The sequence below is a fragment of the Salvia splendens genome, chromosome 15 (genome assembly GCF_004379255.2).
Source record: "Salvia splendens isolate huo1 chromosome 15, SspV2, whole genome shotgun sequence".
Taxonomy (NCBI): Eukaryota; Viridiplantae; Streptophyta; class Magnoliopsida; order Lamiales; family Lamiaceae; genus Salvia; species Salvia splendens.
Window position 1 is genome coordinate 15189806 of NC_056046.1, and position 63659 is coordinate 15253464.

Here is a 63659-nt window from a genome sequence, read left to right on the forward strand (position 1 = left end):
TAAACACATACATAAAGTGAAGACTAAATTAAGATAGTTAACAACTCCCCTCAAGTAAACTTCTAGAAGGATGCGCTCCCGTCTAGTAAACTTCTAGAAGGATGCGCGCATAACGGTGAGTTTACGCTGAATTATTCAATGGGTTATCTTATAAAGAGCAATTTAAAACATAGAGTGAACTATAAAAATGGTCCATGGATTATAGATTTATCTTCTTCATGGTTCTTGGACTTTAAAAATATTGTCAGTAGCTCCTAGACTAAGGGTTTATTTCAAAATTGGTCATTTTAGTTACTTTTTATCCGAAAATGCCCTTTGGAGCATTTGGGCAATTGTCTTTACACATGTTAACTGTTTCAATATAATGTTATTTCAATTATGTACTAAAGCTGATATTATTTCAAAATTATTCTTTTTCCCTTTGCTATCTTCAATTTATTTTTTTATTTCAATATTAGATTTAATTTTATAAAATTAAATTTAAAATTTAGATTTTTAAATATCTATAAATTATTTTTAATTAAAATTATTAATAACAAAGAGAATAAGAAGATAATTTTGAAATAATATCAGATTTAGTACATCATTGAAATAATATCATATTGATGAAATAATATCATACTGAAACAGTTAAAATGTGAAAAGATGAAATTATCCAAATGCTCAAAAGGATATTTTCGGATAAAAATAGCCAAAAGGATCAATTTCGAAATAAACCCGGTATGGAATAACTTTAAAACATTGGTTGTTGTCCCATCTATTAAGATTTTGCGGGGATTAATCACTTCAATATGTTGTAATATATGGTTTAAGTCCATTAATCTGGAGAATAGCCAGAAGCAGGGTCGTCCCGACAAAATCAGAGGCCCTGTGTAAAAATCTAAAATGAGGCCTACCACTATAGAAAAAAAGACAATGCATTTTAAAGCTATATGATAATTAAAGAAATATACCATTTCGAACCTCGATTGCATAGTCTTTACTTGAACAACATCATTCTTTTGGTGTTCTTTGAAATGAAATCTTCAACGATGTTCTCATATGCAATCTTCTCCAGCATCTCACTCTCGAGTGCGATTATGGCCAAATCATTCAGTCTATCTTGTGTCATTGTAGAACGCAAACAGGCGGCGTTTGTCGATGAGGAACACCGAACACGAACAAGCGGCTCCCAGGTCTACGATCGGGAAAAGAAACCGATCAGAATTGGAGTCACGGTGCTAGAAAAAGGCCTGTGCGTTGCTATACAAGAGAAATAGCTTTGTTGGGCTGAAAAAATAGGAATACATGTATATGTGCTGAAATATTTCAGAGGCCCCTGAAAATTGGGTCGCACAGGCCGCACGGGCCAAGGAACGGGCCTGGCCAGAAGAAATATAGACTTCTGGTGGAAATATGTTTGGTATCATCTATGAGTTATAAGAAGAAATATTTAAGTATCAATCTTGATATTAAATCAACCAATTAAATCATTTTTTCAAGAAATAAGAAACATCTAAATTATACATATAGATATCTATTTTGTGATAAGACCAGGAAAAACATGAATAATGGTTCGATTGATGATAAAATAAAATCTTAATTGGTTTGTGAATGATTCAATTGATAATGTTTTGCAATTTAATTGGTAAAGGAGAAATTTTCTTCGGTTAATGACATGGAAAAGAAGATAATTCTCGGTGAAGTTCTCTGCGTTAGATGATTGAAGAATGATTGGTCAAATTGTTGATTCAGATTCATAAGGATCATTTAACAAAGAATCACTCAACAAACAACCGAGAGTGATAATTGATTAACAATTTTATACAACAGAAATGAAAGGTTGGAAATAAAAAGGAAATCGAATTGAACGACACTCACCATGAAATAAAATTAAATCAATAGCACAGGTAAAGGAAAAATACAAAATAAATACAACAAATCCCTACGACGAAAATCATATACATATACGTGTATATATGTAAATAAAAAAAAAATTAATTGCATATCAAATTTTCCACCTGTCTAGTGCCCAAATTAATGTCCCAATCACACTTCATTTCCCCAGATTTCTTCTTCTTGATAACCTTAAACAAATGCACCTTCCCACTCAATTTTGCTTGGCTGCTGAGCTTCAAAATCCCAGAATTGATCTCATTTCTCAATTCAGGACCCGATCCCCTAGCCGTGCTTACATCCACGGAGATCTCAAACTTCTGCGTTTTCTTGGCCTTGGTGCGCCCCTTGGGGATAACATGCTCCCCGAGTGGCACACCCTTGTGCAGTATGACGAGGGTGCTCTCGTCATACTTGAAATGGCCGAAGTTGGTGTTTTTAATAGTGAGTTGCGCGAGCAGCTTCATGTTGATGGAAGTGGCGGTGCTGTTGCTGGAGCTGAAGCTTTCGACAACCATAGCGTCGAACCTCACCTTCGGGCTTTTGATCTTCATAACTGTTAGAGCGAAGACTAAAATGACGGCTGTTTGGAACACTATGAATGCTGCGACGTATGCTAAGCATTTCTTGCGGCTTCTTCCTTCTCCTTTTGACATTTTTGTGGAGAAAGATTTAGTGTTGGAGTGTTTTTTTTCTTGAAAGTGATTCGAATGTGTAAGAAATTGTATGAGTATTGGTGTTTAGATATGAGAAAATGGGAGCCTATTTATAGGTGGAGGAAATAATTAATTATGGAAGGCTGAAGTTTCTAAGTAATGTTGCTATTGTGACCAAATGACTAATGCGCGTTTTCAAGGGCCTTGACTAATTGGTGTAATGTAAAATGAAGTAAAGAAGAAAGCATGCATTACATAGATTAAATGTATATACATATGAGTAGATTGAGTGGGTAATGATAAAATGCAAACTCATATATTGTACAAACTCTAAACTTTTCAACACATTATCAACACAACGTCAACACAATGTCAACACAGTGTAAAATATCAAGATTTTGATGTCAACACAATGTCAACACGGTGTCAACCGTTGACACTGTGTTGATATTTTTTGTTGCTGTTATATATTAATCTGTTGATATTTTTTAACGGTCCAGATTATAGTTTGGAGTTTATACAATATTTAGAGTTTGCATTTGATTACATTTCTGAGCAGATAAGTGTATAAAATATGATTAGATAAGATGGTATAGTAGAACCGCTGTTTATTTTTTTGATTGAATAAAAGGCTCAAACCACCAACGGCGTTGAGCAATAAAAGTTTCAGCCCAACAAAAAACGGACAACAAGAACGGACATTTAGCCAAAAAGTAAAAACACAAAAGAAACGAACGACAGAACCACGACCAACACATCTCCCCCAACAGACAATGCAACAAAGAGGCAAAAGCAACACCACCGCCAAAAGCCGAGAGCTATCTAAACCGTAAGCAAAAGAGGGTAAAAGAGGCGAGATGAAGTTCACCTCTGTAATAGAGCCAGTTTTCATAATTAACCACAATGGCTATAATAAAAAAAAACTGGTTATACCGACTAGCCAAATAAGGATGGTGACATTCGGTAATACCTAATCATTGGTTATGATGAGTATATTTTAGCTTTGAATTATGTACTGGTCATAGGCAGAGACGAGACTATGATTTTGACGCTGAGGGATCCTATTTAAGAATGATGAGGTTTATTTTTTAGCCACGATGCCGGTGGAAGCAATTGCGATATGGATCGACATTAATAGAGATTGTGAGAAAATAAATAATTAGATGACGATTGATAGAAACAAGAAATATATGTGGTGACTGTGATTATAAGGGACATTTGCAGGGAAGGGGACAAATTTATCTATTAAGGAAATTTAAAATTTTGAGGGGAATTTAGTGAGAAATTAAAAGACATAAATTTCACAATAGGTAATATATATGTGGAGTAGAAAATACGAGCCAGGGCAAATGCCCCTCCAATCCGTCTACTAGATCCGCCGATGATGGTGATTGTTATTATACAATATAAGGAGAGCGGCAATGTCACTGTCATAAGTGCTATTAATATTTAATAAAACTCTTACTAAGTGACAATTTATGGTGATTCAAAACCTTACAATAATCTTTCAATTTTTTTTATGGATTTTGTATTAAGATAGTTCCACGATAAAATTTAATGCAAATACGTTATACTTTCATACATAAATTAGAAATGTATGTACAATTAAAATAAATACTCTTTCATTTGTTGTTTTTGGCTACTTCCTTATGTTTTCCTCCTCTGTGCTTGCGTTGTTTGGGTGAACATTTTGCCTTTGAATATTTTAGAGTTATTGAACTTTCATGCTCGCTATTTTTTTTAAAACTTTGAGTATTTAGTCTTTCAAACAACTCCAACAAGAATGACTGTTTTAGACACGAAAAAATGTGTTAATTACTTAATAATTATTGTAGGTGATCTTTTGAAATAAAGTTAGGCGCGAGGAAATTCCTAGCTAGAATCAGTATTGATAATAATACATGTATTATATATATAGCTCGCCGTTTGAGAAATTATATATGGGGTAATATATGCGCTGAAAATGCTTACCTCAATCTCAAGATTTCAACCTGATTAATTAATGTTTTATATTAAAATTATAAAAATGAAAAATGGAGGTCCCCGCGTTCTTCTTGATAAAACGTGTAAATTATAGTAGTATATGTCATGGCGTAGTAATGAATACTTATCTTATAATTTAAACATATTTAAAGTTATCATGTGAGAATTGAATGAAATATGTACAAGTATACCAAATACTACTTTGCACGATTGAAGTTTTTCAAATATAACCATTTAGACTGGTACTAAAATAATTCATTCTTTTGATATTAAGTTGGAAGGAATTAAGCCATTGTTAATTTTCTTACATTAGTTTTTTGAAACATGTGCATTAAACGTATTACTATTATGTATAGATATGTAGATACTTGAAAAAATGATTATAAATAATTAAAGTGAAGATAAAATTAAGTAAGGGAGAGAATAATGTAGAAGTGATTATTTATAATCATTATTTCAGAGAGAGGAAATATGGGGAAAAGAATATTAAACGAACCTAGAGATGCATTTTCAATATTAAACGAACACATACATATATAATTTACATGAGAATATACATATGCTTTGTACAATAATTGATCTGATGCGCATGTATTCTCCACGAGAATTAGGCTTTATTTTAAGAGTTAAGGCAAAGGTGTCTAGATACAAATATTTTATACTAGTAGTACTGTTTTTTATCTTTCATTTTGTGGTGAAATACAAATATCTTAAGAAAGAAGACATATAGTATCTACGTACAGCTGTATGTCTGTATCTACAATGAAACTCATTGAGTCATGCAATAATGTTAATGGGATTAAATTTATTTTACTGAATTATGGTTTATAATATAGTAATAGCATTCAGTCGTTAACCATATTAAATTAGCCAACTTCTAGGACATAGTGCATAAGTGAAATAAAATTATTAATTAACACTGGATATGCAAAAGAATATGCCTGATAAATTAGTAACACTGGTCTTTTTGGTATATGATAGAATGGAAGGAGGGTGAAATGAAACGGAGATTATAAGAATGAAATTACAATTTTTTGTATATTATATATTATTCACTTACATTCCACTCTATATATTATATAGTTGTACCAAATAAATGAATAAAATAAAAATAGAAATTATATTTTATTTCATCATTCCATTCTATCATACCAAAACATAAGTACGGCTGAAAGTAAAAGTACCATTTCAATTAGCAAGCAAAGCATATGAAACCGCTGTCATTTAATTAATTAAACCACTCTTTGAACTTATCTATAATGTGGAAATTTAATTAGTCAAGCCTTCAATATTCCTAGTTGGCGTTAGAGTAGGTAATTCACGAGCACTCTGTTTTGATTAAAAAAAAGAAAATATATACAGCTGTTTGAAGAGAAAGTATTTTTAAATATTTCAATTACTAATAGTTATTTGAAATAAGTCGATGGCCGATCTCAAATGATTTCGAGTTTGACATTATTGATTGTATCGGAATTGCTTATAAGCTTAAGTCTGAGTTCTCGTTATTAATTTAGTAATTTTGTATGGTTAATAAACTCATTTAACTTAATTTACATGCCTAACTAGCTCGACTCAAATCATAGTAACGACTCAGAGGGTTTATAGTCAATAAGTTCTTTAATTAAAACACTAGCTACTTTAATATTAACACTAGATCTTTCTGCTTATTTCCATTACGTTTGACCAAATTTCCACGATATATAATGACATTAATTCTTGATTTACAAATTAAACATATATAAATTTGACATTTTTACGGATTGATCCTAAATTATTTAATCTATGGTTCATTTGGAGCTTTTTGTTATTAAAAAATATAAAGCGGGTTAAAATGGGAATTGAAGAAATATTAACATCCACCATGAGTAGTAGTATATATCTACCAACATACAAAATGAATATTCATGAAGTAACAAATACTCCAATATTTATAAAAAATAAAAATACACACCCCTAGCTAGACGTCGAAGATAATTTACATAATTTATAATCAACTAGCACTTCAAATTCTGAATCTCTCTAGTGCCCAAATTGAGGTCCCAATCACATTTCATTTCACCAGATTTCTTCTTCTTGATGATTTTCATCAAATGCACCTTCACATTCAATTTTGCTTGGCTACTGAGCTTCAAAATTCCAGAATTGATCTCATTTCTCAATTCAGGACCCGATCCCCTAGCCGTGCTCACATCCACGGAGATCTCCAACTTCTGCGTTTTCTTGGCCTTGGTGCGCCCCTTGGGGATCACATGTTCCCCGAGTGGCACACCCTTGTGCAATATGACGAGGGTGGTCTCGTCATACTTGAAATGCCCAAAGTTGGTGTTTTTAATGATGAGCTGAGCGAGGAGCTTCATTTCGATGGAAGTGGCTGTGCCGTTGTTGAAGGTGAAGGTTTCAACAACCGTAGCGTTGAACCTCAGCTTAGGGCTTTTGACCTTCATAACTGTGAGAGCCAACACTAAAATAATGGCTGCTTGAAACACTATGAACACTGCAACATATGCTAAGCATTTCTTGCAGCTTCTCCCTTCTCCTTTTGACATTTTTTTGGGAATAAACATGGAGTTTGAGTGTTTTCTTTTTGTTAATATTTGGGAACGAGAAAATTGTAGTGTATATATATATATATATATATAAGGACATAGATAGTTCAAAATTCATACTGGTCTCTTCTGGGAAGTGATCAATTGCTAACTTACCATTTCATTACTAACTACAACTAATTTAAGACCATAGGATTTTAGAAATCTTGTGGTCTACAATTTGTCATGTGTATTTTTATTTTTCATTTTTTAACATTAAAAAGATAATAGCAAGTAGCAACTATCAAATTTAGGGTTTAGAAACACAATGTCAATATACTGTATGAAATACATCAACACAAAAACATGACAATGTCAATACAATTTCATATTGACATTGTACAAGCATTGTATTGCCATATTATGTGCAGTGTATTGATATAAAGCTGTTAACGAAATTTATGAAGATTTTCAAAAAAAATTTTCAAATTTTGACATCGGAACATATGCAAGTGAGATCTCGTTAGAATCCTTATGAAATTATCTTTAATTTGATATATGTGGTGCGAAAAAAATAATTTAAATCGAGAAAGTTATATACGTTTTAAAGTTATGAGATATTTTTCAAATGTTAGTTACAACTAATTTGTTGTAAATTGATCTTAATACCCTTATTCACATTTTTTGGATCGTATTGACGTTCCGGGGCTGATGATCTAGACCCTTGATTTGAATATCTAATGGCTATTATTTAATTGTGTCTTCTCGTGTTTTTTATTGTTTTGTTTCTTCTTTTTTCTTTTATGAATTTATATAATGGAAATTTTAAATAATTTGTCCAATAACCAAGCACATGTTTGACGTAATGTATGGCAGATATCTTGTGAATAAAATCATATAAATGGAAGAATATGTGATAATTACTCCACGATACTTGGACTTGGTAATAGTAGTAATGATTAATTAAATACAAATATATTTTACGGAAGTCCAACTTGTGAATGGTAATAATGTAATGATAACTAAATACAATTATCTTTTAGGGAAGCCCACTTGTGAAGTAAAGCAGTTATGTACCGAACTAGTAGTAATATTTTTAGTCAAAATTAAGATATTGTCAAATTCAATTTGCAAAAACACTCTTAGGTTCTTGAATTTACGTACTCCGTGGAGAAGGAATGATAAATTAATCTCTCACATATTGATCGTGACAAACTGAAATTTCAAAGCATATAATATTCACATATAAATAAATCTTCTCTTAGGCCACATATGGCAGGTAGTTATGATTCTACAAGTAAATACTCCATGAACATATAAATTCTTGTCAACCCTTTCGCATTTGCATTTCCTGTTTTTACACCCTAATTGTCCCACACTCATTAAATTTGAGCATTAAATTATTTCTGTTAATTCGATGGGCGTGTTCATAGGTCATTTAGCTTTCAGATTATTTGGTTTATTTGAAGCTTCTCTTCTTCCCAAACATCTTACCGGTTGTTTATGAGTCATATGTTTCATGTTTTACTAGAAATGTATCACCAAATGCTTGCTAAGGCCCTAGCGCACTTTTTTGAGGCCAAGTTGTTGTTGTTAGATGCATCTGATTTTTCATTGAAGGTGAGTAGGGTACTGTCTTAGGCATCAGATAATTTCTCTATGCTATTTCTACTAAGTGAGTCTCTTATCTGAATTTTGAAAACAGATTCAGAGCAAGTACGGATGTTCCAGTGAACCTGTAAGTGCACCATTTGTTTAAACATTTTGTTCGGTGTATTTATCCGACAAAGTGTATTACTTGTCATCTGGTTATGTGGGGTTTCAGTCCATCAATCACAAAGTGAGGCTTATATGTTTGAACTACTTTCCAATTTCTGACATATACCTTTTATAGTCTTTGAAAAGGTCTACATCTGAAGCAACATTGAGCCGAATATCTGAATTATTTGGATCATTTGCAATGCTTCAGCCTAAACAGGAGAGAAGAGGTATGAATAGATATATTTTTTTTAAAGCTGTACCTTTTTTTTGTGTGTGTAGATCATGAATGTATGTTTATTTTCACTTGATATGTGCCCTACATTTCTAGACAGAAGTGTGATCTCCAAATGTAATAATGACAAGTTGTTCTTTATTAGTCAGCTGATAGTCTCTATGTGTTCTGATTCATAGTCGCAATTTTGCATTGAGTGACAACTGTGATCCATGCTCATGATTGATCATGCATCTCCATCATTATTTGGTGCATCTAAGCATATAATTGTCAGGTTTTGAGAGCACAGAGTGACTGATTTTTGAATAACAAGGAATGCCCCTATGCAATTAAAACTTCTTTGTGATCTGTATTTCAACCCTGGGAATGCTTTGGCTATCGAACTCTTCCTATCTTAGAATTCACCAATTACTAATGTTCAAATCGTTCGCAGTGTTCAATATATTGACATCATGTTCTTTAATTTGGTTCTTCTAAATGCACTTTTCTTTTTGTTTGTAGGGACTCTAAGCAGGAAGGGTAGTGCAGTCAATCTTTCGTCATAGTATGTATGATTTTATCTGTGTTTCTTCTTATATGTCATTAGTTCATGAATGTATCATCATATGCGTGCTTATGTACATGCAGTGGACAGGAAGGTCCTGCTCCAGGAATGATGCGCAGGAATGCATCTGCCTCAGCAAACATGAATAATCTTGCTTTGAATACTCTCGGAAATTCAGGTTGAATGGAAAATGATATAATGTACTCTTCATTATATGCTTTTGTAAAGATCGAATTCCTCCACTAAAATTAAGATAAAATGGACTTATTTTTTATAGCAGTTTGAAATTAGTCTATCTATAGCTGATCATTTTACAAGGCTACTGCAGATTAACTTCCTTGACAGAGTGTGGGAGTTATGTGGTTCAGGAATCTTCTTTTAAGTGGATCAGTTTTGATATATAATGAAGTATTCTGTTGTCATATACCTTTATTTATGTTTCTTAGTCTTGAATCTCAACCTTTTTTAGCTCCACCAAAGCGTGCAAGTGGCTGGTGTTTTAGTGAGAAACTTTTTATACAAACACTTTACAAGGTAAGATTTCCATTCATGTGTAATGCTTTTCTATGTGCCCCTGCTAATGGACGACATTATGTAGAATTTCTACTGACAGTATAGTGTCAACGATATAGGTTCTTACCAAAGTATCAAACATCAGTCCCATTATACTCTACCTCAGGAATGTTGAGCCACTCTTGGGTAGATCCCAGAAACTGTATATAATGTTCCAGAAAATGTTGAAGAAATTGTCTGGATCCGTAGTCATCCTTGGCTCGAGGATTGTTGACCAAGAAGATAGCTATGCATCAGTTGATGACAACATTTATTCACTATTTCCTTATAACATCGAAATTAGGCCCCCGACCGATGACAATAATGGTGTAAACTGGAAGGCTAAGCTGGAGGAGGATATGAAGATGTTCCAATATCAGGACAACAAAAATCATATAAGCGAGGTACTTGCTGCTAATGACATTGCTTGCGATGATTTGGGCTCTGTCTGTATGGCCGACACAATGGTTCTTAGCAACTATATTGAAGAAATCGTGGTATCAGCTATCTCGCACCATCTGACAAATGTCAAGGAACCTGACTACAGAAACGGGAAGCTTGTTATATCCTCGTCAAGGTGGGTCTTTTTGGTGCCATTTCATAAATTATTATTCATCACTAGGGTGAATGCGTGTAAACGTGCTTACTTATTTTCTCATCTTGAAACAGCCTATCCCATGGGTTAGGTATATTTCAGGGAAGTCATTCTTGTGGAAATGGTGCCATGAAGCTCGAAGCCCACGTAGAACAGCCAAAGGTTTGTTTCTCGAGTTATACATACTATTTGTTGTCTGAGAATAGCAATATGATGATGTTAAATCACAGGTACCATTAGATGGAGCTGCTGCATCAGTGCCTGAAACAAAATCAGTGACAACTGCACCCGAAAGCCAGAGCGAAGAACTCCCAGCATCAAAGGCCCCTGTAAGGATAATTTTCCAGTTTTATTCATTTTTAGTTCCTTAGTTGAATTTTTCATGTTTTGGATGCTTATCTTTTCTGAACTTGCAAATAGCATTGATTGTTTATTTCTATTCTCTAATACAACCTAATGACTTATCCTTCATTAAGAATTATTGGCAGAATATGCCTCATACTCTTCTTCCTCTATTAATAGAGCTGTTTATCATTTTGGTTGCATCAGGAAGTCGCACCGGACAATGAATTTGAAAGACTCATCCGGCCAGAAGTCATACCAGCGAGTGAGCTTGGTGTGACATTTGCAGATATAGGAGCCTTAGATGATATAAAGGATTCCCTTCAGGAATTAGTGATGCTACCACTTAGAAGACCCGACCTTTTTGAAGGTGGCCTTTTGAAACCATGTAGGGGAATACTGCTTTTCGGGCCTCCTGGTACGGGAAAGACTATGCTGGCCAAGGCCATAGCTAACGAAGCTGGAGCAAGCTTTATCAATGTTTCAATGTCTACTATAGCTTCCAAGTGGTTTGGTGAAGATGAAAAGAAAGTTCGAGCACTATTCACTCTTGCAGGCAAGGTATCTCCAACCATAATTTTCGTGGATGAAGTTGACAGTATGCTTGGGCAACGAAACAAAAGTGGGGAACATGAAGCCATGCGAAAGATTAAGAATGAATTCATGACTCATTGGGATGGCTTACTGACAAACCCTGGTGAAAGAATTCTAGTTCTAGCTGCAACCAATAGGCCATTCGATCTCGATGAAGCAATCATCAGGCGCTTTGAGAGAAGGTAAGTTCTACATATTTAAATACTACAAGTTTGCTGAAAATTCGTTTCTTACTATAACTATCTGTTGATTGTCACAGAATTATGGTTGGTTTACCGTCTGTGGAGAACAGAGAGAAGATTATAAGGACGCTATTGGCAAAGGATAAAGCAGAAGGATTGGACTTTACAGAGCTTGCAACAATGACAGAAGGATACAGCGGAAGTGATTTAAAGGTTCTTAAAATGTTCTTAGTGTTCATATATGAAGTTAAATAACATCTTCTGATTCTAACAAAAATTTCATAAACAGAACTTGTGTATAACTGCTGCATACCGACCTGTTCGCGAGTTAATAAAGCTAGAATGTCAGAAAGAACAGGTAACTATCTAACATAGTTACGTTTTATATCAATATACACACGCGTCTTCATATTCGTAATGCTTCATCTGTTGTGCACATTAAAGAAGCGTAAAGATGAGGAAGTGCCGCAGTCTGGTGGGGAGAGGGTAGTCAATATCAGGCCATTGAACATGCAAGATTTGAAAGACGCAAAGAATCAGGTAATTACATGATTACATTTACATCCAAACCACAAAAAGTATCACCTAATTGAGCAATTATATCCTTCATCCAAATTAGTAGTCAGTTTTCAGTTTTAGTGATAATATATGGCTGCCGAGTAAGCATCACAATCCAAACAATTCAGCTTGTTATTTAAAATGCATGGATCTTTGATATATATGCTCATTTTTTCAAGCTTTTTGTTGCGTTAATGAACCAAATATGGTGTAATGACAACAGGTTGCACCTAGCTTTGCAAGTGAAGGGACTATAATGTCAGAGTTGAAGCAATGGAACGACTTACACGGGGAAGGTGGTTCAAGGAAAAAGGAACAACTATCTTACTTCTTGTAGAATGCCGGTTGTGTTCTGAGATCGGCCAACACTCTATTGTCGTATTTATTACTGTATTAAATTCTTAGTACTAGCTTTTAGTGGAATATATTTTGTTATTGAAGATGATTGAAGGATTCTCCTTCAATTTGTGACACTCCTCGGCTTGTTGTAGTCTATGTAGTAGTAAGAAATTCCTAGCTACAGCTTGGGGAAATAGAAACCTCTTCAAAACTTGTTGTTGATTGTTTGTTAATATGTGAGCTCTGCCAAGCTGAAGATATCCTACAGCGGTAGATGTTATTGTTAGCTGTGTGTTATATGTAAATTGTAATCTATTAAAATTATTAATATATTGATATTTGTTTAAATAGATTTTATTTTGTTTTTGAAATTGTCTCTTGCCAGATTCCAACAAATAAAGTTATATTTATGCAGATTTTTATTTAATTAAATTATTTAGTTTTATGTGTAGTTTCATTAATGATACTAGTACTCCATATAACACCATATTGAATTTCATATTGACATCCATTTTTAACATCATAGTATCTTGGAGCATAATGTATTATTATATGAACAGGGTTGTTTTTGTAAGCTTCAATTTTAGTACTAAATGTTAATTGTTCATTATAATAAGTCTTAGTATGATAAATATCATTTAATTAATAAATTTAATAATGTTGAAATAGAGGATCAGATGTGCACCACTTTTAGACAGGTTAGTTTATTATGTTCACCAAATTTTCCTTTATGGTTTCTCAAGAAAAGGAATTGCTCTTGTTAGTAATTCCCTTTTCATGATAGGAGAGAAATATTTCCATTGTTTGGTTTGTCCTTTATGGTTTCTATAGTTTAAATTCAAATGTTTGGTTTGGATTTTAAGCACTTAAGAATAGCTTGAAATACCAGAAATATCCTCATATATTTTTCTTATTTCCAATATTATCCTCGTCTAACCCTAGTAAGCATCTCATGTGCAACTTTAATCCACATGAGTTAAAATCATCAGCCACCGCTAATATGCTGCAAAAAAGAAATTATGCAATTTTTTTTATCAGACTCTTATTATGCAACAAAAATAATCAGCAATGCAAGTACAGAAGATTCAAACTTAGACCTGATTCCACAATGTGGTTGCTAATTGATCTCGGAAGTTGTTCCAATCATTTGTTGCTTCGATGAAATCAACGTATGGAACATCATTGGAGTCTTCATCAACTCCATGTCCATCGGTCCAATCCTCGAGAAGAGCTTCTAATGGATCAACAGCCATCTCGCCCCGGACATAGTTGTGTAACAAGAAACATGCACTAATTATACGAATTTGCACCTTGATGGGGTAGAATGATGGACTTCGGAGTATGCCCCATCGCATCTTCAGCACAGCGAATGCTCGTTCAATAATATTGCGCGCTTTAGTATGTCGCATATTGTACAGCTCAACAGGGTTCTGAGGCATATCAGCGTTTGGGCCCCATTCTTTAAGGTGATATCTGACGCCTCGGTAAGGTGTCAAAAATCCATTGCTATTTGCATAACCATTGTCACAGAGGTAATAATTCCCTAGGTATGAGGAATGGTATTTGTTCAGAAAAGAAATACGTAATATCAAATAAATATTTACACAGAAGATTGGAAACAATACCTAATGGGACTCTCAGACCATGAGGTCGGTTTACCGCATCCCTCAAAACACGAGCGTCTCCGGCAGATCCCTCCCACCCCGGTTGAACGTATGTAAATCGCATATCCCGATCACAAGCTGCCAATGTATTTGTTGCTATCTGTCCCTTTCTGTTCCTAAATCGAGGTTTGAGGGCAGAAGGAACCAAAACGCTAATGAAAGTACCGTCTAGAGCGCCAAGACATCCCTACAAGAAACATAATGTACATAACCAACACAATCAGACACATAGCAAATGATCAATCGAGTGCGATGAATGTATATTAACTAATTGCAATTGATGAAATAATACCTTGAAGTGTTTCCATCTCCAATCGACACAGTCGTCGCGAACTGGCTCAGGATTCACAATGAATAACGTGTGCATCTTTATGATAGCCTTGAGAACTTCGTTTACGTAGTAGGAAATAGTTTGGCCCGATCGCAAAAAGTCAAATCTAGTGATACGATTCTTTTATGGTGTGCTAGTATGCTTAGGAATATGGCCAATTGTTCTTCAATATAAACCGACCTTCTGTCACGAAGAGTTCCAAGCTGTCGGCATATAGAGCATAATCTACCAAACGCATTCCTATCCATCCTAAGGTTGACTAAGCAGTCAGTGTCGGTAACACCGACTAACCTATTCATATGACTGACTTGTAAGTCTACCCTGCCCATCTGGCTATAAGGAAGAACTAATGGAGTACGCTTCCTTTTCTTATTCTGAGACAGCTTAGTGTAGATCAGAAAAATGATACAAAGACGGGTGATATAATAATTTCTCATTATCTCTTCTAACATCTGCACAATGGTCTTGTCCTTTTTTGCAGGCGAATCCATCTACAAAGAACAGATATGCGTAGACAGTTAGAACTACCACTTCAAAATATTGACACACAAGACCAGCTATTTCAACCAGTTATTCACTTATATTTCTTTGAGAATCCAATGTTTAGTTTCTTGATTTGTTGAGCAATAAAACTCCAATCAAGACACACATCAGGAATAGTCAATGAATTTGCACAGCAGCACAACTGCAATTAGGTAGTTCACATAAATATGAATCTCGGATAGTTTAACCACAATATTCAGCTAGAATATGCAGCACAATGCTAGAAATAGTCAATTATGAGAGTTGAATGGATGCAACACAGATTATTGTTACAAATCTGAAACTGTTTAATCGAAACCCACAAGATAAATTTGTGGGCTTCACTCACGAAATTAACATTCAAATACGCAGGTGGAAGCTTACCTTGGTCGACGTGGGTATTTAACTCGAAGTCCCAGAAGAAGCCGATGCCAATTGATGATTCCGCGGAGAAAAGACGAGAGCACGCGGCGGTAAAAAAAATGTTAAGAAAAGGAGGTGAAATGTTACGTGATTGAAGAAGATGAGGACAAATGGGTCATTTCAGTTTTCCAATGAAGTTAACACTCCGAGGTAGAAAACGTTTCTGCCAAAATTTGGAAGATACCCTAACTAATGAAATGGGCAAAAATGAGGCGGGCCGGACTCATTAATGGAGGCCCTATTGAAATGGTATTCATCAAACCAAACATGAGAAAATGTTAGTTTTGGACATTTAATACTCTTATTTGCCAAACCAAACACCTCCTTATATAAACCACAAAAATCTAGTGTCTATGTGTAAAAGAAACCAAAAAGCAAGAAAATGAATTAATGCATACATAATTATTTATTTCAGCTTCTGTATTTCACATTATATATCAAAAGGTTTCCGTTAATGTAGAATTGAGAATTCAATAATCTCTAGAATATTGTGGAAAACTTGAAATTGATGTCAGTGACATACATAGTTGTTTTGACTTGTGACCAAATTAATCACTCTATTAATTCCCTTTAATCATACTACCTAATTAATAATTGAGAGTATTCAGCATGACTCTTTATTTTGTGTATGTTATTTTAATTCTAAGACTTCGGTGATTATTATTGACATTATTAAATTTACAAATTACATAAAAATCAAAGTTATACTATTTCTCAATTTTAGATTAATTAAAATGAATGAATAAAATAATAAATTGAATTTTAATTTTTAGATGATTTATAAATTTAGTTAATGAAGGAAATAAAAAAATGGATAAAAGTGATATGAGGACCATAAATAATGTACGACATTTCTATTTATAATTAAGGAATGCCATTGAGGATGCTCTTATACACACATTTCAATTAAGCCCCATTCATATTTAGCAATTTAGTGATCTAATATAAGTTGTCTTAATCATTCCTACTTAAAATTTGGCCATCGTAAGGTAGTTGAGATTCCTTACTAATCCTCTATATATATATATATATATATATATATATATATATATATAGGGTAGTGATCTATGGCAAACACATCTTAACCAAATAACTAGAGAACAAATAATAGCCACAAGATCAAAAAAATCAAGGGCTAGTATTAATTTTCGAATTTAATGAGATATTAGTTCCCTCAATCACAAATTTACTCCACAATAGCAAGGCGGGGGTATAATTGTCACTTCACAGACAAAATTACAAACATGGAGATGGAGGGGAGCATGCTGTTGGGCGTGGTGGAGCTGAACGAAGGCGTGTCGGATCTGGAGAAGTAGGCGACGGCGATGAGCGGGAAGGCGAGTAGGAGGATGAGGCCGCGGAGGAGGCTGCCGACCTCGATCGCCATGAGCATGAAGTAAGGGAAGGAGGAGCGGGAGATCAGGAGCGTTCCGTCGAGATCCGCCGCGATTGAGTGGCGGTTCGAGCTGGAGAGGTCGCATTTCTCAATTGAGGAGAAGCGCGCCGCCGCCGCGGCGGTTTCAGCCATTTCGTCTCTCTCGAAGTTTTGTGTGTGTGTGTGTGAGTGTGTGGAGAGGTTTATGTATGCATGAATTTTGTATATTAATGAGTGTAGGTGTTTTTATAATTATTTATAATTTTGAATCAGTTTCATATAGTTGCTTTGTTGTTCGTCATTTTATTGGCTTGAACATTTTATAAGATAATAAAGGAACCCATCTATATTGTATTTATATTTTGATGTATTGTATGCGTTATTGTTGGTCAATTTATTTTTATTGAAATGGGAAAAAATTGGTTAACATTAGTAACTATTTACAAATAAGAAGCTGAATAACTAATGACGTTGCTAAAGTAATTGTGATGTGTTATAAATCATGCTAAGAGTGAAGTAAAATAATGCTAAGAGTGATGTGTTTTGTGAACAAGAGTAAAGCAAAATCATAATAAGAGTGATGTGTTTTGTGAACAAGAGTGAAGCAAAATCATAATAAGAGTGACGTGTTTTGTGAACAAGAGTGAAGTAAATTCATAATAAGAGTGATGTGTTTTGTGAACAAGAGTGAAGTAATATCATAATAAGAGTGACGTGTTTTGTGAACAAGAGTGAAGTAAAATCATAATAAGAGTGACGTGTTTTGTGAACAAGAGTGAAGTAAAATCATAATAAGAGTGACGTGTTTTGTGAACAAGAGTGAAGTAAAATCATAATAAGAGTGACGTTTTTTGTGAACAAGAGTGAAGTAAAATCATAATAAGAGTGACGTGTTTTGTGAACAAGAGTGAAGTAAAATCATAATAAGAGTGACGTGTTTTGTGAACAAGAGTGAAGTAAAATCATAATAAGAGTGACGTGTTTTGTGAACAAGAGTGACGTGTTTTGTGAACAAGAGTGAAGTAAATTCATAATAAGAGTGACGTGTTTTGTGAACAAGAGTGAAGTAAAATCATAATAAGAGTGACGTGTTTTGTGAACAAGAGTGAAGTAAAATCATAATAAGAGTGACGTGTTTTGTGAACAAGAGTGAAGTAAGATCATAATAAGAGTGATGTGTTTTGTGAACAAGAGTATGAGTGACGTGTTTTGTGAACAAGAGTGAAGTAAAATCATAATAAGAGTGATGTGTTTTGTGAACAAGAGTGAAGTAAAATCATAATAAGAGTGACGTGTTTTGTGAACAAGAGTGAAGTAAAATCATAATAAGAGTGATGTGTTTTGTTAACAACAGTGAAGTAAAAACACGGTTATAGTGATGTTTCTTTGATTTTTTGCTATAGTGATGTATTTTGTTAACATTAGTGAAGTAAAAATATGGTTATAACATAATTGTATTATTGTTAATCAAGAATGGATCTCAGATCATAAAATAGAAAACTTACTGATACAGAATAAAACTACATGAATATCTGTGTGGATGGAGTAACAAAATCAAGCTAATTACAAGTGTAGATGTTAAAAATGTATAAGTATGAGGAAAGAACTCAACATAATTCAATAATACTAATACTAATACTAATACTAATACTAATACTAATACTAATACTAATACTAATACAAATCCAAATTCATGTAACACGTTGCTTTCGTGTATTGAGTGAGTGTCGGGCGCAACTAGAAACAAAAAAAGTTACTACTACAGTCTACACAATCCAAAGATCTCTCTCTACAGAGACTACAGCAACAGTGAGTGAGCAAGAATAGAAGAAGGTAAACCAAATGGGCAAGGCAAGTTAGATTCGTAAACAACACGAGTAGTAAAGGTAACGCCATGATCTTGCCCCTGTTTTTCAAGCAGCGCAACAGCAACGAGGACTATTTCACCCGCCGCCGTCTCCACGCTCTTCCCCTCATCATGATTGAACACCAAACCGCTGCGGTTATCGTTGCTAATCAGCTGTTTAACTAGCTCCATATCACTCCCCAAATTAATCGGTTTTTTTATCAATAAACGCATCATGAAGCATAAAATCAATCAAGTGCACCATATCGTCGAGAATACCCCTCAAATCAAAGTGCACCACCGCATAGCCAAGCAGCTTGCCGCCGCTGCCGAATCCGTAGCCTCGGGCGCTCCGCCGGTGAATCTCGATCTTCAGAGACGATAATTTGGTCGATTTGGCCGCTAATTTCTCGAGCTCCCGCTGTCGAGGACTTCGGCGTGGAGCGAGACGTCGTCGGCGAAGCAGATGGAGAGGGCCACAGATGGAGAGGTAGCCGTGAGAGGCAGGCAGGCCAGAGGAGGGTGACGCCGGAGAGGAGGTGCAAGCTGCTCCGCCACCTCCTTCGTGGGAGAAGGAGAGAGTGTGTGTTTGTGTGTGAGCGTGAATGATGTGTGTGTGAAAATATGAGAACAAAGTTGATTTCCTAAAATACCCCAATGCAATTTTTATTAATAGAAAATGAATACTTAATTTAGTCATTAGATTGAGATAATGAGTGGCTGAGATTTGTTCTCTAGTTATACACTTAAAATTAGTTATATCTTGATCACTCCCCTATATATATATAGGATTGTGACAAGATAGAACCATTCTTAAACGTAGAACCATTCTTAAACGTAGAACAAATGCCAAACGGAGGTCGTTAGATCTTTTAATCCAATGGTGTTGATTTGCACAACAACTTCCCATTACAACCAAAACTAATATGTATGATTTTTAATCTTGACCGTCATTTTTTCCTCATCCAATGAATAAAATATGTAGAGTTCTAGGTTCTACACTTAAGAATGGTTCTATCTTTAACGCAACCCTATATATATATATATATATATATATATATATATATATATATATATATATATATATATATATAGTCCCATTATTCACAAATCCACTCTTAAAGACCGAACCACCGAACCATACCAAATTAGGGTTTTTAGATCTACTTTTTAATGGATGAGAGACACAAATTTATCAATTATTTTCGCCTTCATCACGAGCCCATTTTAATTCATCCGAAGGTAAATAAGTCATACTAACATGTTACGAAGTTTTTACTTCATTCCAGTGGGTTTTTACTTCATTCCAGTATGTTTTTACTTCATTCCAGTAGGATTATTACTTCATTCCAATACGTAAATGCGGTTTCGCCGCCGCGTGCCGTTCTTTCTCTCTACAATATCTATCACCACCGCCACAACGCTGATATGTTGTAATAAACACATGGAATGATGTGATAAATTATTGGAATGAAGTATGTCTAGAAGCATTTGAAGTCCTACTGGAATGAAGTAAAAACCTTATCCAATGAAGTAATAACGTTTCTGAATGAAGTAATAAGCACACTTGAATAAATTACATTTTTTAATGTAAATAAAGTAAAAACGCAGGTCAATGAATTCAAATGAAACATATGTTGAATCATTTCAAAACCTACTGGAAGAATGTAAAAACATGTTGTAGTTTCAAGGTATTACGTACGGAATGAAGTAATAAACCTATACAATGAAGTAAGATGGGCTTGTAATGAAGACCGAAAAATTTACACAGCAGCACATCTCATCAAAAAACTAGATCTAATGGCCCAGATTTGGTCTCTAGTTCGGTCTTTAAAATTGGTTCGACATTGATCACATATATATAGTTGTGATCAATGTCGAACCAATTTTAAAGACCGAACTAGAGACCAAATCTGGGCCATTAGATCTAGTTTTTTTGATGAGATGTGCTGCTGTGTAAATTTTTCGGTCTTCATTACAAGCCCATTTTACTTCATTGTATAGGTTTATTACTTCATTCCGTACGTAATACCTTGAAACTACAACATGTTTTTACATTCTTCCAGTAGGTTTTGAAATGATTCAACATATATTTCATTTGAATTCATTGACCTGAGTTTTTACTTTATTTACATTAAAAAATGCAATTTATTCAAGTAAGTTTATTACTTCATTCAGAAACGTTATTACTTCATTGGATAAGGTTTTTACTTCATTCCAGTAGGACTTCAAATGCTTCTACACATACTTCATTCCAATAATTTATTACATCATTCCATGTGTTTATTATACCATATCAGCGTTGTGGCGGTGGTGATAGATATTGTAGAGAGAAAGAACGGCACGCGACGGCGAAACAACATTTACGTACTGGAATGAAGTAATAATCCTACTGGAATGAAGTAAAAACCTACTGGAATGAAGTTAAATCTTCGTAACATGTTAGTATGACTTATTTACCTTCGGATGAATTAAAATAGGCTCGTGATGATGGCAAAAATAATTGATAAATTTGTGTCTCTCATCCATAAAAAACTAGATCTAAAAACCCTAATTTGGTATGGTTCGGTGGTTCGGTCTTTAAGAGTGGATTTGTGAATAATGGAACTCTATATATATATCTATATATATAGGGGCCTGTTAGAATGATAACCATATTTATGGTGATAACCTAATAACCTATCATTTTATGGGTCGAAAATATCATTTTTACTAACAATGATATTTATACACTATAAAATGATATTTTTTCAGCATGCATAAAATGATACTTTTAATCCATAAAATGATATCATGTTCTATAAAATGATACTTTTCGTCCATAAAATAAAGGGTTATACTCATATTTATGGTGATAACCTAATAACCTATCATTCTATGGATGAAATATACTCCATCCGTCCCGGACTACTTGCACTTATTTCCTTTCTGGGCGTCCCAAGTTATTTGCACTCTTTCCATTTTTAGTAAAAATTATCACCTACAGCCGTAATATTTGACTTTGTCTATTACTCATTCCTTAATCTCCGTGCCGAAAAGGAAACGTTCGAGTAGTCCGGGACGGAGGGAGTATCATTTTATAAAATAGAATATCATTTTATGGATTAAAAGTATCATTTTATGCATGCTGAAAAAATATCATTTTATAGTATATAAATATCATTTTTAGTAAAAATGATATTTTTGACCCATAAAATGATAGGTTATTAGGTTATCACCATAAATATCGTTATCATTTTAACGCACCCCTATATATATATATGGTTTTCTATACAAAACTAGATTTAAATACAGAAACGCAGAACAATATCATACGTAGAGCACTTTTAGGTCATAGTTAGTTAATTTTTAGGTCATGCTAACAAAGCATGACCTAAAATGATCTTAGCATGATATTAAATCCAAATATTATAATATGACCTAAAATTGCTTAATTGTGATCTTCCGTGTTTTTGATTAATTATTGACCATTAGATCATCTAATCCTAGGGCCAAGATTTGGGCTGCATTTCTAGATTTAAATGCATTTTTATTTTGATCATCTCCCTATATATATATATACCAATGAGATTAAAAAACTGATTTAAGTAACAATTTCCTTACGCACTCAGAATCAAAATGAAATAAACAAAAACTAGCTCTTTATTGGTTGATACAAAACTATAAACTACGGAGTATATTTGTTTGAATGTATCTGGCCTTGCATAGATTCTTATAAATTGGTTGTTGTTTCTTTATTATGGATTATTAATTTCTATTTTGAATTAATTGAAATATGCTAGTAATGTTTTATGCACTTGAGTTGTATTTACATTAATGTAATTTTTTTTTTATCTTTTGGTACTTGTACTTTTAATTTGGTAGAAAGCTGAAAACTGAACCAGAGACAACTCCCTTTATTTAGGAAAATTGTACGATTAATTGGTCTCCAAAAATACTATCTACGCAATAATTCTATGATCGACTGTCTCAAAAAAGTAGTACTACTACTTTTCTCTGGGCGAAAATTTTGTTACAATTTCCTTTTTATTTGTCTTATTCTATAAGTCCACTTAACTCACCCTAACACTTATTCCACTTTCACACTTCAAATCATTTTTCTAACACTTGTACAGTTCACAATGTGACAAATTCTATTTGAACAATGAAATTCATAGTACTATATCTTATCAATATGCAAAAATCGACATAAAAAATTTCACAAAACATCATCACATAAGTAAACAATCTCTTTTAACAGTTTAATACAGTATTTAGTTTAGCCGTCCGATTTGCAAGATTATATCTCAGAATTAAATATGTATTGTGTTTTATTAATGAGATTGAATCTTACAACTTAATCATAAATGAATAATCATGTGATAATTAGTAATAGCCACTCCTATCAACTAAAATAATCTCAAAATTCACTACTAGATGTATTATACTAGTATTAATTATGACAACGGAATGACACCATAGTTGTTTGGCAGCCATGTTAAAACGAACTTGGCCAGTTTTTATTAATCCATGCCCGTTTCTATGGTGACAACTTTTTACTATTAAACGCAGTTAAATTAAAATGTATTGTATGATTTTAATTTAACAAGGTTACCAAGCATGCCATAATTTAGACGTCTGAAAGTCGTTAGTCCAAGTCAACATGGAACTTCTAAGAACTTATCACACCCAATTTTCCCATTGTTATTATAATTAGAACCTTCCTTGACTAATTAATGACTTCACTTATCCGTCTCATAAAATCAACTCTCTCCACTTATTTAAAAAAAAAGCCCTTAGTCAAATAAATGCGTCCAAACATATGTTAGTTGTATTCTCCCTTAATACCCACTCACTATTTCCTCACACAAAAAACACAAAATTCCAATCAACACAACAAAGCCATGTCCGAAAAGAAAGAGCAAGTAAAGCCCTTAGCTCCGGCAGCCCACCGCGTCGACATCGACGACTACGACCGCTCCAACGCCTTCCCAGACGAGCTCGGCCCGCTACTCTGCCGCCGGCGCCAGAGGTTCATCAAGCTTTGCGGCTGCTCCTCCGCGATCCTCTTAATCGCGTTCACGGTCGTGCTAGTGCTCATGTTCACAGTCTTACACGTCAAGATTCCGTCGCTAAAGGTGAATCCCGTCACCGTGGAGGGCGTCGCCGAGCTTAACGGCACATTGGGCTTCGGGCCGGGCCGTAACTTGACGTTCGGGTTCGGGCTTGAGGTCAAGAACCCGAACGTGGCGCCGTACCGGTTTGGCAACGTGGCGACATTTTTGTACTACGGCGGATCGCTGGTGGGCCAGGCGGAAGGCCCGGCGGGGGAGGCCCGGGCCCGGAAGAGGGTTCGTGTGGATGTTAGGGTGGTAGTTATGGTGGATAAAATTAGGGAAGTTGAAAGATTAAAGGGGGATTTAAGCGTTGGAATTTTGAGTATTAGTAGCTATATGAAGGTTAGTGGGAAGGTGAAGATTACGCAAGCTATTAAAAAGAATTTGGTTATAGCCAAATTGAATTGCACCATGAATTTGATTGTGAGGACGCAGGGAATTCAAGATTTGAATTGCCACTGAAATTTAGTTTAGATATTAATTTGATTGTATTGAGGTCTAGTGATTTTTAATTATAGGAGGGGGAGATCGATCATTAAGCTACAACGAGGCTTGTTTACCTTCCGAGTTAATTGTGTTTTAATATTGTATTGAAAACAAATTAAATCTGTATATGGATATGTACCTAGCTATGATTTTATTTACACTTGTGTGATGTGTAGGAGGTGTTTTAATTCAAATATTCAAATGTAGTAACATTCTTGGTAAAACAGAGGTTGGTGATTGCAAATTTAATCAACGCCACATGTAGTGTTGGAATTTATGGGTTGCTTTTAGGGTAAATTGCTTCAAAAGTCGTCAACTTTGCAAATAGTTTGGTATTTCCCGTAAACTTTAAAAGTTACCTGAAAAGTCATGAACTTTACCAGGTGTTGCAAATTTCCCGTATGACCCGACCCGGTATATTTCCGGCAAAAACTAATCCTGCGTGGCTCACCGGAGGCGTGACATGGCAAAATCTCCGGCAGAACAATAAAACGACGTCGTTTTTTAGCTTCAATTAAATTAAAATGTATATCAATTTAGAGTTTATGTCTCTTCTCTCTGTGACAGAAATCTCAATTCTCGTCGAGCTTTCAACTCTTTCTTCTCCATTGCGACATGTAACTGGTCGCGATTCGTCAATCTACAATCCCATCGTGTTTCCTCCATAGGTAGGGTGGCGATTCCTCCACCTCACAATTCCCGAATGGCCGGAATACCCGACACGGGAAATCGGCACCCAAATGTAAAGTTCATGACTTTTCATGCAACTTTTAAACTTTATGGGAAATACCAAACTATTTGCAAAGTTGACGACTTTTGAAGCAATTTACCCTTGATTTTATTCATATGTCTTTAATATAAAATTCAGTTGGTTATGTATTTATTAAGGTTTTATTTCAGCTAATATAAATAAATTAGTTGAGCAATATATAACACTCTAATAACTACCATTTCGTCCGCAATATTAACCTTTTCTCAAAAATGATAGATAGTGTCTTTTCATAGACCAACTCTGGTATACTAAAACTTAAAATGAGATAGGTAATTAGTCCCAATAGTACTCTAAAATCAATTTCATTTTTGGTGTTTGGGAAAAAATACATATATTTAAGTTTACACTAAACCCGAACCTAAAAGTTTTCAAATTTTGTGAGTAAAAAAGGCATAATATAGAGAATATTCTTTTAAGTTTGAGTTTAGTGTAAATGGTTAGAGTAAAATCATACTTGATATTACATTTACACTAAAATGAGTTTGAACTTAGTATAAGTGATAGGAGATGCTCTTAAAAATAGCATATGAAAGTATTTTTTAGCTGCTGAGAGTTGACCGCCTTGTATCAATATCCGGTTGATGTCTTACACATAAAGATAAAGAGATAAGTTGAATTCAACCAACGGGTCGCAGCGCAGTTGGTAGCGCGGAGCTGTGGTGACCTTGAGGTCACGGGTTCAAACCCCGCCACCCGTTGGGAGACTTTCGGCCTTAATCCGCAAGCCCGGTCGAGCAGGACTAGTCGGATTCCGCCAAAAGGCAGATTCGGTACACCTGGTTTTAAACAAAAAAAAAAGAGATAAGTCGAATCCAATCCAAATTATTGGGCATTATTAAATTTTGACCCTTTATTTTCAACTGTTTCAATTAAGACTTAATTTACGAACAAATTAGACCATCCACTACGCGTCCCGCGCCGGGCTCGCGTTTCGTCCCGGAGGGACGGGTCCTCCGCGGGACGCGTTGCAACGATCGTCCCGTCCCTAGCCGCGCGCCAGCCCGTCCCGTAGCCCGTACACGCGAGACACGGGACGCGTCGTCCCACCACGCGCCTGGGCGACGTGTCGCACGCCCGATGCATGCGTGACGCCCACTCGCTGGCCCGCGAGTGGGTGTCGTCACGCTGACGCAATAATTCAATTTTTTTAAAAAAAATCAAATTTTTTTAAAAAAATACTTTTTATTTATAAAAATTATTTTTATATTTAAAAACAATTTTTACAAATAAATAAATACAAGAAATTCGTAATAGCCCATATATATTTGATGGGCTTGCGAATTTATAAAACTCATTCTTGGTTGTCTCTTTTTTATAGAGAGATCCTTGAATGTTTTATGTTCCACTTTCGATGTGGGACAAACTCATTATTGGTTGTCTCTCTATTATAGAGAGATCCTTGAATGTTTTATGTTCCACTTTCGATGTGGGACAAACTCATTCTTGGTTGTCTCTCTATTATAGAGAGATCCTTGAATGTTTTATGTTCCACTTTCGATGTGGGACAAACTCATTCTTGGTTGTCTCTCTATTATAGAGAGATCCTTGAATATTTTATGTTCTGCTTTCGATGTGGGACAAACTCATTCTTGGTTGTCTCTCTATTATAGAGAGATCCTTGAATGTTTTATGTTCCACTTTCGATGTGGGACAAACTCATTCTTGGTTGTCTTTCTTTTATAGAGACATCCTTGAATATTTTTTGTTCCACTTTCGATGTGGGACAAACTCATTCTTGGTTGTCTCTCTATTATAGAGAGATCCTTGAATATTTTATGTTCCACTTTCGATGTGGGACAAACTCATTCTTGGTTGTCTCTCTATTATAGAGAGATCCTTGAATGTTTTATGTTCCACTTTCGATGTGGGACAAACTCATTCTTGGTTGTCTCTCTTTTATAGAGACATCCTTGAATGTTTTTTGTTCCACTTTCGATGTGGGACAAACTCATTCTTGGTTGTCTCTCTTTTATAGAGACATCCTTGAATGTTTATGTTCCACTTTCGATGTGGGACAAACTCATTTTTGGTTGTCTCTATAAAATTGTATTTTAAATTATGTCATTTTTATTTTTTTTGGATTTTAAGTTGTTTTTTTAATGTTGTAATGTTATTTTATTTTTAATGAAGTTTGTTTTTTTTTAATTGAATTTGTTGGAAAAAAAATAAAAAAATGAAATTGAATGAATAGTAATTAAGGGACGGAATAAGGGACGGTTAAGGGACGGAGCGTTGCAGGTTCCGTCCCTTAGTTAAGGGATGTAGTAAAAAAGGACAGTGGGACCCTTAAATAGTGGTCAAATAGTATTTAAGGGACGATTTAAGGGACGGTATAGAGACAGCGTAGTGGATGGCCTTAGACTACATAAGTTTTACAATAAATTCAGAGCTAGGATATATAATATGTGAGGCCTAAAGTGGAGACCGCAACAAGTACCAAAATCTTCTTTGAGCAACCGCAATTGTAGCCCGTCGGGAGCTAGGATCCATCCGTGGGGACTATCTACCTGGAGGGATGGGGACCGAGCTCGCGGGATACGCGCTGCCCCCAAGTACAAAGGCTCATAGATCAGCAGATAAAGATGATAACTAATGAGAAAATTTTGAAATTTAAAAAGTAGGTAATCAAAAGCTACTACTTAATTAAATCATATTCAACTGCTTCATTAATTAATATAAAATCATTTCGGCATGACGTGTAGCTTGTTAGTATTGATATACTGAAAAGCATATTTCAAGCATTTTGCACGGATAGAATTGTTTGTATACAATAAACTCTACAGTCCACTATTAACTTAAGGTGAGAAGAAGTAATTTTATCGCATTAGTGTTTGCTTATGAATTTATAAGATGTTTCTCAAACATTTAAATATATAGGAAGCAAATAAGTTTAATTCTTCTGCATAGTAGATTAACCGTGAACGATGTTCACAGAAGGTCACGAGTCAGTTCTTTGTAAAAGAGAAATAGAATTTCACAACTTGAATAGTCTTTGACTACCTATCGTGAAATAAACGATAGGTAGTCAGTTAGCATGTTTCCTTACCTTAGGAAATAAACGACACTGTGTGGTATAGCACTGAAAAATCTAGCAGTTGACAAAAGTCTTTCTTGCTATTTAATGAAAGGTGAAGTCTCAGTGATTGTTATTTATTAATCATTGTTGAAATAACATTGAGCACACAATTCATAATCTGACCCATTATAACTCAATATAAAAGGAGTTTTGTCACGACCGCATTTTGTTAAGGATAGCAAAAGCGGGTAAACTTCAACTAATAAGAGGGATTAAAGAGAACGGGGAAGAAAAGGGTTAGAACTTGAGAATTTGCACAAAGGCCAAGTCGATCGATATCATAAAATAGAAGCCAAGTATTCAATTACATGGTCTTGGAATAGAATAAACGTCTCGTCAAATGAATCCTAGTTCGATGGTGAGATTTTACAATTCCCACTAAGCAAAAGTACAGCGGAAGAAGTCCTTACTAAACGACTTCATGTATGAAGACACGAATCTTTGGAAGATCCACATGGTTGTTTAATGATGAATCGGCGAATTTCTGATGTTAGTAAATGCTGGTAGAGAATAAAGATCACGACACAAAGAATTTACGTGGTTCGATTTACTGAGGTAAATCTACGTCCACGGGAAGAAATGAGGGCAGAGTTGTATTGCTTGATCTGTTTTCTTACAGCTTACAATACAGACTTGCTATTTTGTATTTGATCTCTAGAAAGCGAGAGAGTCCCCCCTATCTATCTGATCTAGGTTCTATTTATACATTAAACCAAGATCGTGGCATACAGCCATTTACTAGGTAGTGGATGTCGTGGAGATCGTGGCGATCTTGCATGGGTCCACTATCCTGCATGAGTTAATGACTGCTTGACACCACTAAATAGATCGTGGGTGTAGTGGAGGTGGAAATCCTGCATGAGTCCACTATCTCCTAGTTCGGTCGAATACTGAGACCGAACTGCTGAATTATTGCCGAGCAGCTTTTGCCGATCTGAGAGTAGAGCTTGATGCCGACCTGAGAGCAGAGTTTGATTGGTTGGCTTTTACCGAGCTGTAGGCTGGGGCCGAACTCTTTGGTTGTGCCGAACTGAACTCTTTAGTCATGCCGGACTGATACTCTTTAGTCATGCCGAACTGATACTCTTTCTTGGGCTTTAGGCTGATGGGCTTTACTGCTGTTGGGCTTGTTTAGTCCGTACTCCATCACTACCCCCCCCCGAAAAGCGAAGTGAATTACTTCGGCGAAGCGAGTCACTTCGGCATTCTGGATAAAGGTACGGGGTAAGTTGATGTTTGTCTTTGGTCTGATGAAATAAACATCTTTGACCGGACTCGTCTTTGGTCTGATGAAATAAACATCTTTGACCGGACTCGTCTTTGGTCTGATGAAATAAACATCTTTGACCGGACTCGTCTTTGGTCTGATGAAATAAACATCTTTGACCGGACTCGTCTTTGGTCTGATGAAATAAACATCTTTGACCGGACTCGTCTTTGGTCTGATGAAATAAACATCTTTGACCGGACTCGTCTTTGGTCGGATGAAATAAACATCTTTGACCGGACTCGTCTTTGGTCTGATGAAATAAACATCTTTGACCGGACTCGTCTTTGGTCTGATGAAATAAACATCTTTGACCGGACTCGTCTTTGGTCGGATGAAATAAACATCTTTGACCGGACTCGTCTTTGGTCTGATGAAATAAACATCTTTGACCGGACTCGTCTTTGGTCTGATGAAATAAACATCTTTGACCGGACTCGTCTTTGGTCTGATGAAATAAACATCTTTGACCGGACTCGTCTTTGGTCTGATGAAATAACCATCTTTAACCGGACTCGTCTTTGGTCGGATGAAATAAACATCTTTGACCGGACTCGTCTTTGGTCGGATGAAATAAACATCTTTGACCGGACTCGTCTTTGGTCTGATGAAATAACCATCTTTAACCGGACTCGTCTTTGGTCGGATGAAATAAACATCTTTGACCGGACTCGTCTTTGGTCGGATGAAATAAACATCTTTGACCGGACTCGTCCTTGGTCTGATGAAATAAACATCTTTGACCGGACTCGTCTTTGGTCTGAATTGTGGTCTTGTATCCTCTTCAGAAGCTTTGACTCACAATCGTTGGCTTGTTGCAGCTCGTTTCAGACGAACTGCTTGTTTAAGCTGAATTGTGGTCTTGTATCCTCTTCAGAAGCTTTGACTCACAATCGTTGGCTTGTTGCAGCTCGTTTCGGACGAACTGCTTGTTTAAGCTGAATTGTGGTCTTGTATCCTCTTCAGAAGCTTTGACTCACAATCGTTGGCTTGTTGCAGCTCGTTTCGGACGAACTGCTTGTTTAAGCTGAATTGTGGTCTTGTATCCTCTTTAGAAGCTTGGACTTCACAATCGTTGGCTTATTGCAGTTCGTTTTAGACGAACTGACATCTCTTCGGTACGGAGGAGATGGAGTTCTCCTGTGGTTCCGGTACCGAGGAGGAACAGGAACATGTCGGGGTTGAGGATTCTTCTTTCCGGAAGACACGGCACTACTGCGGTAGTGACTTTCATGTCTGGAGGAGGAAGGAGAATCCACCCTTTTCGTCTTCGGCTCTTGGCTCTTTTGCAGGAAGGCTAAGAACTCATCCTGCTTCTCAGCCAAGAACAGCTTGACAGCCTCATTCAAATCAGGCTGCTGGGAAGACTCGGTGTGTGGACCTTTTGAGCGGCTTGTTCCTTCTCCGTGAGAACTGGAAGTAGATTTTTCACGAGGCTGCTTTCCAGGCCTATGGGCTGCTGGATTAGCTTCCTCATGGTTATCACGGACGGAGGCACGGGTGTTATGTGATCTGGTATGCATTTTTTTGGTAGAAGAGGATCAAAAACTCGCTTTATCACAAATTTGGTTCTCTGTTTCCCACAGACGGCACCAGTGATGAATCGGCGAATTTCTGATGTTAGTAAATGCTGGTAGAGAATAAAGATCACGACACAAAGAATTTACGTGGTTCGATTTACTGAGGTAAATCTACGTCCACGGGAAGAAATGAGGGCAGAGTTGTATTGCTTGATCTGTTTTCTTACAGCTTACAATACAGACTTGCTATTTTGTATTTGATCTCTAGAAAGCGAGAGAGTCCCCCCCTATCTATCTGATCTAGGTTCTATTTATACATTAAACCAAGATCGTGGCATACAGCCATTTACTAGGTAGTGGATGTCGTGGAGATCGTGGCGATCTTGCATGGGTCCACTATCCTGCATGAGTTAATGACTGCTTGACACCACTAAATAGATCGTGGGTGTAGTGGAGGTGGAAATCCTGCACGAGTCCGGTCAAAGATGTTTATTTCATCAGACCAAAGACGAGTCCGGTCAAAGATGTTTATTTCATCCGACCAAAGACGAGTCCGGTCAAAGATGTTTATTTCATCAGACCAAAGACGACCGGATTCCCACAGACGGCGCCAGTGATGAATCGGCGAATTTCTGATGTTAGTAAATGCTGGTAGAGAATAAAGATCACGACACAAAGAATTTACGTGGTTCGATTTACTGAGGTAAATCTACGTCCACGGGAAGAAATGAGGGCAGAGTTGTATTGCTTGATCTGTTTTCTTACAGCTTACAATACAGACTTGCTATTTTGTATTTGATCTCTAGAAAGCGAGAGAGTCCCCCCCTATCTATCTGATCTAGGTTCTATTTATACATTAAACCAAGATCGTGGCATACAGCCATTTACTAGGTAGTGGATGTCGTGGAGATCGTGGCGATCTTGCATGGGTCCACTATCCTGCATGAGTTAATGACTGCTTGACACCACTAAATAGATCGTGGGTGTAGTGGAGGTGGAAATCCTGCATGAGTCCACTATCTCCTAGTTCGGTCGAATACTGAGACCGAACTGCTGAATTATTGCCGAGCAGCTTTTGCCGATCTGAGAGTAGAGCTTGATGCCGACCTGAGAGCAGAGTTTGATTGGTTGGCTTTTACCGAGCTGTAGGCTGGGGCCGAACTCTTTGGTTGTGCCGAACTGAACTCTTTAGTCATGCCGGACTGATACTCTTTAGTCATGCCGAACTGATACTCTTTCTTGGGCTTTAGGCTGATGGGCTTTACTGCTGTTGGGCTTGTTTAGTCCGTACTCCATCACTACCCCCCCCGAAAAGCGAAGTGAATTACTTCGGCGAAGCGAGTCACTTCGGCATTCTGGATAAAGGTACGGGGTAAGTTGATGTTTGTCTTTGGTCTGATGAAATAAACATCTTTGACCGGACTCGTCTTTGGTCTGATGAAATAAACATCTTTGACCGGACTCGTCTTTGGTCTGATGAAATAAACATCTTTGACCGGACTCGTCTTTGGTCTGATGAAATAAACATCTTTGACCGGACTCGTCTTTGGTCTGATGAAATAAACATCTTTGACCGGACTCGTCTTTGGTCTGATGAAATAAACATCTTTGACCGGACTCGTCTTTGGTCGGATGAAATAAACATCTTTGACCGGACTCGTCTTTGGTCTGATGAAATAAACATCTTTGACCGGACTCGTCTTTGGTCTGATGAAATAAACATCTTTGACCGGACTCGTCTTTGGTCGGATGAAATAAACATCTTTGACCGGACTCGTCTTTGGTCTGATGAAATAAACATCTTTGACCGGACTCGTCTTTGGTCTGATGAAATAAACATCTTTGACCGGACTCGTCTTTGGTCTGATGAAATAAACATCTTTGACCGGACTCGTCTTTGGTCTGATGAAATAACCATCTTTAACCGGACTCGTCTTTGGTCGGATGAAATAAACATCTTTGACCGGACTCGTCTTTGGTCGGATGAAATAAACATCTTTGACCGGACTCGTCTTTGGTCTGATGAAATAACCATCTTTAACCGGACTCGTCTTTGGTCGGATGAAATAAACATCTTTGACCGGACTCGTCTTTGGTCGGATGAAATAAACATCTTTGACCGGACTCGTCTTTGGTCTGATGAAATAAACATCTTTGACCGGACTCGTCTTTGGTCTGAATTGTGGTCTTGTATCCTCTTCAGAAGCTTTGACTCACAATCGTTGGCTTGTTGCAGCTCGTTTCAGACGAACTGCTTGTTTAAGCTGAATTGTGGTCTTGTATCCTCTTCAGAAGCTTTGACTCACAATCGTTGGCTTGTTGCAGCTCGTTTCGGACGAACTGCTTGTTTAAGCTGAATTGTGGTCTTGTATCCTCTTCAGAAGCTTTGACTCACAATCGTTGGCTTGTTGCAGCTCGTTTCGGACGAACTGCTTGTTTAAGCTGAATTGTGGTCTTGTATCCTCTTTAGAAGCTTGGACTTCACAATCGTTGGCTTATTGCAGTTCGTTTTAGACGAACTGACATCTCTTCGGTACGGAGGAGATGGAGTTCTCCTGTGGTTCCGGTACCGAGGAGGAACAGGAACATGTCGGGGTTGAGGATTCTTCTTTCCGGAAGACACGGCACTACTGCGGTAGTGACTTTCATGTCTGGAGGAGGAAGGAGAATCCACCCTTTTCGTCTTCGGCTCTTGGCTCTTTTGCAGGAAGGCTAAGAACTCATCCTGCTTCTCAGCCAAGAACAGCTTGACAGCCTCATTCAAATCAGGCTGCTGGGAAGACTCGGTGTGTGGACCTTTTGAGCGGCTTGTTCCTTCTCCGTGAGAACTGGAAGTAGATTTTTCACGAGGCTGCTTTCCAGGCCTATGGGCTGCTGGATTAGCTTCCTCATGGTTATCACGGACGGAGGCACGGGTGTTATGTGATCTGGTATGCATTTTTTTGGTAGAAGAGGATCAAAAACTCGCTTTATCACAAATTTGGTTCTCTGTTTCCCACAGACGGCGCCAGTGATGAATCGGCGAATTTCTGATGTTAGTAAATGCTGGTAGAGAATAAAGATCACGACACAAAGAATTTACGTGGTTCGATTTACTGAGGTAAATCTACGTCCACGGGAAGAAATGAGGGCAGAGTTGTATTGCTTGATCTGTTTTCTTACAGCTTACAATACAGACTTGCTATTTTGTATTTGATCTCTAGAAAGCGAGAGAGTCCCCCCCTATCTATCTGATCTAGGTTCTATTTATACATTAAACCAAGATCGTGGCATACAGCCATTTACTAGGTAGTGGATGTCGTGGAGATCGTGGCGATCTTGCATGGGTCCACTATCCTGCATGAGTTAATGACTGCTTGACACCACTAAATAGATCGTGGGTGTAGTGGAGGTGGAAATCCTGCATGAGTCCACTATCTCCTAGTTCGGTCGAATACTGAGACCGAACTGCTGAATTATTGCCGAGCAGCTTTTGCCGATCTGAGAGTAGAGCTTGATGCCGACCTGAGAGCAGAGTTTGATTGGTTGGCTTTTACCGAGCTGTAGGCTGGGGCCGAACTCTTTGGTTGTGCCGAACTGAACTCTTTAGTCATGCCGGACTGATACTCTTTAGTCATGCCGAACTGATACTCTTTCTTGGGCTTTAGGCTGATGGGCTTTACTGCTGTTGGGCTTGTTTAGTCCGTACTCCATCATTTAATAAACATCAACTCCATCATCACTCCTTCCCTTTGACGTTCAACCTGCACATTTAGAAATACATGCAGGGCTGAGTACGGGAGTACTCATTGGACACATACTGAAAAACAAAACATACAATATATAGCTGGCAAGCCATCAACAATAACACACGGGGTTTTCATAAAAGACCCGAGCTTACTAAATTCCTTTGTGTGCTAAAAGTTCATCTGCGCAGACTAAGTTCTTTCATAATTTGTCATATCTAAACATTCGTGCATCGGGGAGGTGCCCACCTCCCACGGTCACCAATTCCAACGTGCCAGGAAGGTGGCCACCTTCCACGGACACCAGAACTGGCCAACCATCTCGACGACTCATGGCTCGCGTCGTGTACAAAAGTCTGTGTTGTGATTCTATCCACTCTAAGACCTGAATTCGATTATAACGTTTTGGGGTTACCAAAATAAAATAAGCACTTAGCCCCACAGATATGCATCAAAACAAACATTTTATGGCATGACAACAACTTGAAAATAATCATAGCTCCATTTTGAGAAAAGATGATATTTCATAATTTCACAAGTATTTGATTTATATCCACACTGATATATTGGATATTAAAAGAAAGCTCACCTAATATGCTTATTCCTCAATTCAATTACTCGCGTTGGCCTCATTCTGCCCTCGAGCAATTTATCCCCACTTGGTGGTTCTTCGGTTTATGCGGCTGCTCTCTCCGCGCTGTCACTGCCTCCCTCGCTCTCCTCCCTAGTTCTTGCTGAAATCCTTATGTGATATGAAATTTGTGGTGACTAAATGGCAAGAGGGAATGGAGGTGGGGAGGTAGCTTATATAGGCCTCGATTTTGTCCTCTCGTGTCTGAATTTTAGGGGAATGATCCTTCTATTTTGAGGCTACATGCTTGGCCTCCTTCTGGGTTTTGTGATTAGGTTTCTTTACCCCTTTGGTGTATATTTTGTCACCTTGGATTGGCTGATCTCATGACTGAATTTTGGGGGATTGATATCCTATCTCAGGCTGCAGGTTGAGCTCTCTTTTGAGCTTGTAAGTAGGCCTTCTATGCCTACTTTGGGGTGTACTTGGGGGTTGTTCATTAGGGCTGCATTTCCAGCCTTGATGATGAGGTTTTCTTTACTCTATTTGAGCTTGGTGATGAACTCACCCCTTGCTCCTCATTGTTTCTTACATCACTTGAGTATATCTTATCTCTTGTACTCACTTGAACTTGGGAGAATGGAATGATCCCTTGCATGGACTTACTGCCATGCTCCACATTTTCTACTACATTTTTTTGTTAACTTTCCTTGTTGGATTTCTTGGGCACATGACAAATTACTAACTTGGTATGTGTTTTTCCTTGCAAGTTTGGCTGTCACTTTGGAGTTTAGTGGGGGCAGAGAGATGGGGGAGAGAAGAGAAGAAATCTACTAAACATCTCCCACTTTGTTTTGTTGCTAGGTTTAGCAAATGGTTAAGCCTTAGGCCTTGGGTAGCTCTTTGACCAATTCCTGATTTAGCTACTAACTAACTTTGGCTCCAACCAATTCTTAGAGTAGAATTAGTTGTCACTCTATCCTTATTGTAGCAAGGGTCCCACATGTATAACAATTTTTTCTTATATACGTGTACTATTTGTATGATTGTATCTAGCTCAAACCTATGCAACTATATCTCTTGTACAATAATTACTTGTAACATCATTGGTATTTTTCCACAAATGAATTTGTTGTTCTTTAAATTCCCTTGCACTTTATTTTCCAAAACAAAGTATTCATATCTCTCAAGGTCAAAGATCACAACGAGAATCCACGATTACTAGATAACACAGCGTTAGTAGAAATTAATAATACTAATAAATCTGATTTATCCTGATAAGAGGAAACGAAAATTCGGGGCGTCACAAGATTAGAAACAAGATTTTGACATAATTCAGCCACAATTTTCATGTCCACTTTCACCGGTGGACGGAAATTTCAGTTCTTAAAAAATCGCATACTACCATTAGATAATTAACCCCAAAAAAATAAATGTAGTTACATAGCTTTAATATAATCAAAGTTACATAGTGTCGTCAGATAAGTAAACTAAGCAAAATAGATATTGTTACATAGTTTTAATATAGTCAAAGTCACATAGTATCATCAGATAAGCAACCCAAGCAAAATAATGTAGTTACATAGTTTTGACAGAGTAAGAGTTACATAGTATCATCATAATAGCAACCAAAGCATACTAGATGCGGTTACATTGTTTTGACGAAGAAAAATTCACATACAAGTGAATACAAAAGATGGACACAAAAGATCCATAATAATATCATCGGATCAGCCAACAGAAGTACATTTCCTTTTACCAGAAGAGCTCGGCCCTTGAACAACAACACAATATTTGTCGAACCACATGTAAATTTCCCAAAGGTAGTGTTTTCAAGTTTGTCGAACCATTTTTGTTTCAACGCATTAAAAAAACCACACACCTTGCCTCACATTAGTGTCCCTCTCCATGGATCATCAAAAGAGGCTTGCTTAGCTTCTTAGCAGATATGTCTGTTTTGCCATTTATTTGTTGAAATATTGATGTTGGTATTTGGTTGTTTCTTATTAATTTACAGTTTTATCATTTGTTTGTTGAGTTACAATACTGATGGAGGTATTATGTTGTTTCTCATCAATTGGTTGTTTTCCCAATTGTTTGTTAAGGGTCCGTTCGGTACCATGGAGTTAATGTCGTGGAATTAGAATTGAAGCTTCGAATTCCATTTCTGTTGTTCGGTATCACAAATATGTGTGGATTTGAAATTGAATTCCAATTGCATCAATTCCAATTCCACAATTATAATTCCATATATTAACAAAACAATTACTCCCAATTCTATATGAAAAACTGGTCAGAATTAAAAAAAAAACACGCGGATCCTATTTCCGGGTTAAAATCTAAACGGGTAATATAAAAGGAAAAAAATGTATGTCGCGTTTCCTCTCTCTCCCCCCCTTTCTCTTCGCACTCCATCCATTTTTCTTGCATGTCCTAGCGGATTTTCTCTGCGGCTCTCTCTGCGACTTTGCCAAAGCGGATTAATCTCTAGGATCAATGGCCGCGACTGTGCCCTAGCCGATTTATCTCTAAGGTTGATGGTTAATCAAGTAACGCCGGTTGTTTTCCCCTTTAATTTTCAGTTGTGGATGAAGTGGGGGTGGTGTTTTTTGCTTTCTTTGTATGGCTATAGTTTTATCATCTATACATCTCTGTACTTCATAACTTATCATCTTGACCTGAATGGTCATATTTAAGACAACAAAAGTTGTTGGATTTCTTCAATTTAAGTTTGTTGCAAAGCTTGAGTTTGATTTTCGGTTAAATTTGTTGATGTAGTTGTTATTTTCTTGATTATTTTCCAAAGAAGTTTTTATTTATGTTGATGTTTGCTGCTGGAATGCCCTCTTGATGTTACATTCTAAGTATATTTTCATCCCTTTGCTACTGCTCTTTTGCTCTTTTTGTGTGCAACAAGTGAGTTTAAGTTTACATTACAGATTATATCTAAAATGAATCTAATTGGTGTGTCGTTCTTCGTTTGGGTGTCTTTAATGATGACTTATTTGCATATATCATTTGTGATTTTTAAACAATAAGATAAGAGTCTCAAGGTATAACTTAATTTGTAGCAGCCCATTCACCATACTTACATACAGTGGTTCTTATTTTCACTCTTTCTCAAACAACACATCTATATAGTTGGAGTGAAGTTCATTTAGCCAAAAGTGAGATTACATCTATGCTAATATTTTTTTATTGCTTTCTTAAATGTTGTAGATGGCTTCTGATTCACAAGCAAAGGGGAAATCAAAATATTTCACTTGGACTAATGAGATGGATAAAATCCTCGGAGCTTGTTTCAATGAACAAATGAATGAAGGAAACAAGCTAGATTGAAAATTTGCTTGGAAGTCTACCTCTTGGACCGCTGCTATATATGCACTTATGGTAAATTTGAACATCAAGGTGGATAAAAACAATATACAAGCTCGCTTAAAGACTTGGGAGAAACACTATGATATCTTGCATCCACTATTGGTATCATGCAATTCTGGCAGCCCAATCACGTGGCATTATACAACGGGTAGATGAAAATGTGTGCAGTGAAAGATTAAAGGTAAGTTTATTTATATTATTGGTTTTATGATTTGGTTTATCTTTCTTAAATTGAACAGTTTCTTATTTTTTTGTTTGCTACAATGACTTGGTTGTTTTGTAGATATCATGAACCATTCACATGCACTATACGACTAAAAATGATTATGTGAAGATTGTTTGGTATATTAACATGTTTAAGTGTAGTAGTTATAGTAGCAACTAGCAAGTTCTCTTGCCTTAAATAGTTTGAGTATTGATGGGGTACGAACTAAACCCTAATGGCAAGCCCAATAACAGTGACGGCCCATCAGCCCAGAGCCCAAGAAAGAGTATCTGTTCGGCACCAAAGAGTTCGGCACGACCAAAGAGTTCGGACTCAGCCTACAGCTCGGTAAAAGCCGACCAGTCAAGCTCTCCTCTCAGATCGGCAAGAGCTGATCGGTAAAGTCCAGCAGTTCGGTCTCAGCATTCGACCGAACTAGGAGTTAGTGGACTCATGAAAGGCCTCCACGACCTCCACTATACCCACGATCTATTTAGTGGTACGAAGCAGTTATTGAGCAGTTATTGCTCACCCACGATCTTGTTAGTGGGGCTGCAAACCACGATCCTAGTTCAATGTATAAATAGGACTTAGATCAGATAGACAGGGTTAAGCTCTCTAGAGATAAAATACCATATAGCAAGTCTGTGTTGTAAGCTGTAATCCCAGATCAAGCAATACAATCTTGCCCTCCCTTCTTCCCGTGGACGTAGATTTACTTCAGTAAATCGAACCACGTAAATTCTTTGTGTCGTAGTCTTTTTTCTCTACCAGCATTTACTAACATCAGAAATTCGCGGATCCATCACTGGCGCCGTCTGTGGGAAACAGAGAACAAAATTTGTGATAAAGCGAATTTTTGATCCATTTTTTCCACCCAAAAAATGCATACCAGATCGCAGAGTACCCGTATTCCTGCCCGTGAGAACCAGGAGGAAGCCAATCCATCCCATAGGTCTGGAAAACAGCCTAGGGATAAATCCACCACCAGTTCTCATGGCGAAGGAACAAGCCGCTCCAAAAATCGTCCCACTGAGTCTTCCCAGCAGCCCGATTTGAATGAGGCTGTCAAGCAGTTTTTGGCGGCGAAGCAGGAGGAATTCTTAACCTTCCTGCAAAAAAGCCAAAAGCAGCCGGAGACGAAAACGACGGATTCTCCTTCTCCCTCCGCACAAGAAAGTCACTACCGCAGTAGTGTCGCATCTCCCAGGAGAAAGAATCCCCGTCCCCAACATGTTCCAGTTCCTCCTCGGTACCGGAATCACAGGAGAACTCAATCTCCTCCATACCGACGAGATATCGGATTCGCCGTGTACGGAGCACTGAAGACTCCGTTCTCGGACGACATCACCCGAACTCCCCTACCACAGAACTACCGAACTCCGTCGATGACTTACGACGGGCTCGTGGACCCTCACGATTTCTTGGGGCGCTATCAATATAACATGGCGAACCAGGGTCTCAACGAGGTCCACATGTGCAAGCTGTTTCCCGAGCTGCTCATCGGGAACGCGAGAAGGTGGTTCGATAGCCTCCCCCAGGGCAGCATCAGATCTTACCGAGATCTAATGGATGCCTTCCACAGGAGGTTCTTTCAGAAAGCGGAAGCCCGAATCACTTCGGCTCAGCTGCTTTCCATTCGTCAAGGTCGCGACGAAAAAATCAGCGACTTTATGACAAGATTCCACAAGGAATGCCTGCAAGTAGACGATCTCAACGATCTGCTTGTCATCTCGGCATTCCAAAATGGAATCCTGCCCGGAGCTCTCTACAGGAAGCTCGTTGAGTGCGGTCCGCAGACAGCTCAGGAAATGTGGGACATTGCGGACCAGTACTCCTGGGCCGATGAGGCAGACCGTCGCAAACGGTCGTTAGACAGCTCATCGACCCGAGGAGACAGAAGGAAGCCCGGTCATAGCGATCAGGGGCATCCTCGCCGGACTCCATTTGAAAGAATTCAAAGGGCTCCGGTGCAAGACAGATTGGGACCCCCGTCTCAATCCCGAGAAGCCGCCCGCTCAGTTCGTACCGCTGAACAAGCCGAGAGTGGAAATTTTCGAACTGCACTCTGACCTATTCGAAAAGCCAAAGCGGATGACGAAATCAGCCGCGCGCCGACCACAGGATAGCTACTGCTCCTACCATCAAGACCACGGTCACGATACTGAGGAGTGCAGAAACTTGGCTGCAGGTATCGATGTTCTTGTGAAGGCAGGGACATTGAAAAAATACCAAAGCAAGCAGCCAAAGAAGAATAAGAAGCAGAGTGGTGCGAACTGCGCTCCTCAGGATCCGAAAAGGCAGCCGGATCCCGAAGACGACGACGAGCCGCAATATGATGGAGTAATCCAGACTATTGACGCTCTCCCTGCCGGGAAGACCAAGTCGTCCCTAAAGTCAGAGCGCAGAGGCTCCAATCGAGAGGAGCCAACGCATAAAAGGCTGAAGCAGGACGAAGTGATTACGTTCTCGGATGCTGATCCCGTCCCGGCCATCTCTCCTCACCAAGACGCCATTGTCATCCAAGCCGGAGTGGCAAACAAACTGATCCACAGGGTGTTTGTGGATACAGGAGCGTCGGTTAGCATTCTTTTTAAAGAGTGCTTTGACAAACTAGAAGTGGACCCAGCTCGGCTCAGTCCGGCTCCGCTTCCCCTGAAGAGCTTCGCCCAGGAGGACACCCGCCCTGAAGGTATTATCAGCCTTCCGATCACGGTGGGGAAAGCGCCTACTAGCTCCAGTACGATGATTGAGTTTTTCGTGGTGAAAGCTCGGTCCCCGTACAACATCATCCTGGGAAGAGACTGGCTCAACACAGTTCGGGCCGTTTGCTCCACTTATCACCTCACCATCAAGATCCCTACTAAAGGAGGGATAGCGGTCATCCGAGGTGACCAAAAGAGAGCAAAGGAATGTCTGCAAATTGCGCTTAGAAGTGCCGAGCAGTCAGATCGGCACCACCAAGCATAGCAATCACAGCAGCCGGAGTCAGAGGCGATGATCGAAGTCATACCGGAGCCGAACTCGATGACAGTTCAGCTGTACGAAGACGATCCATCCAGAACGGTTAAGATCGGCTTCGCGGGAACGCCCCTACTTCGGGAAAAAACCATCCAGCTCCTCAAGGAGTATAAAGACGTCTTTGCATGGTCTCCGTTGGACATGACCGGAGTGCCCCCCGAGGTAATCACTCATCGGTTAAATATTGATCCTTCAGTCCGGCCGATAAAACAGAAGCAAAGACTCTTTGCGGCAGAACGAAGTCAAGTCATCCATGACGAAGTACGTCAATTATTGAAGGCGGATGTGTTATTCGAAGTGAAGTATCCTTCGTGGGTGGCCAATCCTGTCATGATCAAGAAAAAGGAAGGAGGATGGCGGATGTGCATAGATTTCACCGATCTAAATAAGCACTGTCCCAAAGATTGCTATCCCCTTCCGAACATAGATAAAAAAGTAGAAGCTTTGATAGGCTTTGAAATTTTTTGTTTTCTTGATCTGTACAAAGGATACCATCAAGTTTTAATGGATGAGATTGACGCTTCAAAAACGGCCTTCATTACTGATTTCGGCATTTTCGCTTATAAAAAGATGCCATTCGGTTTAAAGAATGCCGGAGCCACTTATCAAAGGATGGTAGACAAGCTTTTTCGGCACCTGATTGGAAAGGAGGTCGAAGTGTATGTTGACGACATAGTCGTCAAAAGCAAAAGCACTTCGGAGTACGAGCACAACCTCAAGTCCACTCTCAACGTGCTCAAGAAAGCCAACCTCAAACTTAATCCCCAAAAGTGTACCTTTTTGGTAGATTCGGGAAAGTTTCTGGGTTGTTGGGTTTCAAAGGACGGACTCAAGGCAAACCCCTCAAAAGTTCAAGTCGTTCAGAACATGGCAATGCCGAAGTCCATACATGACGTGCAAAGGCTAACCGGATGTCTAGCCGCACTGAATCGATTCCTTTCCCAAGCAGCCGAAAAGCAACTGCCGTTCTTCAAGGTGTTGAAAAAGGCACCAAAGTTCGAGTGGGGAGCCGAGCAGAAAAAGGCCTTTGACGAGCTCAAAAGTTATCTAGCCGAGCTTCCTATTCTCTCTGCTCCAACCGAAGCCGAAGTAATATTCTTATACTTAGCGGCATCGGATCAAACCATCAGCGCGGTGCTTGTACGAGAAGAAGGCCTAAAGCAGCTTCCCATCTACTTTACAAGCCGAGCATTAAGAGGTCCAGAAACCAGGTATCAACCTCTGGAAAAGATTGCTCTGGCATTAGTAAATGCAGCAAGGAGACTGCGGCCATACTTCTATGCTCACAAGGTATGCGTCTTAACTGATCTGCCACTTCGGCAAGTGTTGACCAAACCAGAAGCATCAGGCAGAATCGCCAAGTGGGCTATAGAGTTGGGAGAGCACACAATTGAATATCTACCTCGGAAAGCCATCAAGGGACAAGCCTTGGCAGATTTTCTTGCAGAAGCGAAGTTCGATCAAGCAATTCCTGTTATTGCCGAACAGAAGAATTCTGCCAGTGCCGAACTAGCACAGCCCTTGGAATCCGAAGTAGAGCCGCCGGACTGCTGGAGCGGGTTCGTAGATGGAGCTTCGAACAAGATGGGAAGTGGAGCTGGTATTTTACTTGTCGCTCCCGACGGACACGAGGTAGCCTACTCACTTCGGTTCCTATTCCCCACTACTAATAATGAAGCCGAGTACGAAGCCCTCCTAGCCGGACTCCAGTTAGCGCAAAGTCTGCTCGTCAAATCTCTCAAAGTCCATTGTGATTCACAAGTCATAGTAAATCACATGTTGGGTACAAGTGAAGCTCGTGACGAGAGAATGAAGAAGTATTTGGACAAAGCGCAAAGCATCAGCCGAAGTTTCTCCTATTTTCGGATAATCCGCATTCCCAGAGCGGAAAATAGCCGAGCAGATACCTTAAGTAAGTTGGCCTCAGATCCGAGCTCAAAGGCGGAAGAATTAATGCATCGAAGCATTGATGAAGCCGAGGTACATTCAGTATCCAGCTCGCCGAACTGGATGACGCCGATCTTGCAGTATCTGGATCAAGGACAATTGCCCGAGGATAAGAGAGAAGCTCGGAAGATCACGTGCCGAGCACTTCGGTACGAACTTCATGAAGGAGTCCTCTTTAGAAAGTCTTACCTCCAGCCGTTATTGCGGTGCGTAGGACCAGAAGAGACGGACTACATCCTCAGAGAAGTTCATGAAGGATCGTGCGGTAGCCACATCGGAGCCAGAGCTTTAGCTAAAAAAGTTCTGAGGTGGGGATATTATTGGCCAACCATGGTACAAGAGGCAGTGCAGCTCGTCAAGAAGTGTACGAAGTGCCAAATTCATGCAAATGTCCCAAGGATGCCGCAGACCGATCTATACACTATGCAAAGCCCTTGGCCTTTCATGCAATGGGGCATAGACATAGTGGGACCACTTCCTCAAGCTCCTCGGCAAATGAAATTCCTTATCGTTGCCGTGGACTACTTCACGAAGTGGGTGGAGGCTGAACCATTAGCTACGATAACGAGCTCAAAGGCATTGGACTTCGTCTGGAAGAACATAGTGTGCCGATTTGGCATACCCCACATCCTCATCTCGGATAATGGGACTCAGTTCACCGACAAGACGTTCAAGAATTGGTGCCAAGAGCTGAACATTCAACAGCGGTTCACTTCGGTCTCCCATCCCCAAGCAAACGGACAAACGGAAGTAACGAACCGGATTCTGGTGAAAGGGTTAAAAGCTCGGTTAGAACAAGCCAAAGGACAATGGGTAGAAAATCTCCCTCAAGTCCTATGGTCCTACCGAACTACACCCAAAACCTCCAACGGTGAAACTCCGTATAGTCTGGTGTACGGCACTGAAGCCGTAATTCCGGTGGAGATCGGCGTACCCAGTCCCCGAACTCTAAATTTCTCCTCAGAAATGAATGACGACGGACTGAGAGCAGAACTAGATCTCGCCGAAGAAAGAAGAGAATTGGCGTGCATAAAAGCAGCCAAGTATAAGGAGCAAGTAGCCCGGTATTATAACCAAAGGGTGAAAAAGCTTCAATTTCAAGTGGGAAATCTCGTCTTGAGAAACAACGAAGTAAGCCGAGCAGAAAAGCTGGGCAAACTCGAACCCACATGGGAGGGTCCATATCGGGTGTCAGAAGTCCTCGGCAAAGGGTCTTATAAATTGACTCACATGTCAGGAGAACAAGTACCCCGAACATGGCACGTCTCCAACCTCAAGAAGTTCCACTTGTAAGAGACAAAAGTCCGGTCAGTCCGTCTCGTGTCTAGTTCGGTCATAGGGGTATATGTTTTTATTTGTTTGTTTCTTACTTGTACCTTTTACTTGTCGTTTTTTAAAAAAATGTTTAAAGTTTTTTTCCTTCATCTTTTTCATTTTTTCTCTATGTGTTTTGTCTCTATGTGCTTGTCGTCTCTTACAAATGGTACCAAGGTATATCGTTCTTTAAAGACTGATCCCCTTTTTAGATCGATTATTAAAGACTATTGTGAGTCCAAGCTTCTAAGGAGGATATAAGACCACAATTCAGCTTAACAAGCAGTCCGTCTGAAACGAACTGCAATAAGCCAACGATTGTGAGTCCAAGCTTCCAAGGAGGATACAAGACCGCAATTCAGCTTAACAAGCACTTCGTCTGAAACGAACTGCAATAAGCCAACGATTGTGAGTCCAAGCTTCTCAGGAAGATACAAGACCACAATTCGGCTTAAGAAATAAGCACTTCGTCTGAAACGAACTGCAATAAGGGAAAGTCCGATCCACGCGATAAACCTCGCCGAATTAGGACGACCAAGTTCGGTCAAAGAAGTTTACCTCATAAGACCGGGGACGACCATGTCTAGTCAAAGAGGTTTACTGCATAAGACCACTTCGGTTAACTGGGAAAGTCCGATCCACGCGATAAAACTCGCCGAATTAGGACAAGGGAAAGTTCGATCCCGGCGACAAAAATCGCCAAATTAGAACACAAACCAAGTCCGGTCAAAGATGTTTATTTCATCAGACCAAAGACGAGTCCGGTCAAAGATGTTTATTTCATCAGACCAAAGACGAGTCCGGTCAAAGATGTTTATTTCATCAGACCAAAGACGAGTCCGGTCAAAGATGTTTATTTCATCAGACCAAAGACGAGTCCGGTCAAAGATGTTTATTTCATCAGACCAAAGACGAGTCCGGTCATAGATGTTTATTTCATCAGACCAAAGACGAGTCCGGTCAAAGATGTTTATTTCATCAGACCAAAGACGAGTCCGGTCAAAGATGTTTATTTCATCAGACCAAAGACGAGTCCGGTCAAAGATGTTTATTTCATCAGACCAAGGACCAAGTCCGGTCAAAGAAGTTTACTTCATAAGACCAAGGACCAAGTCCGGTCAAAGAAGTTTACTTCATAAGACCGAGGACAAGTACGATGAAATTTTTTCGCTAAGCTGTAAATACAGTGTTAGAAGCGAAAACAAAATTTCATTTTTCAAATCTTGTTCGGCATACAACTCCGCTACCCTACAAAATGGCGTTACGCTATTACAAAGGACTATTCTACTGTCCAGGGTTGCTGAAGTTAAGCCACCTATCTGCAAAATCCTCTGGAAGCCGAGTTCGGTTGTTCCGAGCAGATGAAGAATAAGCAGGTCGACGAGATGCTATCCTCGACCCAACACCTCTTCCGCGAGCCCCAGAAGCTCTAACCCCTCGGCGATGAAGAGTCTCTGCAATAAGCATCTGCTGATCTTGCTCGCTCATAGTCACAACTCCTCGGCGAATTTCAGTCCGTCCCTGTCTTGACGATTCCGGTTGCTCCTGAGCCCGTTCTCGTCTTGACGTTTCCGGCTGTTCCGGAGTTCGTTGTTGACTGGGAGTAGGATTTTGAACAAGGGAACCAGAGGCTTGATCTGGAGTGCGAGCATCTGTTGGCGGGAAATGCCTAAGGAATCTCCCGATTGAGGGACGCCGGGAAAGAATGATGTCGTACCGAGAAGCCCAGCGCCGCAATGATTTCACAACTTGTTGGCAAGCCGAGCTCTCCAGCGCATTGTTCCTCCGGAGTACATGATATTCCTCCCACAGTTCGTCAACTCGACTCTGAACATCTGATATGGTCACTCCCCCGCGCACACGGATGTAATCCTCGTACGCAGTCCTCTCAGCAATGGTCGTATTCAGCTCGGCCTCCAGATCCTTCTTATCGGACTCTAAGTCCTTATTATCGGCCTCCACCTTCACTAAACGAGCCAGAAGCTCGTCATTCTTCGTCTGATCGGCTATAGCTCTTTTCTCAGCTTCGTCTAAAGCCGAAGAGTACAGCCGTTTCCAGTGAAGTATCTCCATCTCCTTGAGTACAAAGCAGCTATATTAGTTCGGCAGCTGTACCGAGCAGATAGTAAAATACAACAGGAATAAAGGCGAGTACGAAAAGCTATACGAAGACAAGTGTAGAGAATTTTTCATTCACAAGGAAAATTTTTACACTAGGAGGGCTTCAAGGCCATTTTACAAGGAAGAAACTAGACTAAGAGAAGGGAGACGAAATCATACTCCGCCAGCTTCGTCTCCGGCTCCTTGGTCTGGTTCAGCTTCTTTCTCCTGAGCTACCTCAGCCTCGGCCTCGCATCCTGCCGGCCTCGCCTCCGCCTCCTGATCGGCTTCCTTCTCCGGATGCCCGGCCCGCTCGACTTCGGCCTCCAGCTCCAGCGACTCGGCCTCACCCTCTCCGTTGTAAGTCGAAGCGGGTGAAACGGGTCCCACGGAGGCAAAGATAGCCTCCAGGTTCTCGTCCCGATCAGCTCGACAACTCCGGACTCGGTCTGCAGAAAGCAGGACCGAGGATGAAGCGAGCTCCTCAAGGAGCGGCAGATTCTGAAGCCGAGCTGCTATCTCTCGGCTGTACAGAGGCAGCACGACGTCGGCCCCCTGCTCGCCCTTATCGGTAATTAGCCTTACCAGACTACCGACAAAGGCCGAGAACTGGCTGCTCAAAAAGAGTTTCTCCGTGTAAACACGGAGAGCCTCCCCCTGGGCAGCCACGGCGGCAGCCTCCTTCTGAGCCTCCCGGTGCTTCGTCTGCTCTTGCAGGATGATGAGCTGGTTTTTGGCTGACCGGGCTTCATCCTGAGCCGAGATCCTAGCAGCTCGGGCCCTCTCAAATTTGGCCTCAGCCTGTTCGGCCAGACTACGAGCAAGATGCAACTTCTTCTGCATCTCCTCGTAGTCGTGGGATGCTTTGGAGAGCTCCACGGAGACGAGCTTGGCTCTCTGAAGATGAACAAGGAAAAAACTCAACAGAATGGCCATCAAAAAATGTGGAAAAGAAGCCAAGTCAGAAAGCTTACCTCCACAAAATTCGTCGGCCATTGAAAAGGCTCAGGGACGTGTTCCGGGATGTCTGCAACCACCTCGGAGATGACCAGGTCTTTCCCCGGCACTCTTGGGGACTCATGAAATTTCCCCTTCCCTTTAGCCGAACACGACTCCGGCACTTTCGGATCCGAAGAAGAGGTTTTTTGCCTCTTCGGATTCTTCTCGGCTTCAGACGCCGAGCGAGGGGCTCTCTGCCTCTCCGGCTCCACAAGCTCGGAGGACTTTCGGATAGCCTTATTCAGCATGTACACTGCCAAAAAGCAAGAAAGCAAAGTCAGATTTTCTTCGTTAAAGCAGTAGAGCATAAAGATAAAGAGAAATCCTCACCCTCGGCCTCTTCGTCCGAAGACGAGATGTCGAACACGACGTCGCCCTTGACGAGCTCAGACTCCGTGTATTGTTTCCTAACTATGGGAATCTTGTTGAGCTCGCCATCGAGCTCGTCCAACGGTTCAGGCCGAGGATGACGGATAACGGACTTCAGCCCTCTCCAGGGAAAACTAGGAGCCGCGGTCCTATCATAATAGAAGAAGCGGTTTTGCCACTTCGGCCACTTCGTTTTACAAAAGGCCCTAAAGGGCTGTACAGGGATCAAGTAAAACCAAGACCCCTTCCTCTTAAATTGAAAGAATTTAAGGATCGCCTTCAAAGACAAATCCCTTCCTAACTTACGGAGTTCGGCAGCGAAGGCCGACAAGTGCCTCCAAGAGTTCGGAGTCACCTGGCCTAAAGGAAGCTGAAAAAAATCTAGTAAATCTATAAAGGCAGAAGGGAGGGGGAAACGAAGCCCGCATTCTAAGCAGGCCTCGTACACGGTGGCGTAACCCTCCGGCGGGGAGTCAGCCCTATGATCACCGTCAGGTACCACCGCCTTCCCCCCAGGAAAAAAGTATTTTTCGGGTAGGGATATCACAGTATCCTTACTCAAAATACTATGGAAATACTCTACGGTCTTCTCCCCGGACTCTTTCCGGCCAGAAGACCCCTTACCGCCTCTCCTACCGCTACCCGACTCCGAAGAGGAAGAAGAAGACATTTTTCTTACTTTTTGAAGGTGAAGAAAGTCTGAGGAAGCTCTTGAAAGCGGAAGAAAATTTCTCGAGAAAGAGAGAGTATAGAAGACGCAACAGCAAAAGTGTTCAAATGAGGAAGAAAGAGCATATTTATCAGATTCGGGAAAGATTTCGAAATCGTTGCGCTGTTTCGAATCCCACCTTTTCAGGATTCAACGGCCGGATTTTACTGTCGCATTTAATGCAGGCACGCGCAAGGCACGTCCCCTGACGTCAGCCTCCCCCTTACCGTTATCCAGAATGCCGAAGTGACTCACCTCGCCGAAGTGATTCACTTCGCTTTTCGGGGGGGGGTAGTGATGGGGTACGAACTAAACCCTAATGGCAAGCCCAATAACAGTGACGGCCCATCAGCCCAGAGCCCAAGAAAGAGTATCTGTTCGGCACCAAAGAGTTCGGCACGACCAAAGAGTTCGGACTCAGCCTACAGCTCGGTAAAAGCCGACCAGTCAAGCTCTCCTCTCAGATCGGCAAGAGCTGATCGGTAAAGTCCAGCAGTTCGGTCTCAGCATTCGACCGAACTAGGAGTTAGTGGACTCATGAAAGGCCTCCACGACCTCCACTATACCCACGATCTATTTAGTGGTACGAAGCAGTTATTGAGCAGTTATTGCTCACCCACGATCTTGTTAGTGGGGCTGCAAACCACGATCCTAGTTCAATGTATAAATAGGACTTAGATCAGATAGACAGGGTTAAGCTCTCTAGAGATAAAATACCATATAGCAAGTCTGTGTTGTAAGCTGTAATCCCAGATCAAGCAATACAATCTTGCCCTCCCTTCTTCCCGTGGACGTAGATTTACTTCAGTAAATCGAACCACGTAAATTCTTTGTGTCGTAGTCTTTTTTCTCTACCAGCATTTACTAACATCAGAAATTCGCGGATCCATCAAGTATCAGTCAGCATAACCCATGCAACGTAGTAATTATAGTAGCAACTAGCAAGTTTGCATGCCCTTGTGTTGGAAAAGAAGATCACATTAAATATGCCGCCCACATTCATTGTGTAGAGTTCCTAAGTATTGTATGGTTCCAATCCCATTTATTGGTGTACTAGAACTTTCTTATTCACCCTATAAATACTAGGGTAATGAACATTTGGAGGATACAACAACAACAAAAAAAAACATTGGAATATTTCTCTATACACTTTACTATCAAATGTCTACCCAATCTTTCTCTACCTCTCTCGATTACCATCTTTAAGATGGTACCAGAGCAGGAAATTTCAGTTTTGGGAACTCAGAACAATGTCATCATAGTCCCATACCCTTCTCGGCCTTTCCTTTGTTAACCCTGCAAAACCAAAACCAAACATGTCAGATTCCGACACAGAAAATACCAAACCAATATCAAGCGAAACCATGGCAGATTTTGCGGCACAATTCGCCGAATTCATGAAATTCATGAATAAATCTGGAAACAAATCAGAAAGCTCTCCAAAACAGTCACAACAACACCTGGAGTCTTTGGGAGAGATTCGCCTAGAAGACAAACTCAATGGGGATAATTATCCCCTTTGGATAAATCTGATGGAACGTGCTATAGGTGGAAAGGGGCTGATTTCTCACATTACTGGAGGATCAGAACCTCCTCCTACCAACGATCTCGGCTACGCGATATGGCAGCAACGGGATCACTGTTGCTTCAACTGGATCATCAACAGCATTGAATCCAGTTTGAGGAATGAAGTATCACAGTATAAAACAGCCAGAGACCTTTGGGAAGGTCTGGCGATCACATATGGAAGTGGAGCTGATCCTTTTCAAGTGCATGATTTAAACAGACAGGCAATGACAATGAAGCAAGGAGAGATGAGCTTGGAATCCCTCTGGAACAAATTCCAGGACTTATGGATCTCAATCGATGCAAGAGATCCCAATCCAATGGAAAGCCCCAAAAGCATCGACAAATACAACAAACATACACAGAGGCACCGACTCTACCAATTCCTATGGGCATTAGACGACAAATACGACAAGATCAGACGGGAAATCCTAAATACAAATCCGTTACCGTCCGTCCGCAAAGCATATGGAATGGTGAGGAGAGAAGCTGTCAACGAGAAGGTTCTCAAGCCCGAGCCAGACCAATCTGGAATCGCTACCGGCCTGGGAGCTATCCATTCGTCAATAAATCAATTCTCATCAATTCGGAAACAAGACGAAGAAAAGAACAAGTTGGTTTGCTCGCACTGTGGAGGGAAGAAACATACCCGTGAAACGTGTTTCCACCTCCACGGTTACCCCGAATGGTGGCAAGAGATGAAGAGAAATCGCCAAAACGGGAAACGTGGCGGCAGCGGCGGCGGAAATGGAAGGGGAATGGCCGCTGTTGTGGTAGGAGGAGACCGAGCCGAGCTATCTGACCAGTCTTTGACTCCTGAGGTAAAAACTTTTGAGCCCAATATTCCTATCCTACCCGAAACTGCTAACAGTGACAGGAAAAATACAAGTGATACAGAAGAGCCACCAATAGAACAAGAGACTGGACATGACTGAATACCCCATAGGAGTACGAGGGGCGTTCCTCCTCGGCGATATTCTCCAGACTGGAAAGGATGGAAATCAAGGTACTCAGTTACAAACTTCACCCAGGGACACCTTACTGAAATGGCTAGAGCATTCGAAGCTGCTCTTTATGAAGAAGAAGAGATTCCGCAATCTTTCGAGATGGCAATAAAACACAAGCACTGGAGGGAAGCCATGAAGAAGGAAATTGATGCCCTGATAAAAAATGAAACATGGGTGAAGTGTACTCTACCTCCGGGAAAGAAACCAGTAGCATGTCGTTGGATCTTCACCATAAAACGACGTGCAGATGGTTCAATCGAGAGATATAAGGCAAGATTGGTTGCTAAGGGATACACTCAAGTGTATGGAGTTGACTATGAGGAAACTTTCTCCCCGATGGCCAAACTAAATACAGTAAGAACCCTTCTGTCTGTAGCTGCATGCAAAGAATGGTCATTATACCAGTTGGATGTTACAAATGCCTTTCTTCATGGTGAACTTGAGAAAAACAAGGAAGTCTACATGGAGGTCCCACCAGGCCTAGACGAAGAATTTGTAGAAGGGCAGGTATGCAGATTGAGAAAGACCCTCTATGGGTTAAAGCAATCACCCAGAGTTTGGTTTGGAAGATTCTGTCAGGCAATGTTCAAACATGGCTTTAAACAGAGCCACTCAGATCACACACTATTTCTGAAAGAAAGGAATGGAAAAATGACATGCTTGATTATTTATGTGGATAACATGATCATAACAGGAGATGATGCTGAAGAAATCCAGAAGCTAAAGGAGAATTTTTTCAAAGAATTTGAAATGAAGGACTTAGGAGCTTTGAAGTACTTCCTAGGGATTGAAGTGTTGAGATCCAAGCACGGAATCTTTTTAAGGCAGAAGAAGTATATACTTGACATGTTCACCGAGACAGGCATGCTTGACTGCAAGCCGGCTGAAACTCCAATGATACCCAACCATGGATTGAAAATTGTGGATGAAGCTAAACCTACAGATCGTGAAAGATACCAACGACTAGTGGGAAAGCTTATCTACCTCTCTCATACGAGGCCCGACATCGCATATGCCGTTGGAGTGGTTAGTCAATTCATGCATCAGCCGCAAGAAGATCACATGGATGCTGTCATGAGAATTGTAAGATATTTAAAAGGAACCTCTAGTTATGGGATACTCCTAGAGAAAAAAGAAGATTTGGAAATTGATGGGTATACCGATGCAGATTGGGCAAGCAATCCAGTTGATAGGAAATCAACTGGAGGATATTTTACCTTTGTTGGGGGCAATTTAGTCACTTGGAGAAGCAAGAAGCAGAAAGTGGTTGCCTTATCAAGTGCAGAAGTTGAATTCCGAGGGATCAGAAGCAGTCTTATGGAGATACTCTGGCTTCGAAGATTATTAACAGAAATTGGATTCCCACCGACAAGGAGAAGTCAGCTTTTCTGTGACAATAAAGCTGCAATTAGCATTTCAGAAAATCCCGTACAGCATGATAGGACCAAACATGTTGAGGTCGATCGTCACTTTATCAAAGAAAAACTTGAAAGCGGGATTATCGAGTTCCCATTTGTCCGATCCGAGGAACAACTGGCGGACATTCTCACCAAGGCATTGAGTCCTACAAGATTCAAAGAATTACTTGGCAAGTTAAGTATCGGGGATACCGTTACTCAACTTGAGGGGGAGTGTTGGAAAAGAAGATCACATTAAATATGCCGCCCACATTCATTGTGTAGAGTTCCTAAGTGTTGTATGGTTCCAATCCCATTTATTGGTGTACTAGAACTTTCTTCACCCTATAAATACTAGGGTAATGAACATTTGGAGGATACAACAACAACAAAAAAAAAACATTGGAATATTTCTCTATACACTTTACTATCAAATGTCTACCCAATCTTTCTCTACCTCTCTCGATTACCATCTTTAAGACCTTGTTATTTAAGTTTTGTTCTAGTAAGTTGCTCAACTAACTTTTAGTGTCCAAGTATTTTTTGGTATCAAAGAATGGAATCCATCCTTTTAGAAATGTTATATTTCTTGATGCACAATTGTGCTTACATGATTTATATTGTGATTAACTATGATTATTATTGTTTTGAAGGCAAATTCAAAAATTGGACCTTATAGGAGAAGAATTGTGATAGAGAATTGGGATGATATGTGTACTCTTTTCTCTCAAGATCGTGCTGCCGGCCAAGGTGCAAAAACACATCATGAAACACTGCAGAGGTTGAGGTTGATTTTGCTACAATTGGGGACTCATTTGACAAGCAGTTTGAAGAAGAAGTTGATGCTATGAGTGATTTGTTGGCTCGAAAAAAGGGTAAGGAGACAATATCTTCCTCAAGTTCCCTTGGACCGAAGAAGAAGACGGATTCGAAGATCATATCTGATTGTATGCATCGTATGTCCACTGGTTTTGGTGACTATCTGTTGGTGGAGAGAAAGAAGGCTAAGCTTGATATAGATCAGAAAAAACTTGATGTGGAACAAAAAAAACTTCTTATGGTGCAACAAAAAATGGACCCCAAAGAAATTTTAGCAGCATTGAAGACTATTGATTTAGATGAAATGCAGATGATCAAGGCTTTGGATTTTAATGATGCAAGATGGCATATTATTCCATACATTTGTTGGAATACCAGTGGAGATGAAATACAAGTGGCTAAAAGTACAACTTGATAAGTAAAGTTGTCTTTCCAATTGAGCTTGTTTGAACTTGAATATGTTTTATTAAATCTAGTAGACTTTGTCTATGAAGAATAGTAGTACTACTTTTTTACTTTTGTTCTTATACCACTTGAGAGGATGCAAATTGTAATATTTTAATATCCACTCATATATAAGTATTAATTATCATTGCTTATTATTATTATTACTACTATTATATAATGTATTAACTATTTTATGATATAATTATAGTCAATTGGAAATTTTTTTATCATTGAAATATTAGAATTTTTTTAATCTATTTTAAAATGATGATAACTAATTCAAAATCAATGTCAATTATTTGAGTTCCAAACAAATGGTTTGAAATTATAATAGTACAATTTTATATAAATTCATCATTTATACCAAACAAAGGATTTGGAATTAAATTACAATTCTACGTCAATTCTTTAATTTATACCAAACAAAGGATTTGGAATTGAATTACAATTTTATGCCAATTCTTTAATTATACCAACCAAAAGATTTGGAATTGAAAAGGAATTCAATTCCATCCGATTCAATTCCATGGAATTGGACCGAACGGACCCTAAGTTACTGATGGTAGTATTTGGTCGTTTCTCAATAATTGGACGTTTTCTCATTTATTAGGTATTTGGTTGTTTCTCATATATTGTCCATTTTGTCATTTGTTTGTTGACATATGCTGATGGTGGTATTTTGTTGCTTCTCATTAATTGCCCATTTTGTCATTTGTTTATTAAGATACTGATGGTGGTATTTGTTGGGTTACAAACCTATCCCACATCGGATAAAAGAGACAAGTTGGAAGATGCATATAATTTATGTCTCATCCCAATTAGTTTGAGGCCTTTTGGGAGTGACCCAAAAACAAATCCGTGGAGACTTGACCTAAAGCAGATAATATCAAACTAGTGTGCAGTCGACGATCCTAACAAGTGGTATCAGAGCCCAGGTGGCTTTGGGTCGGGCATGGATGAGCCCCAGTTAGGGTCAGGCCATAAAAGACTCGAGTTAGAGTCGGGCCCAGGATGACCCAGGGCCAGGACTGGAACGACCCATGTTCGTGTTGACTGCGTTCCCAATGTCGTCTCGGTTTAAGGGGAGGTTTGTTGGGTTACAAACTCATCCCACATCGAATGAGGGAGGGAAGTTAGAAGGTGTATATAATTCCTGTCCAATCCCAATTAGTTTGAAGCTTTTTTGGAGTGACCTAAAAAACAAATCCGTGCAGGCTTAACCCAAAGCAGACAATATCAAACTAATGTGCAGTCAATCCGTGCAGGCTTGACCCAAAGCGGACAATATCAAACTAATGTGTAGTCGACGATCCTAACAATATTTGGTTGTTTCGCATTAATTGTCCCTTTTGTTTGCAGATACTACTTATCGTCTTCCTCTTCCCAATATTCAACATATTATTGATGGCGATGCATTTTATGTAACAGTGCAAGCTAAAGGTTGCCTAATAATCCTTGATAAACGATTTCATTCTTATGTAATAGTGCAAGCTAAAGGTTGCCTAATAATCCTTGATAAACGATTTCATTCCTTGGCTGAACTGCAAAGGCTAAGGGTGAAATTTTCAGGCCTATACTTTGATAATTCAAAATAATTAATATAAGTTCAAAATCCTAATAACTTTCTTTCATCTTCCAGACCAGAAAAGAATTATCAGAAACTATATTCTTTGAAATCACATTTTTCAAAAATCGGAATCTTTAACAAGATTACTTTCCACAGACAAACGGGGTAAAGGTGTTTTAATTGGGACTTGGGATCCAACCTCTCCCAAGCAAACATGTTAATCATTCCACATGTCGCTCTTCTATATATTATCATTACTCGAATCTAATAGTATATGATATTAATAATATTCTTACCTGATAATTTATTACAAGTAAAAGATTAGCAAACCTTCCATCATAATTTAAAATGATATCGAAGTTAGCAAACATGATCTTTATGGATTCTGAGCACACTTTAATTTGATTTTCAGCAAATGCCTACTTAAAAGATATGGTCCATTGTGTGACAGCTGGTCATCTAAGTATTACCCACTTTGTAATCTATTAGAACATTCTTTATAATCTTGACAACCATGCATGCATGTTTGTGATTGTCATTTAGATATAAATTTTTTTAATTGAACATAGCCTATAAGTAACTAATTTTTTTTGCAATTATATAATCCTCTCGAAAAAAATTCTAAACTTTCAAATTCCCATCATTGAGCAATTGAACTAAAATGTCAGAAATGACCTCCAAGAGCTAATCGGTTCTAGTCCAATTAAAATTTTATTGAATATAAATTTCTAACTCTATCAAATAATTTAACGGATTATTCGAATCATATTGTGAATTTAGGTACCATTAAAATTCACTAAAATCCCCAGTAACAAGAAACTATCAAAATTTCCATGCACATTATTTTAGAACGATGTAACTATTTACGACTTTTAGTAGTATATTCCACCTAATTTGTTGTTATTTAGATTTGGGTCATCATGATTCTCCAGTTGGTGCAATATTTTGACATCGCACCTTAAGTAGTTTAATTATCGTTATCTTGTCCCTAACTTTCGCCCGCCAATTAAGATTAGTTTTATATATATCACCTAGTTACAATTTATTATATTATCAATTATGATATTGAAAGTGATGTACATATAATGGCCCTTAATTAAATAAAACTGCAACCACTATTTTTCCAAACAAACTAACAATAATTACAGAGTTTTAATACCAATTTCGGAATGTACTTCCAGTATCCAAATTTTGTTTTTATGAATGGGTGCATTCAAGTTCAGTTACTGCAGGAAATGTACTACCAAATGCAAATTACAAAAATGCAATAATATTTTCACCACTTGCAATATTATTTTGTCCTCATATAAAAATGCAAGGGAAGGGCCACATGCAATAATACTTCAACTTGTACATCTATACGTGTTATGAGGATTGGGGCAAAACTGCACAATCAGTTCAGTTCGGTTACCAATATACTGTTCGGCGATTAGGGACCGATATGCTGTTCAGTGATCTGACGAACTGCAATCATGCTCGGTGATTGGTCGAGTTTGTAGTCGTGCTCAGGGATTAACCGAGCTCAATGTTCGGTGTTGAGCTCGGTGCTCAGTGCTCGGTGTTGGTGCTCGGTGTTGGCCGAACTTAAACGAGTTCGGAGTTGACAGTTGTTATTAACTGATGCACGTCGTCGGATGCGACTAGTTAGTTAGCTTTAAATGAAAGCCGTTAGGTTTGAACTAGTTGTTAGATAAGTGTTAGTTAAATAGAGCCGAGCTGTGGAAAAAGAAAAAGGAATTTTTTCATCCAAGAGTTTTGTAATCTTCCACACAAATAAAACACAAGATTTCCATTGACTCTCCAAGAATTTTTTTTTGCTTATTCATTTTCATATCAAGTATTCGTTCTTCTCGTTCCGGAATCGATCTCGTTGTGATAACAAGATTGAGTCGCGTATCTGATAGCATTACAAATTGGCGCCGTCTGTGGGAATCGAAGAAGGACGACGAATTCAACAATGTCTACCGCAAAGTTTGACGTTGAGAAATTCACCGGCGAAAATGATTTCGGCCTGTGGAGATTGAAGATGAGAGCTGTTCTGATGCAGCAAGGCGTCTGGGATTATGTGAAATCCAAGACGGACAAGAAAGAGATTCAAGGGATGGATGCGGCGAAATGTCAAGAACTGGAATACAAGGCGTATAGCTCGATTGTCTTGTGCCTCAGCGATAGAGTCTTGAGGGAGGTTCAGAAAGAGGATGATGCCGCGGGAGTGTGGGAGAAATTGGAGAAAATATATATGGAGAAGTCAATCTCCAATAGGTTGCATCTCAAGCAAAGATTGTTCAACTTTAGATTTTCTGACTCCAAGAATCTGGCGGATCAGCTGGAAGATTTTCGAAAGTATATAGATGATCTTGAGGGTGTGGATGATCCCATGAAAGATGAGGATAAAGCTTTGATGTTATTGAATGCTCTGCCTCAGAGTTTTGAGCAATTCAAAGACTCAATACTTCTTGGAAGGGATTCGAAAGTGACTTTGGAGGAGGTATTTTCTGCATTAAAGCTGAAGGCAATGCAGAAATGTGTCAGCAAGCCAATCGATCAAGCTGCTGAAAGCCTCAATGTGAAGGCAACTTCAAAGAAACAATTCAAATTCAAGAAACCCCCATCTGACAAGTGGAAGCCAAGATCATCTAAGGAAGGAGATCAAAAGGAATCTAGAAGCTGCTTCTGGTGTAAGAAACCAGGACACATCAAGCAAAATTGTTTTGCTTGGAAGAAAAAGCAATCTGAAAATCACAAAGGAGATGGTACAGCAGCTATCACTGAGGAAATTGAAGAGGCAAGAGCTCTCAATGTGGTGGAGGATAGACCATTATCAAGGCTATGGATCATGGACTCAGGCTGCAGTTTCCATATGTCCTCCAATCTCGACTGGTTCCAAGATTTAAAGGAATCTGAAGGCTCGGTGTTGCTGGGAGATGACCATGTGTGTGATGTAAGGGGTGTTGGGAGCATATGTTTGAGGATGGACAATGGAATTTTCAGAACTCTCACTGATGTGAGATACATCCCATCCATTAAAAGGAATCTTATATCCTTGGGTCTTCTTGAGAAGAATGGCTACGAATTGACTCTCTTTGGTGGAGAGATGCTTGTCAAAAAGGATGGCCAAATGATCATGAAGGCTGTCAGAAACAATGTGCTCTATTATCTGAAAGCTGAGGCAGTTGCTGGAACAGCTAACAACACACAAAAGACCATCAATTGGCATGCTAGGCTGGGCCATGTGGGGGACACTGGGCTGATGCAGCTGGTAAAGCAAGGCATTATTCAGATGGCTGATTCAGAAATACAAAGAGCCATTGGATCGTGTGAAGAATGCATTCTTGGCAAAAACAAGAAGCTGCCATATGGAGTGGGCAAACATAACTCAACACAACCTCTCCAATATGTTCACAGTGACATATGGGGCCCTGCACCAGTAAATAGCATTGGAGGAGGCAGGTATTTCTTATCATTTGTTGATGATTTTTCAAGAAAGGTTTGGATAATGATCATGAAAGAAAAGTCAGAGACCTTCAAGAAATTTCAGGAGTGGTGTACTGCAGTTGAGCTAGAAAAGGGGAAGCCTTTGAGATGCCTAAGAACTGACAATGGGCTGGAATTTTTGTCCCATGAGTTTGATGAGTTTTGCAAGAGAAAAGGAATTAAAAGGCATAGAACGGTGCCTCACAACCCACAACAAAATGGGGTCGCCGAGAGAATAAATAGAACCATTCTTGAAAGGGTAAGATGCATGTTGATAGCATCTGGAATGTCAAAACCATTTTGGGCAGAAGCAGCCTCCACAGCTGTTGTTTTAATCAACAAATGCCCCTCTGCTGCCATTGAAAATCAGACTCCGGATAGTAGATGGTATGGATCTTATGGAGACTATTCAAAATTAAGACCATTTGGGTGTAGAGCATATGCTCACATCAAACAAGGAAAGCTGGAACCAAGGGCTCTCAGATGTGTGATGATAGGCTATCAGGTTGGAGTTAAAGGTTACAGATTATGGTGCTGTGAGGAAGGGAATAAGAAGGTTGTCATCAGTAGGGATGTTATTTTCAGGGAATCTGAAATGCCTTTCTTCATGAAGCAAGTTCAGACTGTTGAGTTTGAGGTGGAGGGTCAGAGGGAATCCTCATCTGATGCTGTAAGAAGTCCACCAGATACTGTGAGAAATTCACAAGAAACCAGTGTTGGTGGATCCTCTGAACATGAAAGTAACATCAAGACTCCACAGAGACTGGTTGCAAGAGACAGAACCAGAAGAAGGATCAAGCTCCCTTCCAGATTTCAGGATTTTGATATGATGCACTATGCACTGGCCATAGCTGAGGAGATGGACTATCATGAGCCTTCAAATTATAAGGAAGCAATAAGGAGTCCGGAGAAGGATCAGTGGCTATTAGCCATGCAGGAGGAGATTGATAGCTTGTACAAAAATCACACATGGATTTTGGTGTTGAGGCCAACTGATCAGAAAACAGTTGGTTGTAAATGGATTTTTAAGAAGAAAATTGAGGCCTTCAACAACAATCAAATCAGATTTAAAGCCAGGTTGGTGGCCAAAGGCTTTACACAAAAGGAGGGAGTAGATTATAATGAAATATTCTCCCCTGTGGTAAAGCATAGCTCCATCAGGATTCTACTTGCCATTGTTGCTCAGAGAAATTGGGAATTGCAGCAACTCGATGTCAAAACAGCCTTTCTTCATGGAGAGCTCGAAGAGAAAATTTACATGGAGCAGCCTCCTGGTTTTGTCCAACCAGGAAATGAAGGAAAGGTGTGTTTGCTGAAAAGAAGCTTGTATGGTCTAAAACAAAGTTCAAGACAGTGGTATCTCAGGTTCAATGAGTTCATGCATAAGATCGGTTTTGAGAAGTCTTTGTATGATCATTGTGTCTTCATCAAGAGAAGAGGTGGAGTTGCTGTGGCATATCTACTATTGTATGTAGATGATATGCTGATCTCTGCAGAGCATAAGGAAGAGGTGGAGTTAGTGAAAGGTGATCTGAAATCTGAATTTGATATGAAGGATCTTGGAGATGCAAAGAAGATCCTTGGAATGGAGATCATAAGGGATAGAGACAAGAAAAGGATATGGCTAACTCAGAAAGATTACATCAGGAATGTGATCAAGAAATTTCAGATGGATAAAAGCAAACCAGTGAGTGTGCCCCTGAGCCAGCAGTTTAAGCTCAGTGTAAATCAGTGCCCTAAAGATGATAGTCAGAGAAGAGAGATGGATAAAATCCCATATGCAAACATAGTGGGAAGCATCATGTACACCATGGTGTGTACAAGGCCAGACATCAGCCAAGCCATAAGTGTTGTGAGCAGATACATGGCAGATCCAGGTATGGAGCATTGGCATGCTTTAAAATGGATACTAAGGTATCTGAATGGTACTCAGGATTATGGCATACTGTTTGATGGAAGTAAGAATTTTGATGCACAGCCTCTATTGGGATATTGTGATTCTGATTTTGCTACTAACATTGACACAAGGAAGTCCCAATCCGGCTATGTTTTCTGCATGTATGGAGCTGCTGTAAGTTGGAAGTCGAGTTTGCAATCTGTGGTGGCACTCTCAACAACTGAGGCAGAATATATTTCCATGGCTGAGGCCGTAAAGGAGAGCATGTGGCTGAAAGGAATCTGCTCGGATTTTGGAGTTGATCAAGGAGCTGTGACTGTATTATGTGATTCAAATAGTGCCATATGTTTGTCAAAACATCAGACATTCCATGAGAGGAGCAAGCATGTGGATGTTAAGCTTCATTTTGTGAGGGATGAAGTTGAAATGGGCTCAGTGAAGATTGAAAAGGTAGCTACTGAGCACAATGCAGCTGATATGCTAACAAAGGTGTTGCCCGGACTTAAGTTGAAGTATTGCATGGATTTGGTGAATCTGATTCAGCTGGAGTGATTGTGGAAGATGGATGAAATCTATGGATTGTCCAGTTATGTCCCAAGGTGGAGATTTGTTATGAGGATTGGGGCAAAACTGCACAATCAGTTCAGTTCGGTTACCAATATACTGTTCGGCGATTAGGGACCGATATGCTGTTCAGTGATCTGACGAACTGCAATCATGCTCGGTGATTGGTCGAGTTTGTAGTCGTGCTCAGGGATTAACCGAGCTCAATGTTCGGTGTTGAGCTCGGTGCTCAGTGCTCGGTGTTGGTGCTCGGTGTTGGCCGAACTTAAACGAGTTCGGAGTTGACAGTTGTTATTAACTGATGCACGTCGTCGGATGCGACTAGTTAGTTAGCTTTAAATGAAAGCCGTTAGGTTTGAACTAGTTGTTAGATAAGTGTTAGTTAAATAGAGCCGAGCTGTGGAAAAAGAAAAAAGAATTTTTTCATCCAAGAGTTTTGTAATCTTCCACACAAATAAAACACAAGATTTCCATTGACTCTCCAAGAATTTTTTTTTGCTTATTCATTTTCATATCAAGTATTCGTTCTTCTCGTTCCGGAATCGATCTCGTTGTGATAACAAGATTGAGTCGCGTATCTGATAGCATTACAATACGACTTTAAGTCATTGGTTGGATCGTGAATGCATCACTTTCCTGAATATAGTTATTTTGTGATAAATGAATTTGAAATGCCACTAATTTATCGTTGTTACTTGACGGTCACCATTTTATTTGTAATTACCCTCCTACCACAATTTATGTACTCTCATTATTTTACACTAATATAGATGTGACACTTTTCTTTTAATTTGTCATATAATAGATGTCAAATTTTCTAAGTTCTCTCTTATATTAATATATAAAAATATAATAATATGACATTTTTGAAAATCTCATGTTATCACCCAAATGTGACATATAGAGAAAGTATGTAACTTTTGAATACACCAAAGTAAACAATATATATATGATAATTAAAAAGATGGTCAAAATGTCAAATCTCATCACATGATGTGGAGCAAAGGAGACCATATAGTATATAATTAGTACCACTAAACAACAAAACTCTAGGTTCACCACCTAATTAATTCTTAAGTTTAAGAGGAGTTTTGATGTAATCTTATATTTGGTCAGCTGTGAATATATAGTTAATTATATATCCAAATATTCTACTCCCTATACTAGTTTACAAACATGGTTATCCGGATACAGCTAACTACATAATTATGCCTAAAGATTCTATTCATAAATTAGTTGATGTCGGATCAAATTATTCTATCTGTATCCTCGGGCTTGCAAAAAATAAAAAATAAATAAAATGCATGTTTATAAATATGGATTAGTTTCTTAACAAGTTGTAAGGGAGGTACAAAGAATCTATCTCCTTTTTATTCACTTTTTGAAGTGCTTTCTCTTTCATTCTTTACATGATAAAATGCTTATAATACTTTATTGTCTATACATCGTAATCTTCATAGTATAGTT

General features: G+C 39.1%; 5 protein-coding genes and 1 long non-coding RNA gene across 7 annotated transcripts; 3 read left to right on the forward strand and 3 right to left on the reverse strand.

The window, feature by feature from the left end:
* Positions 1 to 1862: 1862 nt before the first annotated feature.
* Positions 1863 to 2592, reverse strand: LOC121767984 (late embryogenesis abundant protein At1g64065-like). The gene has a single exon (XM_042164317.1). The coding sequence runs from the start codon at positions 2529 to 2531 to the stop codon at positions 1977 to 1979; it is 555 nt and encodes a 184-aa protein (XP_042020251.1). The 5' UTR covers positions 2532 to 2592; the 3' UTR covers positions 1863 to 1976.
* A 3916-nt stretch (positions 2593 to 6508) lies between these two features.
* On the reverse strand, positions 6509 to 7060 carry LOC121768365 (late embryogenesis abundant protein At1g64065-like). Its single transcript, XM_042164848.1, has one exon. It carries the CDS (start codon positions 7058 to 7060, stop codon positions 6509 to 6511), a length of 552 nt encoding a protein of 183 aa, XP_042020782.1.
* Positions 7061 to 8526: 1466 nt separating this feature from the next.
* On the forward strand, positions 8527 to 13456 carry LOC121769561 (peroxisomal biogenesis factor 6-like). Its single transcript, XM_042166411.1, has 14 exons — positions 8527 to 8659; positions 8745 to 8777; positions 8934 to 9027; positions 9534 to 9576; positions 9660 to 9754; positions 10046 to 10110; positions 10209 to 10705; positions 10798 to 10885; positions 10954 to 11052; positions 11273 to 11841; positions 11919 to 12054; positions 12131 to 12199; positions 12286 to 12381; positions 12623 to 13456. Exons 1-14 carry the CDS (start codon positions 8543 to 8545, stop codon positions 12734 to 12736), a joined length of 2115 nt encoding a protein of 704 aa, XP_042022345.1. The 5' UTR covers positions 8527 to 8542; the 3' UTR covers positions 12737 to 13456.
* A 127-nt stretch (positions 13457 to 13583) lies between these two features.
* Positions 13584 to 14853, reverse strand: LOC121769563 (protein ALP1-like). The gene is made up of 4 exons (XM_042166412.1): positions 14695 to 14853; positions 14364 to 14589; positions 13836 to 14281; positions 13584 to 13741 (listed from the first exon to the last, which is right to left on the reverse strand). Exons 1-4 carry the CDS (start codon positions 14767 to 14769, stop codon positions 13724 to 13726), a joined length of 765 nt encoding a protein of 254 aa, XP_042022346.1. The 5' UTR covers positions 14770 to 14853; the 3' UTR covers positions 13584 to 13723.
* An 8929-nt stretch (positions 14854 to 23782) lies between these two features.
* Positions 23783 to 24457, forward strand: LOC121766745. Its single transcript, XM_042163001.1, has one exon. The coding sequence runs from the start codon at positions 23783 to 23785 to the stop codon at positions 24455 to 24457; it is 675 nt and encodes a 224-aa protein (XP_042018935.1).
* A 13351-nt stretch (positions 24458 to 37808) lies between these two features.
* Positions 37809 to 54851, forward strand: LOC121767771. 2 transcript variants are annotated; one of them, XR_006043200.1, is made up of 3 exons: positions 37809 to 37945; positions 38632 to 38971; positions 54078 to 54851. It is a non-coding gene; the product is annotated as an uncharacterized LOC121767771 (long non-coding RNA). The 2 variants fall into 2 exon arrangements; XR_006043199.1 differs by having other exon boundaries at positions 37820 to 38971.
* Positions 54852 to 63659: the final 8808 nt, after the last annotated feature.

What these genes read in the sequence shown, in the direction of transcription:
- LOC121768365 (XM_042164848.1), bottom strand. Translation starts at nt 7,060, where the DNA reads ATGTCAAAAGGAGAAGGGAGAAGCTGCAAGAAATGCTTAGCATATGTT.
- LOC121769563 (XM_042166412.1), bottom strand. Translation starts at nt 14,769, where the DNA reads ATGCACACGTTATTCATTGTGAATCCTGAGCCAGTTCGCGACGACTGT. An exon ending in GGAGATGGAAACACTTCAAG is followed by an intron (nt 14,590 to 14,694) that starts GTATTATTTCAT and finishes TGTTTCTTGTAG; the next exon opens with GGATGTCTTGGCGCTCTAGA. An exon ending in TGGTCTGAGAGTCCCATTAG is followed by an intron (nt 14,282 to 14,363) that starts GTATTGTTTCCA and finishes CCTCATACCTAG; the next exon opens with GGAATTATTACCTCTGTGAC.
- LOC121769561 (XM_042166411.1), top strand. Translation starts at nt 8,543, where the DNA reads ATGAGTCATATGTTTCATGTTTTACTAGAAATGTATCACCAAATGCTT. An exon ending in ACGGATGTTCCAGTGAACCT is followed by an intron (nt 8,778 to 8,933) that starts GTAAGTGCACCA and finishes TACCTTTTATAG; the next exon opens with TCTTTGAAAAGGTCTACATC. An exon ending in CTTGTTATATCCTCGTCAAG is followed by an intron (nt 10,706 to 10,797) that starts GTGGGTCTTTTT and finishes ATCTTGAAACAG; the next exon opens with CCTATCCCATGGGTTAGGTA.
- LOC121767984 (XM_042164317.1), bottom strand. Translation starts at nt 2,531, where the DNA reads ATGTCAAAAGGAGAAGGAAGAAGCCGCAAGAAATGCTTAGCATACGTC.
- LOC121766745 (XM_042163001.1), top strand. Translation starts at nt 23,783, where the DNA reads ATGTCCGAAAAGAAAGAGCAAGTAAAGCCCTTAGCTCCGGCAGCCCAC.